The following is a 67,526-nucleotide window of genomic DNA, read 5'->3' as shown; positions in this document are numbered from 1 at the left end:
CCCCTGTCCATGCCCACCCTCCCACTCTCTGCCCCTTGCCGTTGCCGTGCCCCTGGGCACACAGTTCCCAGGTAGCACTGACCAGCTGCTTGTCTCCCATGCAGTACGGAGTGGATGTGAAGAGCCGGGACGCTCGGGGCCTGACCCCGCTGGCCTACGCCCGGCGCGCGGGCAGCCAGGAGTGCATCGACATCCTGCTGCAGCACGGCTGCCCCAGCGACAGCGCCGCCACGCTGACCCCCAGCCTGCCGCGCCGCAACGCCAACGCCAACAACAACGCCGCGCCCGTGGAGCTCAGCGCCGGCCCTGGCACAGGCTAGCCCGGCACTGCCCTCTGCTCACCATGCCCGTGGAGCTCAGCACCGGCCCCGGCACGGGCTAGCCCGGCACTGCCCTCTGCTCACCATGCCCGTGGAGCTCAGTGCCACCCCCGGCACGGGCTAGCCTGGCACTGCCCTCTGCTCACCATGCCCGTGGAGCTCAGTGCCACCCCCGGCACGGGCTAGCCTGGCACAGCCCTCTGCTCACCATGCCCGTGGAGCTTAACACCAGCCCCCACCTGGGCTAGCCCGGCACTGCCCTCTGCTCACCATGCCCATGGAGCTCAGCCCTGGCACAGGCTAGCCTGGCACTGCCCTCTGCTCACCATGCCCGTGGAGCTTAACACCAGCCCCCACCTGGGCTAGCCCGGCACTGCCCTCTGCTCACCATGCCCGTGGAGCTCAGCACCGGCCCCGGCACGGGCTAGCCTGGCACTGCCCTCTGCTCACCGTGCCCGTGGAGCTTAACACCAGCCCCCACCTGGGCTAGCCCGGCACTGCCCTCTGCTCACCATGCCCATGGAGCTCAGCCCTGGCACAGGCTAGCCTGGCACAGCCCTCTGCTCACCGTGCCCGTGGAGCTTAACACCAGCCCCCACCTGGGCTAGCCCGGCACTGCCCTCTGCTCACCATGCCCGTGGAGCTCAGCACCGGCCCCGGCACGGGCTAGCCTGGCACTGCCCTCTGCTCACCATGCCCATGGAGCTCAGCCCTGGCACAGGCTAGCCTGGCACAGCCCTCTGCTCACCGTGCCCGTGGAGCTTAACACCAGCCCCCACCTGGGCTAGCCCGGCACTGCCCTCTGCTCACCATGTCCATGGAGCTCAGTGCCAGCCCCAGCACAGGCTAGCCCGGCACGACCCTCTGCTCACCACACCTGTGGAGTTCAGCCCCGGCACAGGCTAGCCCAGCATGGCCCTCTGCTCACTGTGCCCATGGAGCTCAGCACTGGCCCTGGCATGGGCTAGCCTGGCACGGCCCTCTGCTCACTGCACCCGTGCAGCTCAGCCCCAGCACGGGCTAGCCCGGCACTGCCCTCTGCTCACTGCACCCGTGCAGCTCAGCCCTGGCACGGGCTAGCCCAGCACAGCCCTCTGCTCACCGAACCCGTGCAGCTCAGCGCCAGCCCCGGCACAGCCTCTGCCCGTGCACAGCTGCCCTCCAGCCCTGGCGCAGAGCAGGGCTGCAGGAGTGGCTCTGAGAGCCCCACGGTGCCTGCCCCCAGCAGAGCCCTGCTCCAGCCAGGAGGAGGCTGGGAGCCAGCTGGAAGCCAGGTCCTGCTCCTCTGCGCTGGTTCCAGCCGCCTCTGGCCGTGCTGCGGTGCAGAGCCTGTGCTGGCAGCTTGTGAGGGCTCCTGCACAGTCACTGGGGTGTCTCCAGTGCCCCCCGCTCTCATGACCGGTACGTGGATGGGGAGGCAGTGTCTCCTGCTCCCGCCACACATCTGTAGATAAAGCAGGGGCTGGGGGCAGCTCAGCTGTGTGGCCTCCCCTGCACAGCAGCACCAGGGAGGCTGATGGCTGCGCCTGCTCCCTCAGGGAGGTCAGTGTGGTCACTTCCCTCCTGCTCTCCCTCCGTGTTGGCCTTGCCACACCCCCAGTGCAGTGCTGAGGTGGGGGGCAGCAGGAGGTGCGTGTTTCTGCATTGCACCCCCAAGCTCCTCTGCTTCTGGCCAGTGCGGGAGGGCTGCACGCACCCAGACTGCTCCCCGTGTGCTGATGGAAGGGTAGCACCTCCCCAGCACTGCCCCTGGACAAAGGCCTCCCCAGCCTCCCTGCTGACCTAGAGGGGAAAGAAGATGGTCACCTCGGGATCCCCAGCTCTGTCTGTCTGTCTGTAGAGTCACTGTCCTTCCAGGTTAAAACTCCAAGCTCCAAGCCATACACAGTGTCTCCATCAGAGCCTCCCGCTGGCTCCCGCTGCTGCCCAGGTGGGGCTGGTCTCCAGCTGAGCAAGAGGAGAGGAGAGGAGCATCTCTCTTTGCATTGGGGTCAAGCCTCTAGCTGAATGCTGGAACCTCAAGGCTTTGGACACTGCTATGGAATGTCTCTGTCACTTGTGTATAAAATGTACATTGGAAATATTTATATGGACACTCTGTATATACGGTTTCTTTTCCATAAGTTGCCCTGTGTGTGTTACCTGCAGCCAAGGAGATAAAGGCCAATAAAGCAACCCACCTCCTGCCAGGCCAGTGTCTCAGTGTGCTGCCTTTGGGGCCTCCATGCAGCCCTGGTTTGCAGCTGGCTCTGGTGACTCTCCAGCCCACACTGACCAACGTTCAGCCTCTTCTCCTCGGGCTCAAGCTCTGATAACAGCAGTCCTGTGCCAGAGCAGGCTCCTGGGACACGGCAGAGTGCTGAGGTTGGAGGGGGGATGTGCCAGCCTGGGGCACTGAGGGACAATGCCAGAACATGGCCCCAGAGGAATGCCCAGCTCTGGGGGATGGGAGATGGGCACCCCAGAGGGCTGTGCTGGAGAGGGGACATGCAGGGCAGGGGGCTGGGCCATCTGGTCCCTGTGCACAGGACAGCAACGTGGAGCTGGGCTGGGGAAGGCAGGGAGTGATGGGCTGCCACAGCGAGCCGGGAGTGCAGGCTGCAGGATCACGGAGTCCCAAAGACAGGCTGACCCCGAGCAGTGAGGAGAGCCGTGTGTCTGCCCTGCCTTCGCCTGCCTCTCATGGCTGTGGGCAGAGCAGGGCCCCAGTACTGGCAGTTCCGGGCTGGCTGCACCCAGGCCACGCCACAAACAGCACTCAGGGGCTCCGGGTGTGCCTGGAGTGTCTGTGCTGTGCTGGGTCCACGCTCTGCTGCACTGGGAACGGGCACAGCCCTTGGGCCCCAAGCCTGTGGGGCAGTGCTGCAAGGCAGGGAGGTGCCGGGACACCCCAGCTGCCACAGGTACCCTCGGATGTCCCTGCCACAGCCCTGCCGCTCCTCCCGGGCCGCTCCCGTGGCACAGGGCTGCCTTGCTGGGGGCTCCCCTCCACTCCTTGATGTGTTCTGGCTGTGTGTGCCTATGCTGACATGGTCCTCATCCTGGTCCTGGTCCCGGTCCTGGTCCCAGTTCCAGTCCGGCCCCTGCGCCCATGTCACCCCTCATTGCCATCCCCTCGTGGTGCCCATGGGTGCCCCCACACCGGCCCTGGCCCCAGCCCAGTGCTGGGTTTGGTTAATTTCCTGGCGACTGCATTAACGGGAATGGAAGCCGAGGGACGGCAGCTCCTCTGGGGCCCATTAATCATCCCCCTCAGACAAGCTGCCTTGATTACAAGTGGCAAGAAATTCATTAGGGCTGCGGCTCTGACAACTTTTATCTGCGCGGCTGGATCTGACTCATTAGGCAGCCAAATTAAAGCCATGATGGGCCCTGATGAAATTCACTGCTTGTTTATCTTGTGCGATCTGATACATCTGCCCATACATCATCTCCCGCGCGGGATCCCGCCCTACCCAGCCCTGGCGCCTCCCTTCCCATCCCAGCCCTGCCCCAGGCCCCTAGGTGCCAGCCCGGACCCAGCTCTGACCCCAGGAGCCCCCGGCTGCCAGCCCGGACCCAGCTCTGACCCCAGGAGCCCCCGGGTGCCAGCCTGGACCCAGCTCTGACCCCAGGAGCCCCCGGCTGCCAGCCCGGACCCAGCTCTGACCCCAGGGGCCCCCTCGCCTGCCCCCACACTCTGCTGTGGCACTGGGGCTGGAGCTGGGGCTGTGACCCATGGCCATGCCACCAGGAGCCATGCGGGGACAGCTCTGGAACCAAAATCATGCAGCACCCTGAACTGGAAGGGACCCACAGAGATCATCAACGTCCAAGGCCTGGAACCACACAGCCCCAGCAGCCCCCATGGCCCATGCAGTGCTCAGGGCACCCGGAGCCCTGGCCAGGTTCAGCTGGCAGTGGCACTGCTGGGCACACAGCACACAGCACACAGCCCCGTGGGGACAGGCCCTGTGCCCTGCTGCTGAGACTGCAAACAGGTGCTGGGCCTTCTGGTGATGCCCTTTTGCTGGCACCTGGGGCAGGGAATGCCACCAGGTGTCTGCGGGCTCTGACACTGTCCCGAGGAGCCAAGAGTGGGCCAGACCCAGCCCAGCATTACTCCAGTGGTGGGGCACATCTGGGTGCCAAGGTGACCAATGTGGCTTCTGGTGGCCCTGGGCCAGGACAGGCTGCATGAGGCAGGAGCTCCATGTCCGTGTTCAGGGGAAGAGGTGTGTGTCCATGTTTAGGGACGTTTAGAAGCTGTGTCTGTGCTCAGGGGCAGGAGCTGTGTCTGTGCTCAGGGGCACTGTGACTGTATTTTGGGGCAGGAGTCAGGGTTCAGGCTGATGCCAGGGAGGGCACGGGCCAGCCCTCTGCTCTGCTGTACACCGGAGGACTGTGCCAGGGCAGCAGCAGTGGGGTGTCTGAGTTAGGCGGCCCAGCAGCAGCAGTGGCCACAGCAGCTCCACGAGGACCCTGCCCCCGGGAGGACTCCAGCCCCAGCAGCGCTCCCACCGTGGAGCTGAGGCTGGAGCCGGGGCAGGGAGGTGGGTGCCACAGGACAGGAGCCATGGCTGCAGCCCCGTCCCAGGAGTAAATCCAGGGTGTGCAGCCCCTGGCTGGAAACCAGCTGTACCACGGGTTTGCAGCACTTCCCAGAGAGCCTGGGCACAGCCAGGAAAAACCCCACAGGGCACAACTTACAATCAGAGCCCCACAGGACTTCCTGCGGCCCCAGCTGAGCAGGCACAGCTTCCTGGGGATCTGTAGGTGGGCACAGGTGGGCATGGGGCAGCACTGTCCGCCCTGAGGCTGCTGGGCTGGTGCTGAGCACATGCAGAGGTGGCCAGGGCAGAGATCCTGCCTTCATGTGTCCCGCCAGCCTTGCCTCTGGGGAAAAGGCACAGGTGTGACAGTGTCCCAGCCCCCTCAGGCTGTGCTCACTCAGGTGCAGCAGCCCACACTCCACTACCACACCTGACCTGTGCCCATCCGTGGGAGTCAGCCCTGCAGGTGGGTGCAGACTTCCACAGCACAGGGAGTCACAAAGCCCTGAGGCGAGTTCCAGCCTGGCTGATGGGGACCCTGGACGAGCTGGCACAGGCTGCAGAGGAGTTGGGGAGGGTCACAACCTTTCCCAGGTGCCAGCCATTGGGACATTGTTTCTCTCTTGCCCGCTGTTTCTCTCCCGCACCTTGAGCTAGTCCTGGAGCCGCTGGCTAATGATAGTACCAGCACCATATTGTGTTGTGGGTCATCACATCTTATACAAGCCCCCTGTCAGGGAATGCTGAGGACCAGCTTTGTTGTGCTGAGTGAATAAACACTCTATGGGATGCAATACCTGCTCCTTTCCCAGTTCTTTAAGAACCACCATACAGGTAAACAAGTGGACAGGTTTGGGTAGGGAGAATTCCCTTGTAAATGCTGCAAATGCCTTCCTTAGGGCAACAAAAGCCTTGTTTTATGAATGCATATATATATATATATATATATATTTATATGTGTGTGTGTATAAGCATATTTATATAAACAAATGCATGTCCATGTATAAGCACACTCTATGTATTTATCTCTGTGTGTGTCTGCACCTCTATCTACCTTTTACTCTGTGTGCACACACACATGCGTGTGTGTACCCGTGCACAGACATGGGTACCAGTGCTTGTGTGGAGATTCCTTCCCCAGCAGCTCCCACTCCAGGACACAGCGTAACAGCCAGAAGCTGGTGGATGGGAAATTCCAAATAGATACAAGTGAAAAAACAAACTAGGGAGGTGGTTGGGCACTGGTACAGGGCCCGAAGAGGAGGGGCTGCCCCCCCTTGGAGATACGGGAAGAGATGGGCAAATTCTCCAGCATCTGGAATGGGACAAGCTTCGAGCAGGTGTTGGAGCAGAGACCTCCCAAGGCCCCAGCCAGCCTCATGGCTCAGCTGCCCTGGGTCTGTTTTTACTGCCCAGTTTCTCATCGTGGCCAGTTTCTCATTTCTCATCATTTCTCCTTCTCCCACCAGCCCCAGTCTGACCCAGCACCCGGAGCTCCAGCTCATGGGGGCCCCCACAGCTCTCCCATCTCAGGAGGGGCCACAGCTGCTTCGGGCAGCGTGGGCAGTGTGTGCACTGTGCTCAGTGTGCAGGGTGGGCAGTGCCTTCACTGCACAATATGGGCAGTGCCCTGCACCGCGCTCACTGTGCCGTGCTTTGCTCTCCGTGTGCAGGAGGCACCAGAGCCATCACAGTGCTCAGGGCTCACAGGGAGCTCTGCTCTGCTCTGCTCAGTGCCAGGAACACTCTGCTGCTCTGCAGCTCTCTCCAGCAGCGCTGGTAACAGCATGAGTCTGTCACCTCCAGCAGCTCTACACAGAGCTGCACCTCTGCAGCATTTGTGGGGATTTCAGCGTGGCTGTTTGTAGGGCTGCAGTGTGTATGGGCTCCGGGATTGGTCTAATATAACAACAACAACAACAGCAACAACAAAACCTTCCATGCAGCTAAAAACTGTAGGTGTTGGACCCACCTCAGCAGCAGCCCATGGATGAGCATGCAGTGGAGTGGGATGCTCTGCACACGGATTTTGGGTGGGCAGTGGCCTCCATGGTGGGGGACATGGGTTAAAGACACAATAAACCAGTACTGCCACTGGGGCAGGACATATCAAGCCAGTGTCAGCTAGAAATGCCTGGTGGAAATAAGGGAGTTCTTGGACCTTAAAATAAAATTTTACTCCTTTAGATGTCACTGGCCCAAGCCTAGAGCTGTGGACACTTTCTGGAGTGTTGTGGTTAGCATGCACTGCTGTGCTGTGATCGGCTGCAGTGGCACAGACCCCTCATGTGGACACATTTGTAGTGGCAGAGCCCCGTGTGCAGCTGCAGAATGGCTTTACCTTGCCCCTGCCCTCCCACACAGAGGTGAGTACCAGTTCCTGTGCCAGAGCCATGGCTGCAAACAGCTGTGTCCCCTGTGCAGGCACGGAGCACAGCTGAGGTCAGTCCCTGTCTCAGAGCAGCCCCCAGCCAGGATAGAGCAGGGGTGCAGCTGCAGGCAGCTCCAGCCCAGCCTGATGGAGAGGGAGCTGGCAGTTCTGAGAGCAGGGTGCCGGGGGCTGCTGCCAAAGGACATTTACTCCCCTCATCCAGAGGGAATGCCAGCAGGTGCTGCTACCTGGACAGGGCAAATCCATGCTGGCGGTGCTGTGAGCAGCACCAGGCCAGGCATTTCCTGAGGAAACTTCCTTGTTTCCAGGTCAGTGGTGCAGGGACAGAGGCTCGTGTCCTGTAGTGGAAGCCAGCTGTGCTGAGAAACCAAATCCTGAAAGGATCCCACAGAACCCTCTTACTGCCTGCAGCAAATATTTCTATGGAAAGAGCCACCCACCAAGGACACGTGGAAGCACAGCTTTGTCCAAATGATTGCTCTGATCTGAGCTGTGCCTGTCTTTTGGCCACACGAGCCAACTGGAGCCAAGAGCCAAGGGGGAGGGACAACCACCCAGGGCCCCAGAGCTCCAGGGCACCGCAGGAGGACTCAGCTCTGCAGGCTGAGCATGGACCCCACGCTCCAGGTGAACAGAATGCACCTGCCACAGAGGGAAGGGACATGCAGAGGGAGCACTGCTCCCCAGGCAGCACAGAGATGGCCCAGCCCTTGCTGTGGCAGCAGGGGAAGGTGCAGTCAGCTCTGGCTGCCAGGGAGAGTTCCTGCTCTCCCAAGCTGTGTCTCCCAGGGGAGGGAACAGCAGCTGGCTGGACTGTTTGTGACCCAAACTCCCTATCAAACCTGTGAGCAATTGGTGCCCCAGCCAAAGCTTGGAGAGAGCCCTTCCCCTCTCCAGGAACCTCTGGTGACACTGCAATGGGTGTTGCTACCACAGCACAGGCACGGGAGCTGCCCCGCCCCATGGACTCACCGGTGTTTGTCACACCAGAGCAGAGTTTTCCCAGGCTGGACACCCAGGGAGCCCCGCGGCCCTTGTGCTCTGGACTGGGCGTGCAGCTGTGGCCTGTGCAAAGCTGGGTCCTCATGGGCTTCTGGGGCTCGGCTCAGTATCCGAGCTGTCTGGCTGCGGAGGCAGCATCTCCTGCAACAGCTCTCAGGAGCAGAGAATGGCTGGCCTGGATGTGCGAGCCGCTTTTGTTGTTGCCCCTGTCCCAGGGCATCAGCGCAGGGAGCCGGGCCGGGGCAGGGGCCGCAGCCGTGCTGGGAGCCGGCAGCAGAACACACACATCCACGCATTCCCCCAGCCCGGGATGAGCTGCGGAGGCACTCCCGAACCAGCCCCGGCCCTGGCCCCGGCTCCGCCGGCGGGAGGGCCGGCCTGGGGACGCTCCGGGGCGCCTCCCGGCCCGCCCCATCCTCTTCTCCCTCCCGTATCTCTGCACCGGCACAGCAGCGGCTGCAATGAGCCCGCACGGCCCCGGCTCCGCGGGCCCCGGTACCGGCACCGCCCGAGGGCGGGTGAGCCCCGGAGCCTCCCCTTCTCCCCGTCCCCCTGCCGCCCCGACCTCCGCGGCCGCCTCTCGGCGCCGCCGCCCCCCGTGCCCCTGCCCGTGCCCCTGCCCTGTCCCTGTCCCTGTCCTTGTTCCCATCCCTCTCCCGTGCCCGTTCTTCTCCTCTGCCCGCGCCGGGCCGGGGCCGCGGGACCCCCGTTCCTGCAGCGAGGAAGAACGTGGTCTTGCTCCATAGAAAATAATTTATTGAAATCACAGCTATACACGGGCGGGCGCCAGCGGCAGCGAGGGCCCGGCCCGGCCCGGCCCGGCTCAGCCCGGCCCAGCGGGCGGCCAGGGCCCGAGGCCAGGCGGCCGCACTCCCCGTGGCACGGACAGAAGGACACGCTGCCGTATGTACAGAGTTTACACGGAATAAATAAGGGACATGTACACAGGAGGGGGAGCGCCGCCGCCGCCCGCCCCAGGGTCCGGGAGCGCGGCCGGGCTCAGGGCCGGGCGCCCTGTTCGATCTGCTGGTGCTGGCTGCGCACGGCGAAGCGATTGACGTGCACCGGGATGGGCACCACGATCTTGGGGTTGCGGACGGGCTCTCCGGAGCGGTTGCTGACATTGCCAGCCTTGATGCGTTTCCACTTGGCGCGGCGGTTCTGGAACCAGATCTTCACCTGCACCTCGCTCAGCTTCAGGGCGTGCGCGATCTGCGAGCGCTCCGTCAGGCTCAGGTACTTCTTGCAGTGGAACTCCTTCTCCAGCTCCAGCAGCTGCTCGCTGGTGAAGGCCGTGCGGCGCCGGCGGCTCTTCCCGGCCCCGGAGCCCGGCTGGGGCTGCTCGGCGGCGGGGCCGCCCTTGCCCTTGCCCTTGGCTCCCAGCGCGGCGCTGGCGGCCGCCCCGTCCAGGAAGGGCTCCTCCTCGCTCTCGCCCGCCGAGCTCTCCTCCTCCCGCTCGCTGCACGGCGTCGCCGCCGACTTCACCTCCAGCTTCTCCTCGTCGGAGCTGTACGCCTTCCCATCTGCGGGGCACACAGCGTCAGTGCCCGCCGCACCCCGCACCGCACCCCGCACCCCGCCCGGGCCCCTCCGCTCCCAGAGCCCCCCAGCCGCGGGGAAAGCTCTCCCCGCTCCCCGGCGGGAGGCTGCAGCTCCCCCCGCTTCCTCGGAGCCCGTCACCACCGCGTCCCGCAGCCCCGGCCCCGGCCCCGCACCGGGTCCCGCTGCGGGCAGCGCCAGCCGCTCCCCTGGCGGGCCCCTTGTCCCCGCAGCCCGCCCGGCTGCAAGGGGCAGCGCCGACAGAGCCACGCCGGGCTCTGACCCCCGCAGCAGCTGCCCCATCCCCGGCCCAGCCGTAGCAGCACCACGGTCTCGGTCTAGCGGAGAACATCACAACACTTCAGGGCTTGTCTGGATCTCTGCACAGGATAGAACGCCCATACCTCGTCTCTCAGCTCAGCCCTCCCTGTCTCTTCCCAGGGCACCAGGCCATCGATGCTGTTAGCCAGCCAAGAGCTGAAGAACTGGAAACAGCATCCAGAGCCAGCTCCAGCCCAGCAAACCTCTCTGTAGGGCTCTACAGGATATGGGGGCCCCACTTCTGGCTCTCCCTCCCTAATCCAAGGATGCACCAGAGCAGACAGGGAACAAGGAAGGTGCTGAGGCAGCCGATGCTCAGGGCTCAGCTATGCCCAGCAGTGGGCAGAGGGGCAGGACAGAACCTGCCAACATCACCCAACAGACAGCACCTCACCTCTTCCCAGGCCAGCAGGCAGGAAGAATGCAGTGCTTGGATCATGGCAGACACCTCTGCTAAGATGCCTCTGAGGATATTGATAGGGTACTGAGGTATGAATCTCTTCCTTGCAAGCTTCCTGTGTCCCAAACTGCTGCCTGAAGGATGAAACAGCCATGGAGCAAGGGAGGACACGGTGGGAGACAGAGGAAAGAGGTTTGGAAGAGAGTCCCTTCCATAGCAGAAGGGCTCAAAGTGAGAAGATGCTCTCAGCCACAGACAGGGGTCATGAAGGGAGGACCCACAGCTATGCACAAGCAGGTGAAAAAGCTTTTCTGTGATGCTGAGACTAGAAGAGACCAGAAAATTCTTCAAGTCTGAGCCAAGAGCAGTAATCACGGCTGGAAGGAGCTGTCCTGAAGCACTGCTGCTCTATACAATCCAACATGCACAAGGAGAAGCAGCAGCTCTCCAAACTTCTAAACATGTCCAGGTACTGGCCCATGCAGCCAGGGCCCCTGGGCTGCTGCCACCTTACCTCACCTCAGGGGCAAAGGCAGAACGCCCTCAGAAGCCTGGCAGTGCAGGGTTTGAGTACACAAACAGTACAGGAGACTACTCGAGCCCAGAAGACATTGCTGGTAGCCTGGTGACTGTGGAGCTCCCACAGCCCTTGTCAGTCCTGCAGCAAGCCTGCGGCTTCCTGAGAGCAGGCTTTGGAGATCTGGAATCTTCTCCCTGCTCTTCCTGTTTCCTACAGTGGGAAAGAGCACCTTCATCTCTATCCTGCTGCAGAGTATAGGGTCAGGGGTAGGGGAAGAGATTTCCCATGTGCATAGAGGGTAAAGACCCAGAGATTTTGTGCCCGTGGCGCTGAGGATCAGCAGCAGGTGGCAAGAGCACTTTGGCTGCCGTTGCACAGCCTCATGCAAGCACTTTGCTGAAGAAAAGAAGAGCTGTCACTTCTGTGTACCAGCTCTCCCTGGTGGAGCCTGGGGCCTGGCAAGGTAAGAGAGCTCTGATGAGGAATTCAGTGTCTTCCCCAAGGGCTGTTTAGGTCCTGCCCTGGCACTGCAATTCCCCAGGGATGGAGGATGGCATCCCAGCAGCCACACCAGCAAACAGTGCTCGTAGGGCAGCTTGCTCCTGTCAGCCCAGGCTGTGCCCCAGGAGGCTGGAAAAGACTGAGCAACATGATGGTTTGCAAAGCAGGTGCTATCTCTGAATACTCTCTTCTGAACCAGACTCCAAATTTTAAATGGAGCACTCTCACATTTGTGTCTTATAAAATGGCTGGGTTTGCAGTAAGGAACTTGGAACTACTTGATAACATAATCTACATTGGATGTGTTCACAAAGAAAATTGGTATATTGGTCTGTTAGTCACCTACTATGTCACCAGCAAGGAAGGAATGAAGGCAGGGGATCCCACCCATGTGGGTGGGGTGTACTGAGACTTTCAAGGCCTTTGAACATGAAGTGAAGCTGTCGTGAAGCAAAGCATCATGATTGAAAAATCAACGAGAAGCAGTAAATGAAGAACAGGGTCGACCCGCTGGTTTGTTTTTCACAGAGTCACAGCTGTTCATTGATCTTGTCAAAGACATTGAAGAGAGTCCAAAGGGGGTCACAAAAATGTTCTGAGGGCTGGAGCACCTCTGCTGTGAGGCCAGGCTGAGAGAGTTGGGGTTGTTCTGTGTGGAGAAGAGAAAGCTCCAGGTAAACCTTACTGCAACCTTTCAGTTCTTAAGGAGGGCTTATAAGAAAGACAAAAAGAGACTTTAAAGTCTCTTGTGATAGAACAAGAGTCGATTAAATGAGGTATAAGAAAGAATTATTCACAATGAGTGTGGTGAACACTGGGTTGCCCAGATAAGTGGTGGATAGCACATCCCCAGCAACGCTCAAAGCCTGGTCAGACAGGGCTCTGAGCAACCTGGTGTAGTTGAAGATGTCCCGGCCCATGGCAGGGGGCTTGGACTAAGTGGCCTTTAAAGGTCCTTGCCAACCCCAACCATTCTGTAACTCTGTGATTATGGATGTGGAAAGCATGGTGAAGAGACTTGAGTGTCACAGGTGACAAAGCTGCCAGGGGAGCATCGGGAAGAGCAGGGTCAGGAATGGGTGTTGTGATGAGCCCTGTGTTGGTAAGGGAAACAGAAACTTCACCCTGTCCCTGACTGAATGTACTGTCACTTCACCAAACCAGGGAAGAGTCTCAGACTTCTGCCCGAATCTCAGAGCAGATCTGAACAGCTCAGGAACAAACCTGCTCTCACAAGAGGTGTGGAGAGCTAGGGATGTTAAGTACCCTTACACCAGGGGTCATACCTTTGTGGCAGCTGTGGAAATAAACCAGACTTCAAGCTTTGCTGCTTCTCACCACCAGTTTCCCTGCCTGCCTCTCCCTGCTCAAGAAGGGTGGCAGTTGCTGGAAGCAAGTTTCAAACCCAGTGGATGCAGAGAGAAGTCCTAAAATAGTGCATTAATTCCTTTGGCAGATCCAGGATGCAAGTGATCCTGTGTCCACAGACACCTGCATCATGGAGATACCAACAGAGCCTAGGGACAGCAGCAGTCACTCCAGAGTATAAGTCACTAAATGTCAGCAAAACTGTCAAAAGGGAGCATTTATTCTTCACAAGGTTCTTCTACAGGTAAAAAAAATCTGTGGAACATCTTGCCATCTTGATGTGGCTGATGTCAAGGTTATCCCTCCTTTCTGGTGGACTCCAGGGGAGATTAGATAAGGCCACAGAAAACAAATTAGTCGAAGTTTACTAAATATACAGAAAGAACACTTGGCACAGGAAGTCCCTGATGTGCAGATGGCTGGATGTGAGGGAAGTATCATTTTAGAATTGACCACTAAACAAGTTGTGCTCTCTTGTCTTCCCTGGACAACTGCTTTTGGTCAGGGCCACAGACTGGATGCAAGAACAAACTGCATTATAGATAGTTTTTGATGACTCCTGTTGACATGAATCATTTTTCTATTCCTTAGTACTGGAAAAAGCTCACAATAACCCTCCTGAGTTTCCTCTAAGATGGCTGTTAAACAAACCCCACTGTCCATCTCCAGTTTTGTCTGGTACAGCCAGGAGAAGCAGTAGGTGAAGGAGAAGGCAGGCACATTTGGCCTGACAACTCCTCTTGGGCCTGGGCAAAGCAGCCCACAGAACTGGGTCCACATGGGCACATGCCTGGGCAGAAGGACAAGCACCTCTCATGGCTCCAGAGCAGAGCCAGTGCCCAGAGGCAGCAGGGGATGAACAGCTGGAGCAAGACAACTTCCCTTCCATCATACCAGCCAGTTGCAACAGGAAAAGCCTCAGAGGTAAGATTTCTTGGATTCAGAAGTGGCCACAGTCTGGGACAGTTCATCTGAGTCCCTTGGGAGGAGAGAACATATTTGGCTCAGTTATGGAGGAGCCGCAGAGGGAGATCAAGCACAATGCAGTTCATCTGCTCACAGATGGGAAAGGTGAGGCCGTATAGACCTGGTTTTGGCCAGGGCAGTGCTGCCCTGAGAAGACTTTCACAAAAATGTAAGATTGCATTGGGCTTTTGGCTCAGCACAGAGGCCAGGGAGCACCGGAGGAGCACCCAATAACCCACACAGGAAGGGGGAGGCAGAATGCCCCCATTGTCCTACCTGGGGTGAGAAGTCTAAGGGGTACCTGATGAGTGAAATGCTTTTCTGAGGGATGAACAAGGCACGGCAAAGAAGGCACTCTCCTGGGGCTTACCCAGGAGAGACTGAAGAGAGGATGGAGAACAAACAGCCAAGCACTGCAAGAAGCAGCAGAGATTCTCAGCACACATCCATGCCAAGAAGCCTGTGAGACAAAGGTGGATCCCGGGAGCGGCCAGGAGAGACAGCTCAGGAGAGGCTGCCCCAGAGAAGCAGCAGCTGGCTCGTCTGTGTCTTGCCGCAGGGACCCCTCACGGCCCGTGCTGCAGGACCCGGGGAGAAGAGCTGGGTGCTGGACCTGGCTGAGAAATACGGAGCAACAAGTCTCCGAGGCTCGTGCCGGCGCTCTCGGGGAGCGGTCGCAGCGCACAAAGGCGAAGACCCCGACGGGAGCCGTTCCCGTCCGCACCGGGGGTCCCGGGAGGGGCGCTGCCGCCCGCCCGCCCGTCGGGCCGAGCCGGTGCCGAGCCGGCGGCCGGGACGGAGGAGAGCGGGGCTGCTCCGCCGTGGGCCCTGCGGGGCGGGCTCGGGGGAAACTTTGGAAAGCCGGTGGTCGCAGCACGGCGACGCCGGGAGGCACCGGCCCGGGCCGCCGCGCCACGCTGGGGACAGCGCAGCCCCCGCCGGAGCGAACGGGACCGGGACGGGGACCGGGACCAAGATCGGTGCGGGCGGGGAGAGCTGCGGGGCGAGCCGCGGGACGGCCGCCACCTCCGCCTCGCTCGCCCCGGGCCGAGTGCCAGGACCTCGGAGAGCTCCGTGCGGCTGGCCCGGCCATGACCGGCCGCTCTCCCGCCGCTCCCGCCCCGCGGCCCGGCCGAGGCAGGCGAAGTTTGACTCCAACCCGGGAACGCTGCGGACCGGGCCTGGGACGGAGGGGAATCGGTTCGGTGCTCCGAGCCGGGCCGGGAGCGCAGCCGAGGGCAGGTCCCGCTGGCTGCCCCGCCGTCCTGCCCGCCGCGCCCCGGTCCCAGCACTCGGCTCCGGTGCCGCCGGGACGGCGGAGAGGAGCGGGCAGCTTTCCCCGGGCTGCGGGGCTGCGGGTGATGCGGGGCGGCCGCTCCCCGCCGGGCAGGACGGGCCCGCGCCGCTCTTACCTGCCAGGCCAGGGAAGGGGTCCGGGAAGTGCAGCGGCGGCTCGGGCGGGCCCTTGTCGCGGCCCGGGGGCAGCTCCTCCGCCTCCAGCCCGTCGGCGCCGCGCCGGCAGCCGGTGTCGGGGGCGGCGCGCGGCGGGGGCAGCTCCTGCGGGGGGTAGAAGCCGTCGGGGGGCTCGGAGAAACTGGGCAGGGCGGTGGTGAGCGCCACCATGGAGGGCACGGCCTGGCCCAGGCTGGCGCAGAAGGTGTTGGTGAGGCGGCCGGCGAAGGAGGCGAGCGGGGCCAGCGGCGGCAGCCCCGACTGCAGCGGGGCGTGGGACAGCGCTTGCGGGAGCACCAGCGGCCGGTACGGCATGAACATGGGGTACCCGGTGTAGAGCAGGTGCCCGGAGCGCGGCGGCGGCGTCCCGATGAGCGAGTCGATGGAGAAGGCGGTCCCCTGGCCGCCGGGTCTCTGCATGGCGAGCGGGCGCCTCCGGCTCAGCCGGCACCAACTTTCCGGCGAGCTCGGGCCGCCGCCAACTCGCCGCGATCCCGCCCCCGCCGGGCCCCGCCGCCGCCGCCGCCGCGGCCCCGGCCCCGGCCCGCGCCCTCCGGCTCCCGTGGGCTCCGGCGCCCGGCGAGAGCTGCCGCCCGCCCGCCCGCTCGCTGTCTCGGCGCGGCGGAGTGGAGGCGCGCTCGGAGCCGCCCGCCCGCCCCGCCGCGGGGGGGCCGGGCCGGGCCGCCGAGGGGAGGGGAGGGGAGGGGAGGGGAGGAGAGGCGGGCGGGGGTGTCGCCCTCTGCTCTCATCCATCTTCTGCACATCACGGTCGAGTTCCTCCTTCAGCGCCCGCTCCGGCGGGGCAAGGCGCCCCGCTCCCCCGGCGCGGCCGGCCCCTGGGAAGGCACCTCCCCCTCCCGCCTCATCAGCTGTTATTAATGGTGATTGATGATTAGCAATTACGGGGCCAGGACAAGGGTGCTTTTGTGGGGACGGGACGGGGCCGCGTTCTCCGCACAGCCCTCTCCGGGCCCACGGACGGGGCGAACCGGCTCCGCTCCGCCGGCACCACCGGGGCTCCCGCAACCGGGCCCGAGCGGGCCCTCCAGGCAGCTCCGGATGGCCGAGCCCGCGGGGAGTGGTCCGGGGACGGCAGCGAAGGGCGGGCTCCAGCGCCCCGACGGACCGGCCCTGGCCAGGCGCCGGCAGCCCCGTTCCGTTCCGTGCCGTGCCGTGCCCGCAGACCGCCCGAACGGGGCGCGGGGAGAGCAACCCCGGGGCAGGGTCGGGATGTGCGCCTTTCTCGGCCCTGGAGCGCTGTCGGCTCGGAGCGGGGTCTCGGTGAGAGCGGGGCCGCCCGCAGCCGCACTGGGGTCAGGGTGGGATGGGGGGTATCTGCAATGCCCCCTCTCGCCGCTCCCCCGCACTCCGCGTGTCGGACTCGTGCCCCGGTGGCGGCCCCGGCGCGCATCGCTCCATCTGCAGAGCAGGCGGGAGCCGTGCGAGCCGAAAGCTCCCGAGCCGCGGCTCCGCCGTGCTCGCTGTGTCCGGAGGAACATCGCCTGCCCCTTGTGGGGAGTCCCCACGCTAAAACACAGGACTTTCTTGTCCCGTCTATAGAGAGCTGCTCACCAGACCTGCAGGAGGCAAACTGAAGCCCAGCTTCAGAAGAGGATCAGGATTTTTAAAGTGCTTGGAAGCCAAGAAATGCAAGCTGGAGTCATGTCTATGCTCACTCCAGCTGCAGTTTCAGTGGCACAGTGACACTCCAGACCTCTAGCTCTCACCTATGGGTATTCCTCTTCTCAAGTGCCCTGTGTGTTCCTGCCTGCATTTCCCCTTTGACCAGGGATGCAGCACACCTGGCTGCTTAGCTACCCAGGCTCCTGGTGGCATCGATATCTGTGTAAACACATGGATTTCTCTACCATCACCTTCTGCTTTGTCCCTGAGGATGTCTGGAACACCACTTGGAAGTGTGTGTTTTCTGTGGAACATGACAGCCCAGCCATGGAGTTGGACACTTGGACCCTGTGTGGAGCATTTATGTGAGGCAAAATGGGCCCACTGTGCTCAAAGTGGGGTATTCAGCCTTCCTCCACTAAACAGGCACAATCTGAATCCCCGGGGCCCAGATATGACATCACACAGCCTCCTCTTTCTTTCTTTTTGTGGTGGTTTGACACTTGTCTTTTGTGCCTTTTTCTGTGGCACATCCCTGTGGTCCCAAAGATTCATCCTTCCACAGCAAGAAAAGCCCTGCTCCAAGTCAGGGAAATGGGTGTGGAGAAACCAACGGTAAAACAATCATCCAGGCTCAGATATTGAATAATAAAACTGAGGCCTGGCACAGAGGATCCCTGTCACCTCTCTGATGCAGACACCTCCTGCCCTTAGATTGCTGAGAGAGTGAGAGATGCTCATCTTTGCAGGTCATCAACTGGCTGTGGCCCCTAGTCCAGGATTAGGGCCCAGATTCCATGGTGGGAAGGAATATGGCAGTGACAAGAATTTGGGTGAATCCCACCGCGGAGACCAGTTGTGACACAAAAAGGGATGTGGCTCCAGGTGTGTGACACAATGAGAGACATGGCCCAGGTCTGTGACACAATGAGGGACATGGCTCCAGGTCTGTGACACAATGAGGGACATGACTCCAGATCTGTGACACCATAAGGGACATGGCCCAGGTCTGTGACACAATGAGGGAAATGACTCCAGGTCTGTGACACAATAAAGGACATGGCTCCAGGTCTGTGATACAATGAGGGACATGGCTCCAGGTCTGTGATACAATGAGAGACATGGCCCAGGTCTGTGACACAATGAGGGACATGGCTCGAGGTCTGTGACACAATGAGGGACATGACTCCAGATCTGTGGCACCATAAGGGACGTGGCCCAGGTCTGTGACACAAGGGGCAAGGCCCGAGGTCTGTGACACAATGAGGGAAATGACTCCCGGTCTGTGACACAATAAAGGACATGGCTCCAGGTCTGTGATACAATGAGGGACATGGCTCCAGGTCTGTGATACAATGAGGGACATGGCTCCAGGTCTGTGACACAATGAGGGACGTGGCTCCAGATCTTCTGGTCAGCATCCAGGTTCTGTCTGTGCTTGCCCCAGCTCTCCTGCCTCATCCACCAGATGTCGGTGGTAAAGGAAGGTTCAGGTTGGAGTTACCTTCAATGCACATAGCTTGTGTCCCTTCCCTGCCATGAGAGCACCTCAGACCATGGAGAAAGTTTTCACTTTCAGCCCTGTGTTACTGGATCTCGAGGCTGCACTCCAAAGGGCCCAGATCAGGCTGTGCAAGCAGCTTTCTGACCCCTGAGCAAATACAATTTGATCACTTGTTCGATGAATCTTTTCTGTGTAACCAACCCACACCTCACAGCTGCAGACAGGTTAGCAAGGTGTTTGAGAGCAGCAGGAAGCTGCTCTCTTCAGTGACCTTGCTGGAGACCTGAGGGAGCTGGGGCTGGGCTGTGTCTCCCAGGGGAGGGAGGATGGCAGCCCGTGCCCACTGCAGCAGGTCCTGTCTGGAGACCACAGTGCAGGCTCAGTTCTGCCCTCTGCACAGCAGGACCCTGCGCCCTGCCAGTCCCTACTGCTGTCTCCAAGGTTAAGGTTCTGCTTACCTGGTCATACACTCGCATTCCTGCATCTCCCTTCAAACACTGAGTCTGTTCCATGCTAGGAGCAGCAAGGAAAGGCTGCTTCCAGAGGGGGGGAAGCCAGGCAGGAAGGGCTGTAGCAAGGCAGGGGTTTCAGTGACCAGGGTGCATTCCCACAGGACCTGAGGAAGGTGAGCAGAGCAGACCTCATGACAGATGGCTTCATCCTATGAGTTGGCCCTGACCCTGGAGAGTCAAACCTCCAGGGGGGATGTACTCAGGGCCCCAGCAATTTACTCCACTTTGGTTTACTTTGTCTCATGAGACTTTGTAGTAGAGGTAGAAACTCATGTGGAAATTGTGAAGCAAAGATTCAGAGAAGGATATGTTGAAGGACTACAGAAAAAAAAGGTTGTAAGAATAATAAAGCAAAGATGTACTGCTATTTGATGTGTACATCAAATGGGACAGAGCTCCCTCACCCACCATCCTCACAGGGTGAGCCAGCTTGGAATGAGGGTCCAGGCTGCACGTCCACCCACTGGACTTCCACGGGCTTTCCCAATTTCAGCTGTGTGACCTATGTTGAATCTCCCACAGCTTCTTGCTGCCTAGGGAAATGCAGTTTCCATGGCTTCCACTTGAGGCTCAGACCTCCGCTGCTCAGAGGCTTCCTGGGCATCTTTCCCTCTCCACACACCTCTGCAGAAAGCCCCTTGATTCCAGTTTAAAGGGCTTCATCCCTCCCTCTCAAGGAACCAGTGTATTTCCTTCACGTGCCTGAAGCAGACTGTCCAAGACGCCAGGTACAGCAGAAATATCAATTGTGTGTGCAGTTTGTAGAGCCCCATGTCTCATTGCACTCTCAGCTGTTGATGGAGGTCTCTCAGGACCTTGATAGGTACATCACCAGACACTGAGTTTAAAAAGTCTCAGGAGGAGACCTGCTCTCTCCTGTTTTGGGGTCACTGTGCCATGGCTTGTGTTTTTCAGTCTCGGCAGGTGATTCAAGTCCAGTCTGTGCAAGCAGCACCTTTAGCAATCACAGACCAGCCTGGCCCATCTCCCCATCCTCAGTCTGCCTTTGCTTACCACCTCTCCTCTCTGTTTTCTGCATTAGAACTGCTCAAGCTTCTTCCTCCTCCTCCTCCTCATTTCTTGCTGCAGACCTGTGAACATGGACAAGTCTGTTTGCCTGCTTTTCTGGAGTCAGCAGGAAAGCCTGGGGAGTGTCCTGCTCAACACTTGGCATGTGGGACAGTGTCTGTAGTGAAGATGGTGCATGACCTGTCTGATCAGCACAGAGGATCCCAGGAGAAAACCTTCAGCCTTTAAAATTGTCATTGCTCAGAACCTGCACAGTGATCCTCAGAGGCTGATCATTAAGGAAAATTTGATCCCCTGCTATTTGGCAGGAAAAGAACCACCCAGGCCATCTCTCCCCTCTGAGGTGGAGAGTCTGGAGTGCGTTCCTGATGCACCAGCTGTTGGCCAAAACAGGCCAATTAATTTTTGCTGTATCCGTAATGGGTAAAATTCTGAGTAACACAGCACAGCAACCACAACTGCAACAGTTAAAGCGTAATGACAGACTGGGAAATGAAAGCAGGTCTTCCTAATGGAAACTGCTATGCAGTCTTAACTTTATGCTTCTACCTGCTCCACTTACTATCTCTGCACGGAATCTAGCACAACAGGACTAAATCTAGTCACAGCCTCTAGGCATTCCTGCAAAATAGCTGCTAAACATATTAAAAGCAAGGGTAACGTAAAATTATTTACTCCAATTTGGGAAGTCTAGAGAGCAGGCTGTCTGTGGCCATGGTGCTGCTTGACCGAGGCTGGGCTCCCTCCAGGCACAGATCCTGCTATGGGGGTGCCCTTGGCATGGTCCCTCAGGCTCTGCAGCCCACACTGCCCGAGGTGGGCAACAGCTCCTGGGCCAGGGGCACCCAGGAGGTCCCAGCTGGCTTGTACATGGTCCCTCAGGCTCCCCCTGACTGCAGAGCTGCCCCATGTACTTCTGTCTTCAGCTTCTGGCAGTGAAACCTGTCTGTGTGCTCCTGCCTGGGGAAGGTACCTCAGAGCTACACCTGCAGGGCCATGGCTGGAGCAATGAGAGTCCAGGATCCTCAGTAACAGTACCAAGAGCATCCCCAGGTGCGTGGATTTGCTGCTGACAAGATCTCGGACCAGAATTTTTTGTTTCTGTAGTCCTGGACAAGGTTCACATATTTCTTTCACATATTTCTTTGAGGATTGTTCTGCTTAGGAGAGCCAGGCCCTCCCTCACTCCTGCTCAGTGTTTGGATCCTGCTCAGGGAGAGCGATGTTAAACAATTCTTTAGATAATTTATGGGGCTTCTAAGGCACAGGGCTGGTACCTCTTGCATGTTTGGCCCTGAAGCAGCTCTCTCCACCTGCACTGCTCTGCCCCAGCAGTTATGTGAGCATGGCACTCCAGAGCTGTTCATTCAGGAGACATCCATCATCTGCAGGTCACCATACAGACATACATCTCATGGCTCTGTGAGAGCCTATAAGCAAAGCTGGTGTTCTCAGAGTGCAGGATGCAGGATTCAGAACAAAATGGGTTATGCAACACCGTGCAGAACACAGGCTGGCACATGAACATCGTTTCTGCAGCTGGAAGCAGAGCCCAGTCAAAGGCACCTCTGAGAGCAGCCTGCCTCCATCGCCTTCATGCCCTCCCCTCAGGTATTTATTTATCCACACTGATGAGATCCCCTGGTGCCTTCCCTTCTCCAGGATGAATGTTCCAGCTCCCTCAGCCTTTCCTCACAGGAGAGGTGTTCAGGTAATTTCTCCATGTTAAGATATTGTTATTTTGTCACTGCTCAGGTTTTCTCCTTGAAGTGGCTTTTGTTGTCTTCTGACCATTCTTGCTGTCTTCTGCTATTTCTGCAAAGTTTATACCAAATGAGTGTTTGTTGAAACCTTTACTGGGGATTCTTTTAGTGACCTGAAGCACCCAGCCCTGGTAAGCAGCTGCAGGTGACTCTGCTGAGGTGGGGAATGAGCCAGAGAATGGAGGGGGATGACAGCCAGAGAGCACCAGCGCGCAAAAGGGGTCTGCTCCCCTGGGGTTCACCTGTGCAGCATGGCACCCAGGAGATCAGCATCTGCTGCAGCACCCCTGCATGGAAACAGAGGTGCAGGAAGTATTTGGAGCCTCGTTCCTCACAAAGAAAGAGCAGAAGCCCTCGGCAGTGGGAGAGCTGCTGTCGGGACAAGCAAGCCCCCAGCAGGAGCCCAGCCAGGCTCAGCTCAGGGGGGCTGTGCTGCCGGGGGGGCACAGCCTGGGATGGGCACTGAGGCTCCTCCTGCCCAACTCAGGGCACTCTGCAGTGTCTCCTCAGGGGGATCGCAGCCAGGGCAGCCCCCGAGGTGCTCCTGTGCTGGGGAAGGGATGGGGTTTGCCTTTGTGGGCCCTGGGGTCCTTCAGAACCCTGAGCACTGTCCATCCCACTCAAGTGAAACATGCTTGGTGCTGCCAAACAGCTGAGATGTCAAAGATAAAGCTTCTGAGAGAAGTCGTGTAAGACCAAATATTTAAATAACTTAATAAAAGCAGCATCCCCATTTATTTCAGACTGTCTTTCTCAGAAACCACTGCAGCCAGCACATTCAGAGCAAGGAATCTGATAGAACCAGTACAGAGCAGTGGGGTCGAAATGAAGGAAACTCAGGTTAAGTCAGAGCTGTCAATGAGGTGTGAGTGGAGTTAGCAGTGCTGGGAAGGGAAACTGGAACTTATTGTCCTGGGGCCAAACACAGTCCCAGTGGTGACAGCAGCTTGTGGCAGCCCAGAGAAGGTTCAGAGATCTGTAATTAATCGGCCTGATCTCTTTGGGACTGGGCTGAGCTCCATGCAGATGAACCCTGGTCTGGGCTAGGGCAGATCCCCATGGGATTCAAAAACAACCCCTGAGAAAAGAAATCAACATCCACCACGATAACCTGTTCTAAGATTCAGTTAACTACAAGATTAATTGCCCTTGCTATTAAAATTGTGTCATTTCTAATATGTGTTTGCCCAGCTTCAGCCCCTGTATCTGGTTTTACCTCCAAGTGCCCCTAGGAAGGCCTGACAGTGCTGAATGAGCCCTCAGGGAGGCTGAGCAAGAGGGCACAGTGGGGTCCACAGTGGGTGTCAGGGGACAATGAAGGGGTCCCTGGCACTCTTTGGGGGGTGGCTCTCAGCCCCTCCTGCCCTGTGACCCCTGTGATGGAGAACAGGCACCCACAGCTGCACACGGGACTGAGGAGCAGCCCTGGTGTGTCCAACCCCCTCAGCTGCACAGCTCCCCCTGCAGCAGCCCCTGCAGCAGCCCCTGCACCCCATCTCCCTGCAGCCCATCTCCCTGCAGCCCATCTCCTTGCACCCCATCTCCTTGCACCCCATCTCCCTGCAGCCCATCTCCCTGCACCCCATCTCCTTGCACCCCATCTCCCTGCACCCCATCTCCCTGCACCCCATCTCCTTGCACCCCATCTCCCTGCAGCCCATCTCCCTGCAGCCCATCTCCTTGCACCCCATCTCCCTGCACCCCATCTCCCTGCACCCCATCTCCCTGCACCCCATCTCCCTGCAGCCCATCTCCCTGCACCCCATCTCCCTGCACCCCATCTCCTTGCAGCCCATCTCCCTGCACCCCATCTCCCTGCACCCCATCTCCCTGCACCCCATCTCCCTGCACCCCATCTCCTTGCAGCCCATCTCCTTGCACCCCATCTCCCTTGCACCCCATCTCCCTGCAGCCCATCTCCCTGCAGCCCATCTCCTTGCACCCCATCTCCCTGCACCCCATCTCCTTGCACCCCATCTCCCTGCAGCCCATCTCCTTGCACCCCATCTCCTTGCACCCCATCTCCCTGCAGCCCATCTCCCTGCAGCCCATCTCCTTGCACCCCATCTCCTTGCACCCCATCTCCCTGCACCCCATCTCCTTGCAGCCCATCTCCCTGCACCCCATCTCCCTGCACCCCATCTCCTTGCACCCCATCTCCCTGCACCCCATCTCCCTGCACCCCATCTCCCTGCAGCCCATCTCCCTGCACCCCATCTCCTTGCAGCCCATCTCCTTGCACCCCATCTCCCTTGCACCCCATCTCCCTGCAGCCCATCTCCCTGCAGCCCATCTCCTTGCACCCCATCTCCCTGCACCCCATCTCCTTGCAGCCCATCTCCCTGCAGCCCATCTCCTTGCACCCCATCTCCCTGCACCCCATCTCCCTGCAGCCCATCTCCTTGCACCCCATCTCCCTGCACCCCATCTCCCTGCAGCCCATCTCCTTGCACCCCATCTCCCTGCACCCCATCTCCCTGCACCCCATCTCCTTGCACCCCATCTCCCTGCAGCCCATCTCCCTGCACCCCATCTCCCTGCAGCCCATCTCCTTGCACCCCATCTCCTTGCACCCCATCTCCTTGCACCCCATCTCCCTGCAGCCCATCTCCCTGCACCCCATCTCCCTGCAGCCCATCTCCTTGCACCCCATCTCCCTGCACCCCATCTCCCTGCACCCCATCTCCTTGCACCCCATCTCCCTGCACCCCATCTCCCTGCAGCCCATCTCCCTGCACCCCATCTCCTTGCACCCCATCTCCCTGCACCCCATCTCCCTGCACCCCATCTCCTTGCACCCCATCTCCCTGCACCCCATCTCCTTGCACCCCATCTCCCTGCACCCCATCTCCTTGCACCCCATCTCCCTGCAGCCCATCTCCCTGCACCCCATCTCCCTGCAGCCCATCTCCTTGCACCCCATCTCCTTGCACCCCATCTCCCTGCAGCCCATCTCCCTGCACCCCATCTCCCTGCACCCCATCTCCTTGCACCCCATCTCCCTGCAGCCCATCTCCCTGCAGCCCATCTCCTTGCAGCCCATCTCCCTGCAGCCCATCTCCCTCTCCTGGTGCCTTGCTCGGAACCCTCCTCTTTCTCAGCCTCTCTGAAATCCCCACCCTTGAGCTGTGTGCCCCTGAGCAGAGAACCAGAGACCTGCAGGCACTGGGCACCTGCCCCAGGTGTCTGTGTGCAGCACGCATTCTGCATAATGAAATCCAGTAACTCAGTAAATATTTCTGCTCTGCATTTGAAACAACTATGTGCAGTATTCATATTTTACAGTGGTAATGAAATACTTTCTATTCCATCAGTAATTAAGGAAGATGCTAAACTGTGTAAGTAACAATTTTTATAATGTGCAGAAGAAGAGCTTACATCCAAGAGTATTTAATTGGCTAATGAGTTCACTGAACCATTTATTTTTTTCTTTATAACAAATCATGGCACACTGGGGAACTTAAGATTACTAGGGGGAAAAATACCAATGTCTTGTCAGTATTTAAATGTGTTCACATGGATATCCGAGAAACTACAAAGCAGTTAGTTCAACATACCTCCCAAGCAATCACAGACAAGCATTCAAAGGATGTCCTGGGTAAGTCAGTAAAAACTAGAACCCAATTTAATGTCATTTGAAAGAGGTACTTTCAAATTATTTTACGTAACTTTTTTTATAAGCGTATAAGTTTGATAGAGCTAATGAGACAGATGGGGCATGCTTAGAAATCTGACTAAGTTCTGCATGGCATTCCAATAAGAAAAATTAGCTGTATGCTGCAGTTAGTGTCCTCAGTATGAACAGATCCAAAAGAACTGAGTGGCTGAGGAGACTTATCTCACACAGCCTTTGGACAGGTGTCTCTCTAGCTCTATTCTCTGCACATATCAGTGCTGTGTGCTATTAGCAATCAGGGAGAAATAAAAACAATTGCTGATAAAATTATTGGAATGGATAAAAGTGAATTGTTGGGATGGTAAAAGTAAGAAGTGCACTTGCTCAAGAGAACCTGATCTGGGTTGCTGCAAACACCAGGCTGAGGAACAGCCTGGTTGGTTGCACTGCAGTGTAAGGTGCAATATGTACATGAGGAATGGGGCTTCACTGTAATTCAGGGACAGCATCATGGGTGTAACAGGTCTGACAACATCAGAGGCTGCAACATCTGCCATGGAGCACACACTGGCTGCAGGGCATCTCTGCCCAGGCCTCCTCCTGGGCTGTGAAATGGGCAAACCCCATCAAATACAGGCAAATCCCATCAAATACAGACCCAGGGCTCCTGAGCATTTGTGTGATCTCAAGTGCCCAGCAGAACAGCCCCCACACAAACACTGTGCACAGCTGTGCACAGCTGTCCTCCCTCCATCTCAGGGGATGCACTGCAACAAGGAAAGCCCAGGGAACCCCTGCGTGTGGAGTCAGGGCTGGGTGACAGCTTCCACACAGGAACAACACAGCTGAACACAATTCCAGCCCAAATAAGGGGAGAAATAGCACAGATCTGTGTAGTTTTAAGTTGAATGATGAAGAGAAACAGAAAATTGTTGCCCATACGTTCTTACATGGCATCAAATGAAACATAACAGTGACAGCAGAAAGATAAAGAGAGGGAGGTGATCAATGCACTGTGCAATTCTTCTCTCCTCCCATAAGGACATCAGAATGATCAAATAGGCACAGCTCCAAAAAGTGATTGGTCAAATCTGTGGCAGAAAAAAAAAAAAATCTCTCCACAGCCAAAAAATACAAAGATGCTTTTTTGACTCAAAACTACCTAAGAAGCAGGTTACAACTCAGGGTGGGTACAGACATGCTGGGAAAGAGCTTTTCTCTGCTTGCTTTGCCTGTAAGTACCTCACTGTTAACCTCCATGATGGCCTCTCATGCACTTCACTGAGGAACAGGAAAAACTGAGTGAGAGTCAAGCAGGTGCTTGAGGCTGGGCAGCCTGCAGAGTGTGCTGGTTGTCTGTCAGAAGGGATACCAGGGATGGGCAGGGCTTTGGCTGCACAGGGAGGCTCAAAGCAGGACCCAGTGGCTGCAGCTGGGATGGAAACTTCTGTCTGGAGCTGGGATGACTCTTTCCCAGAGCACACCACTTCAATGGCTGCACTGAAAATGCAACAGTGGACTCGCATCTCCCCAGCCACTCCTAAGGGTGCATCTTGCCATGACTTCTCTGCTGGCAAACCCCGGTGGGTGCTGGAGCAGGAGCACCAGCCTGTGCCCAAGAGACATTCCCAGCAAACCCAGGGCACAAAAGTGACTGGCAGCTGCCCGTGCCTGCAGCAGCTGATAAAAACACACCAGAACCACGTGTCCCTGTGCTAACAACCCCCTAGGTTCAGTGTTCTCAGTAGAGACCACAGCCCTTCCACTCAGGACGGTTAAATTTCCCTGGCAAAATTATCCCCTCAAGTACATCCAATGCTGCATTAGGAATTTCCCCTTCAGGAACCTGAGAAAATAGCAAAGCTTGTTGAATTGCCAGAATGTGCTCTGGAACATTAAATCTTTTTAAATCTGTTATTGTAAATGTTTTTGAAAATCAATTGCTAATCAATTAGCATAACTGAGTTGAAGTCAAAGCACTTGCACTCAGCCTTCATCTTAGCTTGAACCTTTCTGATTGTTTCCATTTGCCAAAGGGCTGGAGTTCCCAGAAGCTTTCTGGTGGACTGGTTTGATTTAGTTTTGTTTTTTCCCACCAGTTGTGTTGGTCATGCTGTAAAAGGTTCTCCCTTTTTCCTACCAGCCTCACATTCCTTGAAGAATGTTATCCAGGCGTATCCTTATGCATAATGAACTCGTGCTCCTTTCAGTTTTAGCAGGAGCACAGACAAAACTCAGTTTCTGGAGATATGTGGCCAGGGATGGCCTGTTCATCTCTCCACCCACCTGACCTCTGCCCTCCCAGACACACCAGGATGCTCTGTCTGCAAATCTGGTGGCTCTGGAAGGAGGAGGAGCCCTGGAAATGCACCTGCAGCCCCACCATGGGTCCTTCATTGCAGCAGGTGCCTGTCTGGGCCACCTCCATCCAGGAAGGACCAGGGTGTGCCAGAGCTCCATCTGCTCCTGTCTTTGCAGAAACCAGACCCTGTGTGCTCAGCTCTTCCCACTGGAGGAGCTGGAGCTGCCTCCATCAGCCTCAGAACTGGCAACAGCAACCAGCAAGACCCAGGAAGCAGCTATAAGCCTGACAGCCACAAGTAACAACTGCAAAATAAAGCCAACTATGAAATTCAACTCTTCCCCGTTCTAAGGAGATATTACCATGGCTGAGCATGCATTACTGAGCACAAGTTAATGCAGGCATAGGGACAGTGTTGGAGAGAGGGATGGTGTACCTGTCCAGGTGTGCAGGCTGCCTTCAGAGCAGGACACCAGGTCAGGCTGAGGCAATCCCAGATTGTGCTGCCACCAGAAAGGACAGACCTTCCTGTTTCTGTTCCTCCTTCACTCACAGACATCATCTGGCTAAAAATGAACTCTCTAAAGTGGTGATTAGACTTTGGGAACAAGATCACTGACTGTGATCACATAAACAGATGACCTGAGCAGACAAGCAGGTTCAGCCAGTAGGAAGGTGGTAACTTCAGACCCCCTTCCTACAGTGGTGCAAGGGAGATGCACCACTGGCCCATGGTGAGAGGGCAGGCCATCATCCATGTATTTCAAAAACTTTGGCTCCCCTGTACACTTCATGCCAGTTTTGCAGATGGTTGTGGTCACCCCAAGCCAACAGCTCACCTCTCTGCCCCTGTGTGTCATATACCATCTCTATGCTGCAATAGCACCTACATAAAGGCAGGCACAAGTGCTTCCAGGCACCTTGTGTGCACCTGTAGCACATGAACACATCCCTGTTAGCATTCCTGCTGTGGCACATCAGCAGTGCAGGCACATTAGGAGCAGCAGGATCAACCTCTCAGTGTGGTTTTGGGTTCATGTCCCCAGAGCAGCAGGGCTGAGGGCACAGAGCTGCAGCCCCTGTGCCCAGAGAGGCAGGAGCAGAGGGCACCTCAGGGTCTGTCACACAGCTTTCCCCTCAGAGCAGCACGTTGCAGAGTCCTGCTGGGCTGTGGCCGTGGTGAGAGGCCAGGCAGAGCGAGTGCAGCAGAAGAGGGACCCACTGCCCTGCACACCTGTGCAGCCACAGCCGTGGTGCTCAGACACTCCTTGAGCCAGAGACAGTAATGGAGCTTGTTTACAGCAGATCTTAAAGGATGGATAGTGCTTCCTTTTCTTCATAACCGTGTCTTATGTCGCAGGATAAAGCACTTCCCTTCACCTTGTCGAGGGAGTGGCGCAGGCCAGGCAGTGTGACCCTGCACAGTGTGACCCTGAACTGTGCCCTGGCTGCTCTCTGCCCAGGGGCAGCAGTCCCAGGACACATTCCTTCCCACCAGCAGCAAGGTCCTCAGTGCTGCACAAGCACGGCCACCCTGTCCCAAGCTCCTGAGCCAGGTAACCCAGACATGGCACCTTCATGAAAGGGGCTTGACTCAACACCCACCACACATGTCCCTCTGAGAAGCAGGTGGGTGCACAGCTCTGAGTGCACATGCCCTCATCGCTTGGCATGACAGGTGAGCTCTGTCAGAAAAGTCTTCAAAGAAATGAAGAAGTCATGCTCGGGTTGGTATAAAGAACAGGATTTATTCCAAACATCTTTGGGTACAGACCAACCAACTTGACTAAAGACAGGACCACAGAGTTGCCTAGTACAGGCTAGGGTATTTGGATTTGGGATAGGGAATCTGGTACCCTACTACTAAGCCTGTGATCCATGCAGTGTCTTTGCTTCTTGTACCACAAAATTCCCTAATTCCCATACCTCCTTTTGTTAGTCTGGAGTCTGTCTGGATTAGTATGGACAAACAGAACACTCCAAAACAGGTGCATGATACAGAGCACAAGGCTGGCTGGGACTGGGATGCAGCAGCAGGCTTGGCACAGGGGGCTGATGTGGCCAGGCAGGATGGGGCGAGGGGAAGGGGGAAGCTGTAAAGCACAGACTGCACTGGCAGGGGTGGAACATCTGCACAGAAAGGCACAGCAGGACTGGAACTGCCAGCCCTAGTAGAGAACGTCCTCGAAGCCGAGCAGCAGGAACTGGTGCAGGGCACTGGGCAGATGCAGCTGGGACAGGACCAGCAGCAGCCGGCCCTCCAGGAGGCTCCTGAGCGCGCAGCGAGCCAGGTGCTGCAGGGAGCGAGGTCTGTGCCCCAGGGAGAAAAGGGACTGGTAGAAACATGGGTATTTCTACAGAGAGAAAAAAGGACCAGAGGCATGCACAGCTGAAGATATCACCCTGGGACCAGAGGTAGAACCAGATATCCACTTGCCTCACTATGGAGCATCCTCCCCAACCCCAACAGCCCCATCCCTGTGCCTGCAGCCCCCCTGGCAGCCCCAGCTCCACCCAACCCTCCAGGCCAAGATGCCCCTGGCAGAACCCATCACAGCCTGGACATGTGTTCCTCAGCAGCAGCCAGCACTGGTTCCCTTACCTGCACCACCTCTGCTGGAACTGCTGCCAGCCAGTCCTCGGAGACGTGCACGTGGCTGTAGCTGTTTACCAGGGCCTCGATGACACGCGGGCAGCTGTGGCAGCACCGCAGCACCTGGCACAGACAGACAGATGCCTTGAGAGGCCACCTGGAACACGGACTGGACAGCGTTAAAGGGATAAAGCAGGGATTGATTAAAAGGCCTTCAAAGGATGCACCCTGGGCAGCACAAGAGTCTGGCTGAGGCTACACCCAAGATGGACTCCGAGTCACGAGTTGTCATATTTTTATAAGTTTTGGTCCATTTACATATTGAGGTTAATTGTCCAATTACAGCTCCAGGTTATGCAGCCCCATCCTCCCAGTTTGCTCTCCTCAACTCCCTGTTGTTTACAGGTTTTGGCCTGAAGCTGGAATGGTATCCTTGGTTCTGGGGCTGGAAAGGTATTGTTTTGTCTGACTAAGCTGTGAAGAGAGCTTGCTAACACTTTAAGCAAAGTTCAGAGTTATGCACTAATGCAGTACAGAATCTGGAAAATATGAAAGCTAAAACTTAAGGCATCAAGAGCAGGTGATCGTCATCATTTGGCAAGATCCTGCAAGCCCTACTCACCTCCTAAAGTACTGCTCAACCAGATATAGTAAATCTGGTGAACTCCTGTCCTTCCCTCATTCTGACCCAGGAGAGAAAAACCACTGCAGATATGGAGCACCAGAGCATCCCTCCTTGCAAAGAGGAGGGCTGAGCCATCACCCAACATGCACAGCATGGCTGCCTTCAGCACAACCCACAGCTCCTCCTCAGACACAGGGACCATCGTGCATGGCTGGGGTGATGATCTCCACCAGCTTCACTGCTGCAAGGAGCTCATAAACACCAACCCTTTGCTTTACACCAGACTCCTTACCTCACATTGCAGTAGTTAGAGCATAAGCCATTCCAGGGCAGGGACTGGCATTCATTTTGTGATCAGACAGAGCACAGTACACCATGCCTCTTTTGAGGGCCACATCGGGGGCTCAGGGATGCAGGATTGTGCCTCTTTGGCTGCAGAGACATCTGTACCTGTGTCTAGAGCAGCGCTGTGCCCATGTCAAGGGTGGCACAGAGCCGCAGAGTACTTCACAGGTATTTGTACCACATCTCTGGTGTGTCCCACGTTGGTGTAGGTGCAGGTGACACACCAGTGCCATGTACCCAGCAACAGCGCAGCCTTTGGAGAGCACCCCACCCAGGCAAAGCTGCACCGAGGCAGATTTCCCTGGCTCCGGGCTGCCACTCCCCATGGCCCAGGCCAGCAGTAGCTGTCAGAGTCTATTCTGGCTGTACCAGTGATCCTCATTATCTGGCGTTAATAGGAGATTAATTAGTGTTAATTGTTGATTTTCCTGTATTTTCCCAAAGGGGAGAGCAATCTGCTGATCTCCGGGCTGGGTAATTATTGCAGTGCTCAGGAATTAAGACAGGAAATTAACCCTTTGTCTGCGGGTGTTTTGCAGAGACAGCAGGAGCTGGAGGGTGTGCCCCTGAGAAGAAACACCTCCAGAGGAAAAGGACTAACAATTTCTAGAGTAAGTAATTATGGAAACTGGGTGAGTTCTGTCCACACAGCTTAGCAGACAAGCAGGAGAGTAATACCGCAAAACACACCCCAGGAGAAAGCATCAGGGATTCCCATGCCAATAACGCCAGTTCTCCCTTCCCAGACCCTAGGCAGGGCAGGACAGCGAACAGGCTGCCTTGGAATAAGCCCGGCTGCGACAGGAGGGCCCACGGGGGCCCTAGTGCTGCTCACAGCCTTCCCCTCCCACCCAGTCCCCGCACCTTGAGGAGGGAGCCCGGCCAGACGCGCACGGCGCCGTGGTTGAGCAGCGCTCGCACCACGAGCTCCGGGCGGTGCTCCCGCTTGTAGGCAGCCACCTGCAGGATGTTGTGCAGGGCCGTGTTGCCGCCGTAGTTCATGACATTGACATTGGCACCCCGGGCCAGCAGTAACTCCGCGATTTGAGCGTTGGCATTCTTGCAGGCCAGGTGCAGCGGGTGCTGCCGGTCCCGGTCCTCGGCGTTGACGCTGGCACCGCTCTCCACCAGCAGCTGGCACACCCGGTAGTAGCGGTCCATGTCCTGGGGCTGGTGCTGCTGGGCACAGGCAGCATTCAGCGGTGTTTGCCCCTCCTTGTTCCTCACGTCCAGCTGAGCCCCGTGCTGCAGAAGCAGCTGGACGTGCTCTGCCAGGCCGTGCCGCGATGCCACATGCAGCGCTGTGTCCTGCTCCTCCTCCGTCTGACTGTTCACACTGGCACCGTGCTGCAACAGCTGCTGGACACACCTGTGCGGGCCAAGGCGACTTGCTGACCATTCCTCATCTCCACCTCCCAGCTCCCACATCTGTACCATCCCAGCTTTTCCCCAGAGTCCGAAAATCCCTGCTCCTCGTGCCCTGGAGCAGCGTTTTTAAGCCGGGATGACTGGTGAGCAGAGATGCTGCCACCCTGCGCAGCTAACTCTGCACAGACCTCCTAAGTGTTGTCACACCTCGTGCCTGCTCACACGCGCAGTGGATCTGCACAGGAGCACCCTGAACATTACAGTGTGACCACCGGCTCCTCAGCTGCACCTGCTAAGGATACGAGCTTGAAGTCACCTGCTGGACCTCAGCGGTGATCCCGGTCCAGGACCAGGCACCAGGGCCAGCCCCGTTCTGCACCCACCAGCCCATCCTCAGGGCTGAGGAGGGACCCCTCCCACACGGGATTAGCCTTGAGGGGCGGGAGGCTGGCTGCTCCTCTCAGCAGGACTCACCCGATGGAGTCGGAGCTCTTGCAGAGGTGCAGGGGCCGGTAGCCCTGCTCGGAGACGGCCTCGGGGTCGGCCCCGGCGCGGAGCAGCAGCCGCACGCAGGCGGGGCTGGCGGCCGCGCAGGCCTCATGCAGGGCCGTCCTGCCCCCCGGGGCCAGGTCCACGGCGGCGCCGCGCAGCAGCAGCAGCCGCAGACACTCCGTGTAGCCCCGGCCCGCCGTGATGTGCAGCGGCGTGGTCAGCTCCTGCTCGTAGCTCAGCGACCACAGTCCTGCGGGGGAACAGAGCTCAGCGAGCCACATCCAGCCGCGGTGCACAAACACCTGCCCTTTTCCTTGAGGTACATCCCCCTGAGAGACGAGTGTTCCCCCTCAAGGGACATCAAGTCCCTTCCCTGCAATATGCTGCACTGGGCCTGGCCCCAAGGCAGAGATCCCTGGAAGGCTCTCAGGCCACACAGCCGTGCAGACAGGGAGCTCCAGGAAGCAGCAGCCCGCAGCAGAGGCTGCTCTGGGCACTGTGCCCTTCACCTGTGCCTCAGGGGGGACACGGGGCTGTTGCTCTCCGGGGTGCAGCAGATGGAGGGTCTGGGGCACGAGCAGGGCTGATGGCAGTGAGATGGCTGGGCCAAACACCGTGTGTGAAGCACCACAAACACAAGGAACCAGGCCCGTAGAGAGGTGTCAGAGCCAACTACCACACACACAGGGACTCAAACAAGCCCTGAGTGGGCTGCAGACAACAAGCTACAGCAGAGCTGGACATCTAGAGCCTAGGAGAGAGCAAGGGGCTGAAATGTGCCAGCTCTCAAAGATGCTGACCCAGCACAACCCACCGCTGAGGCGGTGCTTTCTGCTGGCTAACAGCCTGCAGATGCCACAAGAAAAAATGTCCTTAAACTGTGCTTCTTACTGCCTACCCAGACTGAGCTGGAGACATCCCAGACTGCATGGTGTGTTCCACACTGCATCCTCTCAGCTCCTTCTTGCAGAAGCAGAACGTCACCTGTGTTTTCCAGGGCCAGGTTCAGACTGCACCATCTCAAAGGTCTAACTCCTGTTATGACAGCCATCACAGGCTGTCCTGTTGTGACAGGCCCATCTCAAAGGTCTAACCCATGCTGTGTTAGTCTGGCACAACCCGCAGTGGGAGCACACAGCACACAGCAGGCTGCACACAGAGCAGCTCCCAAGCACTTGAGACAATCCCTGTGGGAGGGACCAGGTTTCCTGGAAGCACCCTGTGCTCTCAGAAACAGGAACCCCTTTCCACAAGGAACACAGGAGAACCTGACCACATCCCCACGCTCTTGTTCCCGTTCCCACTGCTCTGCAAGACAAGGAGCACCCATAACCCCAGCAGCCATGCCCCACAGCCCACAGCCCAGGCTGAGCCCCACTGCAGCCGTGCCCCACAGCCCACAGCCCAGGCTGAGCCCTGCTGCTCCCCGTACTCAGCCCGCGGGGGTTGAAGCGGTAATTCTTCCACTCTTCCAGGTCACTGGTGTCAAACACAGTGCTGGGGCTCAGGTTGTTCTGAGGATCTTGGAGGATCTTGGCTATGGTGCCCTGATCCCCAGCCAGCAGGGCCTGCCAGAACACCTGGGCAGGGCCATGTGCCTGCCGTGTGCGGATGGGCTCCTGGCTCTCATCTCTTCCGCCTGTGGTGCTGCCCATAGCACCCAAGCAGGCTCTCCTCAGAGAGCAGGACACGACCTGCTGGTGCACCCAGCCAGGCTCTGAGGCACAGCCCCACCAGCAGCCTTGTTTGGGCCGAGAGTCTGCCTGCCTGCCAGGCAGCCCAGGGCGTTCCCAGGGAGGGGGAACACATCACACCCCCCTCTTTGGCTCAGGCTGGGCACAGCTGAAGTCTCAGCTGTTCTATTCTGGGAAACCTTGTGACCAAACACTGGGGCCAAGAGGCTGATAAAGGCTCTCCACTTAGGCAGCAGTACCTCAGCAGTGCCCTGCTGTGAAGGGGAAACCTTCAGGAAGGGCAGGGGAGCTTGAAGGGGTCAAGGCATCACTAAGACAACAGAGAGGGAAATGGTGTCATGCCTACTCAGCGTGTTGCCCGGTGCTGCCCAGACCACAGCAGCATGACCCCAGCAGCTCCACACACATCTCCATGCCTTTGTTCACCTCTTGGCTCCACACATGTCTCCAGCACTGCACACCCATCTACCAGTTACACCTGAGCCATTGGCACTAGGAAGATTTTTAAACAAGCTACAGGACAGCTAGTTTTAATCAAAGCCAAAGAAATGGTAGAAATAGGTACAAGGATGGGAAAAATTGGAGGTAATTATCCTTTAGATCCTTCCCACTTCCTCCTCTTTTTTGATATCCAGCCTTGCACAGAGCCCCTGCGTAACTTTAGTGCTCCCTTTCAGCCCTCAGACACTCCCCTGGCTTGGCTGCTCACTGCAGTGCTGTCACCTGAGCTGGTGCTTTCCTCTGAGCCCACCTGGCTCACACAGCCAGCCTGCCCACCTGGGTCACAGCAGAGCATGCCCTGCTCACTGGCATTAGCACCGTGCACATATTGGCCACACCATGTGATCTAGAGAACATGTCAAACTGCATGGAAGGCTAGTGGAGTTCCGTCTAATTTTGTGTCATGGAACTACTCAGATCATGCAGCTAAACACCAGTTAAGTGACCCCAAGAGATCACCAAGCAACAATTACCAGAGGACTAGAGCCGAGTGTAAGACTGGGAACTTTACTCTTCTCAGTAATGAAAATAAATGAGCAAGTCCTATGCTGACAGTATCCAGTTTGCTCTGTGTGTGCAAACTTCACCTTGTCTAACTGAAATGTACCTACAAAAAGGTAAAGAAAGGGAAGCCCCTGGCAGATGTTCTCACCTGATGGGACCCTCTATTTACCCAAGGATGTAAGCAGGTATCCCATGGAAGCTTGAGGTTCCCAGTCACGCACCAGGGAGGCAGCAAGTGGTGTAAGTATCAGTGACACCAGACAGTTTACACTTCCTCTGGACACCTTAAAATGCCAGCGAGGTGATCTGGGAAGGACAAGGTCACTAGAACCTCCTGTTAAGGTCACTGAGTTCTGGGAACCTGTCCCTGCACGATCAGTGAGATACAGAGACAAGCCTCAGTAGCACGAAGGTTTGTTTTGGTTTTTGTTCTGCATTCTGATCTGACAAATTTGGCAGCACATTTTTGCTCTGTGCTTGAGGAATAATCTTGTTTGGTTGGGTTTTTTATGTCTTGAAACTTTGTTGGTTAGAGAAATTTCTGCATGAGGTTGTTTCACGTTGTTCCATTTTCTCTGGGCACAAACCTTTACCAGCAGAGAGAGACTGGCCGCTCCAGTGCCTGCCAGCCTGGCACAAGACAGGAGTTACCACACTCAGTCTGTATTTTAGTGACAAGTGATCTCACTTGCACAGAAGGTAACACCTTCACTTAACCTTCACTAACACCTTCAGTGATTTCATTCCTAAGTAGACTGTAACAATTCAAAACCTGGGTCTTACAAATCTTGCAGCTCAGTAAATAATCTTCATCACTCTCAAGTATGAGCATGTGCCTTGGCAAGGCCATGCACCCTGTTTGTCTCTTGCTGCAGTGGATCCCCACAGAATGCTGTTGTCTGTCTCAGCATCAGGACATCTGGCCTGCTCCCCTGGGAAAGCAGAGCTTTCATTTCAGCTTTGTCAACAGCTCTTCCATTCTCCTATGGGTGGCTTCTGCCACCAGCCAGGACAAATACAGTTAAAGGCCTTCCCCACTTGACGCTCTTAAATTCTGGGAGTCTGCCTGCACCAGGTCACCAGGTGACAGCAGCAAGAGCAAGGGCAGGGCACACCCAGGCTGCCCAGCACACCTCTGCCTTGGACACACACACCAGCTGCACTGCTTACTGAAGAACTTATGGAGCATGCTGATGAGAAGGCAAGTAAAAGGGACCAGAGAGTGTGGAAGCATGTGTGGTAGCCCCAAGATGTGCCTGCACAAAGTAGAGATGGACAAGTGAGATGTACAGATGGAAAGAAACACCAAGAATGATCAGCTCCTGCCTCCTGTCACTGAGGAAAGTTTGTTTCCACCATCTTTCTCATAGACTGGATTTCTGCTCCCCTGGTCAAATCAGCATTCTGCTCTGTTCTCTCTGGTGCCTCTCCACCCATGCACACTCCCCACCTGACACGTGTTTCACATCCATCCCAGCAATCTCTAACAGGACAGTCCTGAGGATGTGCTTCTCCAGCAACTCTTCCAGGGGCCCTGTTCTCATTATTTCCCAATGGATCTGCCTCATGCCACCTTCAACAAGCCCGCTACTACTTGTTATACAACCTCGGAGACTTCCTTCCTCACACTAAAGCTGTTCTTCTCAAGTCCTTCTTCCCCCACTGGGGATTCCTTTCAATATTTTTCTCAGGTGCCTGAGCCCTATCCTTGGACCCATCCTGGGCATTTTCTATCCCCCCCATGTCCCAGTCCCTCATACCCACCACGTTTGCTGCTAGTCCAGCGCAGCTCATCGCCCCTGGTCTCGATGATGAGATTGATGGCTGAGCTCTTGGTGAAGTACTTCTGCACCATGTCCAGGTCTCCAGTGAAGAGTGCATTCTGGACCAGCAGGTCCTGGCACTGCAGTGGCTCCAGGCGGCCATGCTGGTGTCCCCAGCCACGTGGGCTCAGGCTGTGCTCGCTGTGCTGGGAGCTCACACTGCAGGAATCCTTCCAGGGAGTTGGCTGCAGCACTCGCTGAGGGGCAGAGCGGAGAGGAGAGGTGCAGTCCATCACAGGTAACTCACCAGAGGAGGCTGAGCCACACAGCGAATGAGCTATTACAGCAAAGACCCTCTTGGTCAAGGGTTTGTCCTCTACAGGCTGCTCCTGGGTTCCAGCTCCCCTGCATCTGGCTGGACTCAGGCAGAGGCCTGAATCACCCAGTATAAATAGCCTGGCTTGGCAGCTCCTCATCACCATCCCCCCTTCTTCCAAGAGCTTATTTTCAGCTGCTGGGTGCAATCACCAGCACGGACTAGGCACATGAGAGGGGTGGCAGGCAGCCTGGAATGCTCTTTGTGCTTGCTGGCTCTGCAGAGAGCCCCTGCTCCACACAGTGCTCCCACGGAGAGACAGGCAGAGCAGGGTGGGGCAACCACGGCAGGGAGGCAGCTGGGAGAGGGGAGCTGGGAAAGGCCTGGATCAGACTCGGGCTCAGAAGTCAAAGTCCCAAGGACAGAGCTCTTCCCCACATGCAGCTCCACAGGGACCAAAGGACCCTGACAAGTACCACACACCGCTCTGGGAATCAGCCCCTTCCCAGGGCAGCAAGGCTGGCTGCCCACAGGGCTGGGCAGGATACAGAAGGGCAGAGAGGGGAGCCCTGAGAAAAACAGCTTGTACAACACTGTCACATTGGTTCCAAACTCTAGTCAAGTTCTTCGTGGTGTGGCTGGAGGTGCTGATCAAACAGGGAGCCAGATTTTGCTTGTGTTCCTGTTGGCAGCTGTTTCCAGAGCAGAGCAAAGAGAACCTTGAAGCTGAAGAGGGTCCATGAACCAGTCCCAGGACTGGGATCATGCCAAACATTCCCATTGCCACAGCACAGCTTCTCTGTGCCAGCGCAGCATGCCCTGGTGCTGGGCTGGGAGCACATTGTTCTCCTGAAGGATGCAGTGGCTGCATCTCCAGCTCCTCTTTGGAGCCGGCACTCTAGCTGCAGAGTCTCCTCCAGCCAGGTGAGGGGTCAGAGCAGCAGCCCTGACTTGGGGAACTTTAAGTTCAGGAAGTCTGTATTCCCTAAGAGATGAGGAAGAGGACAAGCTAAGAACTCTTAGTTCCTCTCCAACCTGTCTTTACAACTTGTGCTGTTCCTGGAACCAATGCCATCATTTTCACCCAGTTAGGGGCTTGGGACCAGAATCCCAAACGAGCCCCTCTCACTCAGCACTGTTCCCACACCCAAGGCCATACAGGAAAGGTCCTTGGGAGGAGCACCCTGCCTGCAGGTGTCCCCCACCCATTGCCCCTGCTCACACTCAGCATTTCACACACCTGCGTCTGCACGTCCTTGACTGCACCAGCTACCCTGGACATTTTCTCCCATTCCCATGGCTAACAACAACAAAAAAAAAAATCCCTAAAACCACTTCAAACAAACCAATCAACCCAAAACTACAAACAAAAAACCCACACAGAAAGGAAAAACAACAAAAAACACCAAACCCACAAAACACAAACAGACTCCTTCAGCATCTCCAAGCCCTGCACCCACAGGTACCAAGTAGGAAAGTCCACAGGGACACTGAGGGTCCTCAGCTGCAGGCAGAGAAAAGGGTGTCAGAGCCATCCATTTCCCAGCCAGAATGGCAGCCAGCTGGGTCACTGAGAAAGAGACAAATGTCAGAATACAACATGTCTATAAGTGCACCTGGGGCTTTCATCCTCACCCCACCAATGTTTGGTCACAAGGCAGCACTGAGAAAAACCACAGTGGGAGCCCCTGGCTAGGAGAGTCTGAACATGGTCAGGAGGAAGAGGATACGGACTGAATTCTGCCTTGTCCTCCCACACAGGATTTCCATCTTGCATGGCTTGAGGGGGCACAGAGGGTGCCCACACAGCAGTCAGAGAGAAACAGAGAGAGCAGCAAGGCCACTCTTCCAGCCAGCATTAACCAGCACCCACAGAACTGCTGCTGCTGCTCCATCAGCTCCCTCACACCAGTCCCTCCAGCTCGTGCATCTGCCATGGACATTCAGGAGCACAGGATTGTCCTCAGCTTCAGAGCCAGCCCAGGACAGCTGACACAACTCCTCCAACAGTGCCCTGAGCACCCCAGCTGAAAGCCCTGGGACTTCAGGGTCAGGAGCCTGCAGTGACACAAGTCAAGGGCTGGTCAGAAAGCGACCACAGGTGAACGCCAGGAGCCCTGAACAAGAGTTCCATCACCAGGCATGGCCCACACACCTCCATTCCCATGGACAGCACCCAGGTGACATGACCCGGCTGTGCCTTACCCCTCACCCCAGAGGACACCACGTCTATCTGGTCACACGAATGTCTCCATAAGGCCCAGCACTGCAGCCATGGTGGGGGAGAGGCATTGAGAGCCTCTCTGAAGGAGGCTGTGTGGGGAGGGAGCAGCGTGCGTGGAGACGAGCCTGTAACGAGTTTGCAATATGCATGTGTGGCACGGCCCGAGCAGCGTCATCACAATGGCACAGGCACTTTCCCGCCTCATTGCCTCCCAAATGGATTTTAAATATCATTCCGAGGACACAATTATTTAAAACGCTGAACTAAACACTCACTAATGGGAAAACGGCGTGTGGCCTGCAGCAGCCATTCCTCATGGGGCCACTCTGCCCATGTCATCCTCTCCTCCAGCCCCACACCCGCCATGGGGCCACATGGCAGCAGCATCCTCCTCCTCTTCCTCAGAGGCCAAACAGGGCACCACTGGTACCTGTGCTGAGCCCAGGCCAGTGCATATTGTTTATGTGAGAGCACACCTTGAGTCCCCATCCCAGTGACCTCCAGCCCCAGAGCAGCTTCCAGGTACCAGGGACACTGCGAGTCTCCCCAGGGCTCCAGGTCAGGGTCACCTCACCAGACAGCAGGTCTTCCTGTCTCTGCCCAGTTTGGCATCAGGTAATGCAGGGCTACACTGGGAGAGGACAGGGATGAGAACAAGGATGCCTCCTGACCCCCTTTATATGGCCCTGGAAGTTGTGGTTACAACATAGGATTTACTTTTTCACTTAGTCTGAGTACCTCCCACACCCCCAGGCACAATCCTGAGCAGGGGAGATGAAGAAAGCAGCATTATTGTGGGAATCCAGAGCACACAGAGCATGAAAAGAGAGAAAAACCCCAAGGAAATGAACTCTTTGTAGCAACCCTTGCTGGGGAGAACACAGGTGGAGGCAGCTCCAAGTATGCTCGGTGCCATTACAGCACTGGCAGCATCAGGAGTGACAGAGCTTCAGGCAACAGTGCATTGGTGATGGGGGAGTGCCTGCCTGACCTTTGAGCATGCCCCATCTCCTTTCCTCCACGCAGGGATTCCAAGGCCACCACAAGCTGCCAGCCCTCAGAGACAGCAGCCAAGCCCAGCCTAAAGAGAAGGGAAGTGACCCAGAGCAGCACCATCCCCAACGCGAGCAGCTGAGCACAGAGAGGGTGAGAGTCCATTGCTGCAACCCCAGCTGTACATCAGAGGTTCATATTTTAACAGCTTTGGCATCACCAGGGCTATCCATCACCAGCTCATTTTCCTCCTGTGCTGTTTGGAGCAGTGTCTGATGAGACACCAGAGCACCACCTGGCAGCACGGCTGCCAAGGGACACTACATGGCAAGGGGAATACACAAGGTCTGCACACTGCTGCCAGCCTCCACTGTCCAAAAAGCTCCCTCCCCTCAAACCTGCTGCACTCCTAACAGACCTCAGGGATCTCTGCCTGCTGCTCCTCCTCTGTGCCAGAGAAAGAGCACATGCTCTTCAGCCCCTGCTCTCTTAGAGAACAGAAAACAGAGCACAGGCACTGGGGATATTTTCATGAATCCCCATTCAGCACTGTAGTGCTCTTTTTGAGAGGTTGAAGAAAGGGACAAAGGAAAAATATTGTTTCTAGCCCACAGACATGCATAGCTTAGTCAGAACATAGATGTGGGGCCAGGGACATGCAACATGAGAGGGATTTAGTGTTGCAGCACTAAAAACTTGCTGTGAGACCTGCGAGGGCATAGGCAGACCTGGACAAAGACAGACCCTCTGGAGCAAGGCAGCCCCAGGACGCTTTGGAAGAGAGCCTGCACAGTTTTTGCTCGTAGTGTAACCTGAGTACTTCTGAGTTGTTCTCACAGTGACCAGTGCTCTGTCACTGGGCAGCAGAGGCTAAAAGCAACTTTGCCTACATCTCACGGGAGCCACAAGCCCAGTGTGAAAGCAGCTGAGCTGCAGCACGGCTCTCAGCAAAGCTCATCAGCTAAACACAGGGTGAGCCCTCAGGAAAAGATAGCCTGGATGACATCCTGTGCAGCATCCCGGGCAGCTCCAGGGGGACTCTGCTGTGGGGAAACGAGCAGGATTCCTGCACAGCGAGAGAGAAACCCCTCACACGGGAAACGTGAACAGAACTGTGGGCAGGTTCAGTGCAGAACTCCCTCGTTCCAAGAGCCACCGCCTCCTCCTCCTGCCCCTCGTGCATCTGCACTCCCTGCCACATCTCCGAGGAATGCAGGGATACAGTAAGAGGAATGTGAGCCCAATCTCCAGCTCCACTCTTCAGGTCTTTGTTGGGGGTGTGACACGAAGCAGGATGCAAAAGTGGAGCGCTGGAGAACCAAGTGTCTACAGCTTTAAATCCTCACTCCTCCGGGGCTCACCCGGTGCTCGATGCTCTATCAGACATCTGCAGGAGACAGCTCTGACTTCTCATAAACCAGCACCTTATCCACAGAGCCAGCCAGGCACCTGCCGAGCGAGCTGGGCTGCCGGCAGAGGAAGGGGCACGGTCCCCGGGCAGCTGCTCCGAGCTGGGCTCAGACAGAGGAACCCGGGCAGCTGCTCCGATCCGAGCTGGGCTCAGACAGAGGAACCCGGGCAGCTGCTCCGAGCTGGGCTCAAACAGAGGAACCCGGGCAGCTGCTCCGAGCTGGGCTCAGGCAGAGGAACCCGGGCAGCTGCTCCGAGCTGGGCTCAGGCAGAGGAACCCGGGCAGCTGCTCCGATCTGGGCTCAGGCAGAGGAACCCGGGCAGCTGCTCCGAGCTGGGCTCAGGCAGAGGAACCCGGGCAGCTGCTCCGAGCTGGGCTCAGGCAGAGGAACCCGGGCAGCTGCTCCGAGCTGGGCTCAGGCAGAGGAACCCGGGCAGCTGCTCCGAGCTGGGCTCAGGCAGAGGAACCCGGGCAGCTGCTCCGAGCTGGGCTCAGACAGAGGAACCCGGGCAGCTGCTCCGAGCTGGGCTCAGGCAGAGGAACCCGGGCAGCTGCTCCGAGCTGGGCTCAGGCAGAGGAACCCGGGCAGCTGCTCCGAGCTGGGCTCAGACAGAGGAACCCGGGCAGCTGCTCCGATCCGAGCTTCCGCTCACTCCGCAGGGATGGATCCGAGCTCAGGCAGGCAGAGGGACCCATCTCCAGGGCAGGAGCAGAACTGCAGCTCCGGGCTCCCCAGCGCTGCCCATCCCTCAGAGCACGGCTGAGCAGCTGCTGGGAAGGGAAATAAGCTGTAGTGAATGAGTCAAAAGTAAGGAATGTTTCTCCATTGCCTCCTCAAAGATAAAGGTTTGTAAGGTAAACTTTTGATCTGCCTCCAACAACGAACAGAAACTGGTTTATTTTAGAAAATGAGGCACCCCCTTTACTGGTCATTAAAAGAGCTTGTGATTAAAAGCTGGTCATTAAAAGAGGTGATACATGAGGCAAGCAAGTAATAAACTTTTGATACATCAGGCAACCTCGGCCAGATACTAAGGAGCAGCCAATGACATTTTAGCAAGCGAAGATGAGGATCTCCGCACGCCCGCTGTTGATAGGAGTGGCTGTGACCTTGCCACGTTCAACATCCTCTGTAACCAAGTACCTGACCTGCCACAGGAGCTGCAAAGTCTACAAAACGGCGAAGTCTTTGCTGTCCTTGGCTGTCCCGGCTGCTTGTAGGAGGCTTTTCGTGCCCCACCCTGCTGGCCTGGCTGCCGTGGCTCTGCTCCCTCTCCGGCTCACTGGCCAGCTCTCAGAGGGAGCCCACCAGGGAAAGACCCATCACACCAACACAGATCTCCCCCGTTGCACTCTATAAGCCAGCTCTGGACCCGTGGTGGTGGTCACCCCTTTTCCTGTGCCTTTCAAAATTATTCTTGGGATTTTCCTTCTTTTCTATATTCTTTGCTTTTCTCTTTCATGAAGAAAAAAAAAAAAGTTGAATTATCGCTTTGTTTTCCAACATGCCACCTCATTTATGTTTTAATCTCACTTGCAGGTATGTTTAGAACCTAGTTCCTTTCCACAATTATGGATCAAGGCAAAACTTGCCTCTCCTCACCTTAGGCCTCCCACTCTTGGGCTGGACTCTCCCAGGCCTGCTTCTGCCCCATACATGCAGCTGAGCATCCCCACAGCTCTCTGCCCCTAGTGCCAGCACGCACCTCTCCCCACAGCACAGCCACCACGAGGGCTGGAGGGAGGAAAACAGATCCCTCTCCATGCTGTCCTCCAGCCAAAAGGAAACAGAGCACCCAGCACAGCCCTTGGCTCTCTCCCAGCCAGCCCCACTCCACAGCAGCAGGGACGGAGCTGAAGGGGAGATGCTCAGTGCTGCTGCCTCCTGTGCCCTCTCTAGAAGCACCCCATATATCCAGGCTGGCCCCCACCAGAGATCAGCATCTGTCACAGCTCATGAGACTCAGCAGCACCTCATAGGCTGGGGAAATCCAGGATTGCCCCATTCACTGTCACCTTGAAAGTTAACACAGCTCTGGTTCCTCCTGGTACTCCTACCCTGATAGTGGCTGTGAAGATAAGACATTAGAACCAGGCATCCAGTTCCACCCTGAAGCTGACAAAAGGCACTGCAGCAGATTGTCCAGAGAAGTTACAGATGCCCAAGCATCCAAAGCCAGGCTGGACAGGGCTTGGAGCAACCTGGAGGAGCAGAAGGTGTCCCTGTCTGTGGCAGGGAGGGAGACCTGGATGGGCTTTAAGGGCCCTTTCAACTGAAACTATTCTATGATCTCCACCCAGAACATGGACCACATGTTTTCTTCACTCCAGCACAGACCTGAAGCAGCAGCTCTGTGCAAGAATCCAGGAATCCCCACACATCCCAGGAAGGTGCTGTGCTTACGGGGCAGCCAAGCCAGCCACCACAGGGGTATGGCTCTGGACACAGCACTCAGCCCTGTGGGCTCCACGTGGACAGACAAAAGAAGGGTGTCCATGCTCCCTTCAGGGCCCTGGATCCCTCCTGTGAGGAGCCCTTGGGGGTACAAGGAAAGGCAGTGAGGGCCATTCATTAACATGATGGTCCAAGGCAGAACACAGCACACCCAGCCCTAGCCCAGTTTAGAGCCCTGCAAGATAAAGCTCTCTTTAGAGGCACTGGAAGCAGGTAGAGGTGATGGCCAGATATCTAGAAAGAAAACAGTTTTTTTTTCTTGTCAGTGAAGCTCATTTTGTTCTGCCTATCTCAGAAAAGGAGAAAGTTTTCACCAGAAGGAAAAAAAAAACCAAAAAAACAACAAAAAAAAAACCCCACAAAACCAGCAAAACTCAAACTAAACAACAGCAATAACAAAAACAATACATAAAAACAGCTAACAAGGAAAAATTCTCATTTGCACAATCCACCAGGAAAAAAAAAACAAACAAACAACCAAAGGACAACAGCTTTGAAAATAGTTTATAAACATTAGAAGAACCCTTTACCCAGTGCTAATTTGATTCTATTGGCCCAGGGAGATTTAGCATCTCCTCTGACCAGTATAAACTGATAACTTGGGCAGTCCGGAAGCAGTTGAAGAACAGCAGGAAAGTCAAAGGCAGCAGACGTTTTAGCAGTCAGGAATCTGAAAGCCATAGTAAGGAGTTTGGAGAACTGCAGAGAACCCACCACGCTTCCCATAAGGACCCCAGCTTTGCCCAGGCACACCCTGTGGTCCTGCTCCTAGTTGCACGTGGTTGTTTTCCAACAGCAGCTGCTCTTCCAGCCCTCCCAAACAATCCCCATGGCCACAGTTTAAGCTGCCTCACAATCTGTGATGCCCAGATTAAAGACACGCCCTGTATTTCTATGCGTTTTTTATTTGCAGGCAGACAAGGTGAGGTTCTGCTCTCTCAGCTGACAAAGAGCCAACGCTTCTCCCGCAGGAGAAGGCGGCGTGCTCGGGCTGGTGTCCCCGGGGTCACTTGCTGCTGGTGTACTTGGTGACAGCCTTGGTGCCCTCAGACACGGCGTGCCGGGCCAGCTCCCCGGGCAGCAGCAGGCGCGCGGCCGCCTGCACCTCGCGGCTGGTGAGGGTGGCACGATGCCCGTACTGCGCCAGGCGCGCCGCCTCCGCCGCCAGCCGCTCCAGCATGTCGTTCACAAACGAGTTCATGATGCTCATGGCCTTGGAGGAGATGGCGAGGTCGGGGTGCACCTGTGGGACCCCAACAGCAGCTCAGGGTCACCCACCCAGCACCTGAGGGAGCGGCAGCTCCGGTCCCATCCCAGGCAGGGCGCTCTGACTCCAAAGGCCCCTACAGCTGCCACCCTGAGGGTTTCAAACCACGGGCCACTTCAAACTCAGGATAGGCTCCCATAGTGCTATAGGATTTGGGGATTGCACTGGCAGAAGCCTCCTCACAACCCCCATGAAAAACATGGCTGTGAGGGATGGAAATACTCCCATCTCCATGTCGTATCTACAGGCTCATGCTGACAACTGTGGCCTAGAAAACTCACGGCCACTTCCAAAAATGTTCTCATCTCCCCATCAAGAATCACCAGACATCTACTCACAGGGCCAGAAGCAGCTATTTCTACTGTACTGACTTTCATGAAATGATTTCTTCAGGCAGCTAAGCACCAGAGCTCATTCCCTCTAGGAAACACTTTCTGCTCTGGATCCATCTCTACTACCCCTAGAATCCACCCCCTCAACTTCTAAGCTTCAGCTGGGCCTCTCCTGTACCTACACTTACACTGTTTTTTCTCTCCCCATCTCTCTGGAAACCCAGATTTTTCTTCCTTGCTCTTTATGCTGCTAACATACAACAGGCAGAAGTTACTTTATGTACAAGGCAATTTCTAGCAGAAAACAAACATTTACTCACCTGCTTCAATACTTTGTAAATGTAGACTGAAAATGCTTCCTTTCTGTTCGGCTTCCTCTTAGATCCTTTTTCCCCAGAGGCAGCAGTATGACCATGTTTCTTTAAAGGTTCTGGGCTCATCTTAACCCCCAACAGAACAGCCAGCAAGTGCTGCAGGGCTGGTTATATAGCACAGGTAGCAGGACCTACCCCTCAGTTGCAGCCCCCAAGAAGCAGGACAAGTACACACCTGTGGCTGATGATTCCACTTTGCACTAAATGAAAAGCAGCTGGCCTGAGAGGAGCTTGGAAGTGACAGATTCAGTTAAACTTTCAGACCTGAGAAGTTTGAGTGTAACCGGGGCAAAGAGGGGCAAGAGCAGAAGCATCTGATTTACAGGGGACAGCATTACCAGAGCAGAGCCATTCCCAAGTCCAAAAGGAGCTTGATGAAAGGAGGGATCTTGCTTTGGTGCAAGGCTGTGAAGTGGAGTACTCAAGGTACTCCATAATCAAATGGAATTACATCTGTTCTATGGAACAGGTAATGCCATCAGGGGAAACACAGTAACTGCAGGGAGCATAGGTCCAGAGATGAAAGGATGGCACTGCAAACATCCTACCAGCCAAATTTCCCCTGCTACCTAGCCTGCTCTTGGGATCCCACCTGCTGCACACAACAGGGAGTGTCAGGAGGGGGGCAGTGGAGGGCTGACACCCCAAGTGTGGATTGACCTGTCTTGGAAACCAATTATTACACTAATGAGGGTAAATGTAACACAGGATTTAGGCATAGCCAGGAAAAATGTGCAGCAGCATAGCAGGGACATGAACAAAACAGAGTTTTCTGTACGTTGGAGAGAAAAGGAAGCCTTTCAGCAGACACCACTGCAGCCATTTCATAAAGGGGTGATGCCAGCATGCTTGTATGGTGGGGGAACACACCTGGTTTGGTGGGAGTCTCTGTGCTGACAGGTGGAATCTCCTGCTCAGGTACACACGTCATACTGGCACATCCTGAGCAAATCACATCTCCCAGAGTGAGCTGGGGGGCTACTCATCAGGCAGTGCTTCTGCTGCTGCTTGTGCAGCCCACAGTGTTTCACTGAGTCGCTTTATTCTCAGCCTGTCCTAATGGGGAGGCCCCTGATAACCCTCCCCTGGCGCAAGTAACTGTCACAGTGACAAGGGGGACAGTGCCACAGCGAGGTTCTTGCTCCCAGCCACTGAAACCTTCGTGATCAGGCAGTGCAGGCTGGAATGGCCATGTTGGTGCGTTTGTGAAGGAGAATGGGCTCGTGAAGATATGTGGCAGTGGGATCCTCTTGAAACAGGAGTGACTAATACTGGCAGTGAGGAGCAGGGGACATCACCACCTGTGCTTCCTAAGGGGCCCTGTGCTGTCAGGAGCAGTACAGGGTCCCCCTCGGAGGGACATTCCACCACTCCTTGCAATGGGAGCTGTGTTTCCTTGGGCACAGCACACGGGGACTCCTGTGCTGAAGGAGCTGGGGCTGTTGTATCCCTCCCCAGCTACCACCCTGTTTGTGATACACAGCCTTACACAGTGATAAACACACAGCTGTTTTTTCTGAAAAAAACCCCATTTAGTTGGAAGGGAGCCCGTTGGTGGAGGAACAGCACCTGGTCACTCAGCATTAGGCGCAGGATGTCTCTTGACCCACCAAGGGTGCAGGCTGGTGCACAGAGCAGTACAGTCAGCTTTGGACCCTCAGCTTTAGAGAATTACCCTCTGCTTCCCTGGACTCTATGGGCTAGAGGCTGTACAGGCTGCTGTGCTGGGCCTGCCTCGTGCTGCTGCTGGTTTGTGCTGTATGGATCTACCTGCAGCACACAAAGGGAATCCCGCGAGCCTGCACCTGCCCCCTCTGGCTGTGTTAGAGCCACCCTTGCTTGTGGACAGCAGGCAAGTGTGACTGTGCAGGTGCTGGGTCACTTCTTTTACAGAAACGAACATCCTAGCTCCTGAGGAGCAACTCCTGTAATTTATCAATAGTTTTGCTTTTCTGCAAAACCAGAAAATTCTCAGCTGAAACAGCTTGAAGTGGCACTGCCTCAGCTTGCTGCTGTCTCTGAGATCAGCGCTCCAGGACATCTGTCTGCCACAGCTGTTTCAGCACAGCCCAGAACACTGCCACCACAGAACAGACTGAGGTTAAACCAAGGCTGTTAAAGCACATTTATGGATTCCATTTCACAAGTCCGGCCCTACTGTGACCCCTGGAGCAGCTACAGCTGCTTTTGCTTCAAACGTGTATCTGTGGCCCTTGTTTATACATCAGAGACATGTCTGCATCTGGGAAGTTCCTCTCTCTTTGCAGCAGCAGATAGGTGACACTGCTCTTCCTGGCTCCACGAGCTACAACAGTGCTCCAACCACTGCCCATCATGCATCCCAGCATCCCCCGGCCATTTTCAGGATTTACCATTCCCAAAGAACTCAGTGTAAGATTGTATCCTCGTTTATTACTGCAGATCTGAAATGTAGTGAAATGAATTGTTGCCAAATCTTCGGTAAGGAAAAGAAGTACAGGACAAATAGCTCTAGCTTCAGTAAGGACTCTGACCTCACCATTCTCAGAGCTACTTCACAACCATTTCCAACTCACCAGCCCTTCAAAGAGGAGCACAAACAGACCTGTATTAATCTATTATTGTTAAACTTTGTGGCCCATCAGTCTTTTGAGTAATCACTTCCCTGTGAGTTTTCACACCCTCACTCTATCTGGTAACTTCCAAGTCCTCCACTGTGAGATATTAATCCAGGTGACATTTACTACCATCTAGACCTTTCTGCAGAACTAACTTGGAAGCACTTAAACTAACTGGCATTATTTTCCCAGAAAACATATTATTTTTCTCCTCTCAGGTCACTGCTAGAACCAGTAAAAACCTGAAGGGTCCTTTTTGATCTACTGGAAGCAGCTCACATTTGTCCTGTGGATGACACTCAGTGCTTCCACAGCAGCAGTCACAACTTGGATGGGCCCTTTGGGAAAGAAAAATAAGGAAAGACTTCTTTTAAGTCAAAGTCAGTTGGCGCCAAAGAATGCTCTGCATGGGAGCACAACTCCTTCATTTGTCCTGTCCTTCCACTCACCCAGGCACTCGTGCTGCCAGATGGGCTGCTGGGCTACACAAGCCTCTCCTGTGAACAGGGCTGTCACTCTCATGGGTCAGAAGTAATTAAAACAATGACTCACGATCAAAACACCTATTAGGTTCAATTTGCTACCTAACTTTCTCTTTAGTACCTTTTATTCTAGTACTAAATTAAAAATGTATTTTATTCAAGCTTCTGTGGCTCAGGGTGAGGTTTGAACACCAACTTTTCCAAAAATCTAACAATTAAACTTCTACAACTAAATCAGCTTAAGTTGATTAGTCTTTAGTTAAACCTGCAAGGAACAAGGAACTAGTTCAGAGTCCACAATTCCTACATTATTCAGTCTTATTATTGGACAATTCAAGGTGAAGCAAAATGCCGCACCTGAGCCAGTGTGTTTGTAAGAACACAGGCTGGTGTTCCACAGGTCTGTGTTCTGCCTCTAACAATGATCTTCAGAACACTTTCAGGTTGTGTCTGTCACTGTCCATGACAGAGGCACCCGTGGCCTGTTCAGGGACTCGCTGGAAATGCAGTGTTCAGGGTGGCTGAGCCCAGGTGCCCAGGTGAGGGCCCTGCTCAGTGCCTCCAAAGCTCAGCACTCACCACTCCACACCTCTCAGGTTCTGGTCACAGCTTTGGTTCTACTGAGGAGCTGAGCATTTAGCAGGAAGGGCTGATCTCACTCAAAGCTCCGGACTTGCTGACTCACCCCAGCACAACCCAACTACCATGGCTCACAAAACAAGACAAGACTCTTTTTCTCTCTTTATTGACTGATGGATTCTCAGGCAGATCTGTTAATTACACTGTTAAATAATAGTTAAAAACAAACCAAGGCCAGAGGAGTTTGAAGTGAAGTATCTAAACTGAAGCAGAAATTGGGAAGGAAAAGGCAGGAGAAGCTGGGCTGGGGTCTCCACTTGTGTATCACTGCAGCTTGGACACCCCGATGGCAACTGTTGTGACCCCAAGCCAACAGATTCCAAGGCCTGGCTCAGATGGGACGTTGTCTAGATAAGGAAACAGTTGCCCAAATGTAGCCAGATCAGAAGAGAACAGCTCTGTCCAGACACGGAGGTGCAAGGCAAGTCGAGGGGAAGCAGTATTGCAGCAATCCTAGAACACAGCCAGAGGGAGCAGCAGCTCTGCCCCGCCGTGGCCAGGCCTGGGGCTCCTCAGCTCACACGTTGTGGGTCCGTTTGGTGAGCTGCGGGTCCTCATCCACCAGCTTCGACTTGAGATGCTCCTTGTAGGCAAGGATGTCCCCTTGCCACTTGGTGATTGTCTGCTTCTCACAGACCCAGATCTCCTGTGCGACCTGAGAGCCAGCACACCACGAGGAGGAGGAGGAACAGCAAAGAGGTTTGCAGTACAAATTTCTATCATCTTGCCAAAATTATAAAGTTAACTAAAAACTACTCTTTGAAGTCTAGCAAGAAAAGTTTGATAACTTTCACATTTAGACTACCAAAGAAAGTATCTACAGGGAAACATTTCCCTGTAGATACGTGTTTTCTGCATAATTTGTACAAGATTTTAGAACTGAAAGTCCCAGGCCCCTCTGTATTTCTGGTTTTGTTCATGGACTAAGATGAAAAGCCTTTCTTGCTAAATTGGTAATTGAAACAAAAGTAGTTCTTGACCTGAACTACTTGGATCTATCACAGTGAAAAATAAAATCATATCTGAACTTGCAGCCAAAGCTATAGCAGATAGATCAGCACTTCACATTTGTGGTGGTTTTTGTTTTATTTTAAGTACCTAATGTTTTCCTGGGCTAGCTCAGCAATTGTTTAACATTGCAGAAAGGGAGTCACGATTTCTTTTTCACTTACCCATCTTTTTGGGATGAGTAAGAGCCAGTCAGTTGAAAACACCTTGTTTTCATGACTAAAATGTTATAAAGGTGCTCTGACAAAACTCACACCTGTCCTTACCTGTTGGATGAGTCTGAAGTCATGGCTGACAAGCATCATTCCTCCCTCGAACTCATTGATAGCATCTGCCAGTGCATCTATGGTTTCTATGTCCAGGTGGTTGGTGGGCTCGTCCAGGAAGAGCATGTGAGGGTTCTGCCAGGCCAGCCAGGCAAAGCACACACGACACTTCTGCCCATCAGAGAGGTTCCTGATGGGGCTCACCTGCCCAACACACACATGCTTACAGCTCTGCAGGCACCTGACAGCTTGCCACCCTGCCCCAAACCACCTGGGTCTCACCTTGGGCTCCCAGCAGCTCCATGACACAGGAGTTAGCCTTAGACCTGCATCAACCTCAGTTAGCCTTAGACCTGCATCAACCTCAGGTAGCCTTATACCCACCCCAACCTCAGGTAGCCTTACACCCACACCAACCTTCTCCCACCCTGGGAAAAAGGGAATTCCAGGGGTTTCTGAAGGACTGTACACAGCAAGACCCAGCTTGTGCCAAAGGTGTGTAAGGACAGTTCATTGGTATGACTGGTATTCACTGACACAACAATCAAACTACCCTCAACTTCTGCAGAGATAAATGGGCAAAACCAACATAAAAATCAATGCTGAGCTGCAGCAGTGTGGACAACTGTCACACACAGGACGTGTCACGCTGGGCCTTGGAGCACCATAGATGGGCCCACTCTCTTGCCTGAGCCAAGTGGACCCTACAAACAGCTGAGAATCTTCTAGCACTTCTGCCTGGTATTCATCTCAGAAATAAGAGAGAAGTAAAATAGTTCAAATTATAATTAAAACATGCTCAGGTCTAGCAATATACCAGAACTTGCTTTCTTTTCACCCGGAGTGTGAGGGAGTTACCCCTTCCAACCCACACACTGCTGTGATCCAAAGAGAGTTCCCATGAACCGTGAGTTATTTTTTTCTCCAATTTCAAAGGCAGAGACGGAAAAAGCATTCTCATGCTGTGGTGTGGCATGCTGCATACTGTATCACACTGTCAGGTATCAGTAAAGTAACAGAAAACACAGAACCTCTAATCCCCTAATGAACAAAAAAGAAAACCTCAACAGCCAATACTCACCTGCTGCTTCCCTGTCAAACCATATCTGCCAATGATTTTCCTCATCTCCTCCTTCTCCTTGATCTCTGGGTAGCATTTCAGCATGTACTCCAATGGTGAGAGGTCTAAGTCCAACTGCTCTTGCAAGTGCTGACAGAGAAGAAAAGTCAGCTTCAGGCTGGGCAGGCCAACCACTCCATGGCCCTAAGCACCACCCCCCTTGCACCCTTCTAGTACCAGGTGAGCAGCAGAATGCATGAGGCAATAATCCCACCCGCAGAACAGCCTCTGTGCCCAGCTACTAGGGAATAATTCAATAATTTCCATTTGAGGAACAGGAGTGCTGCTCCAGAACAGGAGGCTTGTTCACCACCAAACACAAGGCACCAGCTCAGCCGTAGCAGGTGGGAGGCTGAACAAGAAGGACCACAGCCAGCCTCTTTGCAGGGTAAGAACACGAGGCTGAGCCCATTCCATGGAACAGCTCCTTCCCCCATCTCCAGACACAGAAAGACAGCACTGGGAGAGGCCTTAGGAGCAGAACTAGAGGGGCAAGGTTCCTCATTCCTGACAGCTTTTTCCTCAGGATTCCCTGCCCCTTGGGGCTGCTGTAGGGAGTACCTGGTGGTATCTACCGATCTTCACATGCGAGTGCTTGCGAATCATCCCATCTGTGGGCAGCAGCTAGAAGGGGAAGATAAAACCATTTCAGCAGGAAAGCTCTCCTCTTGTAGTATGCCAGAAATACAGAATCCAGCCATCTCCAGTCTGGCACAGGGAGACAGTCTGAACAGGTAATATGAGAGAAAAAGCCCTATGTTTCAGCAAGACCACAGGACTTCTAAGGCCTGACCAGGGTGTTCTGGAAAACAAGTGCACTTTGTTGCAGACTATTCCAAAAGTAAAGGCCCAGAGCAGGATAGACAATGCACAGAGCAAACCTCTCCTGTGAGCAGTTTCAGCAGTGTTGACTTTCCAGCTCCATTGGGTCCAACAAGAGCTACACGAGTATCCAGGTCAATCCCAAACTCCAGGTTATTATAGATCCACGGCTGCGAACCACAAAACCCACAGAACATTATTACACCTTCTCAGTACTCTCCAGAACCTCCCCACTGCACCTGTAATGCTCTGTCCCCAGCAGGCCCAGCATTAGCACTGCCAAGAACTTTGCTCCACTAGTCACATACGGCAGCCCCCTCAGGAAGCTCAGCCAAAAGTCTCCCGCTCCCAAACAAGCAGGAATACAAGTGATCTCTGTATGCATAGTCCCATACTCACCCCATCCTTGGTGTATCTGAAGCTCACATTCTGCACCATGATGACGGGAGGGGGAATTTTCCCACAGGGTGGAAAGTAGAATGACAAAGTCTGTTAACACAGAATATCCACCTGTGAGACACCCAGATCACGGGACAGCCCACTCATTCCAGTATAACCATGCCTCACTACCAACATCAGCTGTAGACCAAGGCCCCAGATTGTGGCTTGTTATACGCCCTTCTTGCAACTCACTCAGATTTATTCTGATGAGCTGCTTGCAAGCTCATCTGCTGGCCAATAAATCCCTATTTCTTTTCCTTTGAAACAAATGTGGGTCTGCATTCTTGACACAAGTAAAGGGTGCACTGAGCATCCTCTCTTATCTCCTATGAGCCCTAGGCATTCCTTTCTGATTTCTGTAAAACAGCCTTATTAATAAGACAACTCCACTCCCCTCCCCTAGAAAATTCCTCCTTCTCATTGTTCAGCATCACTCCATGTTGAGTACAGGGATACTTGGCATCAAGGAGGGGTATCTTGTTCTTGCTACCAGCTCTGTCAGCCCTTCCTGCTGTCTGCTGAAGACCCTTCTACTCCTGTAGTCCATGTTTCAAATACAGATCTCTAGATGCAATTCCATGTCTGATCCTACCTTATCATTCACAACTCTCTCTGTCAAGCCAGAAGCCATCATTTTTTGAAGGGTCTTCTCCTTGCTCTGAGCTTGCCTGGCCAGCTTCGCACTACCATGGCCAAACCGTGCAATGTAATTCTGCAAAAAGAGCCAGCCAAAAGGCACAGTGACAAGGCTGATGAGGGGCAGGAATGCCCACTAAAGGGGTAGGAGGGTGCTCGTGCAGCTAGGCAGGTACCTTCATATGAGCGATCTGATCTTGCTCCCAGTGGAATCGCTTCATTTGATTTTCTTCTAGTTCTAAGCGGGTCTTTACATACTGATCATAATTTCCCTGGAAAGAGAGCATGGCACATCAGATGTGTCCAGAGAACAGCCCCTGTGCCTGTCTGGTTACATGGGCTCTGTTCACTCACCGTGTAGTACTTAAGCTTGCGGTTGTGCATGTGGATGATGTTGGTGCAGACGCCATTCAGGAAGTCCTGGGAGTGGGATATCAGCACAAGAATCCGCTTGAACCTGTGGCACCACGTAAGTTATTACAGACTAAATTAGGAAAAGAAATCCCGTTTGTTGGCCCTGATGGTGACAAAGGCTTTATATGCATGCTCTGGTAAATAGCAGTAAAGCATCTACAACCAATTGCAGTGTGTAAATCCTGCCAACAGTTTTCACTGTAGTAAAACACCCTGCACCATTACATAGTCTTTGCCTGTTACCACAAGAAGTCCAGAGCTGATTGCCTTTGAGGCAAGTGACTTGTGTCACTGATGCAGCCATCTCCATTAGCATCATGTTTCTAAGAAGTTTCAACCTTGGCTGCTTACTGTCCCCTCAGTACAGACTCCCATCTGTCGCTATAGGACACAAAAAAACACGAGCTCACACCGCTGTTCTTAAGGTGAAGAAAAAGGGAAGTTTATTTTCTGACTCTTAATATTTATAGTTTTTTAAGAGTGACAGTGGATTGGGGGGTGACAATGTCACCTCTCCAATGACATTGGACAAACCAACAGTCTATCAACTTTCTCTTCCTCCATAAAGGAATGCAAAACAATGAGTTATTTACAGAAAGTGTGTGAGAAAGTTCGCTATAAGAATGACAACATCAGAAGGCTCAGAAAATCTTAAAAAACCAGGGTGACACCCATCCATATGCACACTGCAGTTGGCTCTGCTCCAAATCCATACAATGAAGGGTTAAAGCCTCACCAAAAGAGGTTCAAAGTTCTTTTCTAAAGCACCTCACTTCTAAAGCAAGGACATAAAAGGTTCAACTGACAGAGCTGATGGGAAAACCTCTGCAAAGGCAAAGCCCTTCTCACAATAGTTCTTTTAATGCACACCCCATAACCTGAGCTTCCTAAGTGTTCCTAAGCTTTTTGCCTTACACCTTAACATTTTACCTTTGTCATGAAAACTAGGCACCTCACACTCTAGCAAAAGATGAAACCAACACACTCAGATACTACAGTTCTATAAAAACAGAGAAATGCGGGGAGGAAGATGAGCTGACAGCCAGGTCTGGAAAGCTCATTATGTACTAGTACAGTACTTAATGCTGGTACACAGGCTGCCAAGGCCTGCTCCTGACTTTCAAGGAAGCACCTTTAAGCTGGGAGTACAAATTAGCATTTCTCATTTCTTCAGTGCAGGGAGACAGGGAGTTGAACTGAATTCTTTATCCTTGTCTCAAAGAATCTCACACAGCAGCAAGCAGGTGTCACTGGTACTGCAACACAGTTTTGCACCCACAAGAACTATACAGTTACTGCTGCAGAACTTGCTTAGGTGCTGACAAGATGTTTGTGCTCACATGCTGACAATCAGAAAAGCACAACCCACAGAAGCAGCAAACTCCTCCATGCTTACGTTTTCAGCTCTTCCTCCAGCCACACACAGGCATCCAGGTCAAGGTGGTTTGTGGGCTCATCGAGCAGCAGCATGAAAGGCCGAATGAAGAGTGCTCTGCGAGGACAGGGGAGATGACAGCATAGGGTAAGTGTAGGGAACCCAAAGCCTCTCAACCTGCTCTGAGTCCTTACAGCTGTCTGGGACTCTGCAGTCACGGGCAGCCACGCACTCTCACTCACCTGGCAAGTGCCACCCTCATTCGCCAGCCACCACTGAAGTCCTTCAGCTTCTTCCTCTGCATGGCTGGCGTGAACCCCAAGCCGTGAAGGATACGTGAGGCTCGTGCTTCTGCCTTATCAGCATCCAGCTCCTCCAGGCGTTCATACAACTCCAAGAGTTTCTCACATTCCGCTGGAAGAGAGCCTGATGGTCAGCACCTCTGCCCACAGAGGGCTCTCAGCTGCACAGCTGGGACACCTCACAGCCCCTCTGCTTTACTCCTATTGAGCCCCCTGCACAGCCAAGCCTGAAACACTTCTTAAGATGCCGCATGGAATAATTCATCCAAAGAAGTGTCATCTGTGCCCATTAGTACAGGGCAGCTGGAGGAAACAGGTACCACAACATGTGAAAACTTCCCCAAAGAACCCCAATTTCTTTGGTAGGGAAGGAAAGGGAGGAAATGCCCCTTGGGACTCTGAGAAGCTTTACCATCTTCATGAGCTAAACGCTCTGCCTCTCGCTCCAGCATGGCCCTCTCTGTATCCACCTCCATCACACACTGCAGAGGGGTCTTGTCACTGGGAGGCATCTCTCGGGTCAGGTGATAGATGTCAATGTGCTCTGGGATGGGCACTTCTCGCTTCCCAATAGCTGACAAAAGCATGGATTTCCCTGTGTGCAGATAATCACAATTAATTGCTGCAGTCAGTGAGCTACAACATCACAGTGAAACAGATGAGATACACTCAGATCCCACGGTGATTCCTTCCCTTTCCAACCTCAGAAAATCCTGGGGAACTTTTTTCCCAAGAGGCCAGAAGAACTGGAGGCACAGTAGAGCCCACTGTCTCGGTAGGACAGGCCACCCTCCTAGCTAAGGCTCACCACCCCAAAGACAGGACTGAGACATGAGAAGCTTTGAACCACTGCGCTTCAGCCCTCATCCAGATTTAGGAAACTTTATCTCTGTCGTAGTTTCTGCTGTCTAACCAGGTCTGACAGCTGGTATCACGATCCCAGATTCTGAAGACTTCTAACACAGAGGAAAGTAATGCACTCATCCCTAAACAACCAGGGTTTTCCTGAAACTTAAACCAGATGGTCACTCTTACTAGCACCTGTCTAATCACAGGCATATTCTGCATCTCTCAGTGTAGCATCACTTTCTCCATAGACTGTACAGTTGTTTTCCTAGTCAGGCCAAACCACACGTTTTCTACTTCTCCATACAGTACAAGTCCTTTGACCAACACCAACAGCATTGGGTTTACTGGCTCTACTAGGCTAATCAGGCAAACAGGAATCAGGCAGATTAACAGCTCGCAGACAACTCTCCCAACTCTCCACAGAAAGCAGATCAAAAGCACAGTCCAAACCCAGAATGCAATCTCAGACATCTCTCAGCAATCAGTAATTCCCCTCCCAGGTGGAGATATGGGAGAACAGAACCTGCTGGGTCCCAGCCATATCTGCCTAACCACCTTCCTTCTGTTTTCCAGCACTTCCCACCTGCACCTGCCCAGCCTCTCAGCAGAGACCTTCACTGAGTTCCAGGGGGCCACGGTGCTTGCCCTCTTGCTCTCAGCTTACCAATGCCATTGAGTCCAATCAGGCCATAGCGCCTCCCAGAGTTCAGCTCCAGTTTGGTGTCACTCAGCAGCTCCTGGCCATGAAAGGTCAGCGAGAGGTTGATGATATGCACATCAGTGCTGTTGGGGTGGGAGGCCAGCACTCCTGTCACGGCTCGGGCAGCAGCTTTCTTTAACTCAAAATCCTCCAGCTCCTTCGTAAGAGCATCCACCTCTATAGAGAAGACCAGAAGTGTTACTGATTTACAAACACAAGGGAAGCCATAAGCCCCTGCACCAAAAGGCCCAGGACCAAAAAACAACTCCCATTTCTACAGAAGAGTTGAGGAGACCAGGATGCAATGACACTCAGCTTTTCAGCTTAGCACGAGGATATATGTGGTCCAGTAAGAACTTCAAGCAGCCAAATATCTAAATGTCACCTAAACAAAATGGGACCATCAGAACTAAGTGAGCAGCCACAACAGTGAGCCGTTTTCTGAATGTGATGGGACTAACCCCCACTAGCAGGAAAGACTAGACTAGGAATAGAGCGTACAAAGTATTGCCTGCAAGTGTAAGAAAAGGCTTGGACAAAAATGAATTGACTAGAAAATAAACAAAGGGAAAGCTAAGAACAGAGAAGCAGCAGCAGCAGCAGCAGTGAAACAGTCCCTACTAATTTTCTGAGAAGCTACAATGCTCATCTGCATGTTCCCTCTTCCTTTCCTCCTACACTACAAGAAAATGATAGAATCACAAAATCCCAAATTGGTTTGGGTTACATCTTCCAGAGCATTTAATTCCAAACCTGCTGCCATGGATAGGGACACCTTCCACTATCCCAGATTGCTCCAAGCCTCATCCAATGTGGCCTTGGACACTTCTATGAATGGGGCAGCCACAGCTTCTCTGGGCCACCTGTGCCAGAGGCTCACTGCCATCCTTCCTGTCATGCTGACCTTCTGTCACAGGCCAACTTCACTCAGTGAGAGATGCTGCCCTTGGAAGCAGCCAATGGCTCTGGGGATGCTGGCAGGCAGACCTGACTTCTGATTGTGCCAGTGCAGAATGACACCCTGGTTGTCAGCAACCAGCACTCCTGGCGAAATCACCCACTCTGCAAAATCACTATTAACACCATAGCAAATGTGCCTTAGCCGAGGAGCAAAAAATATCACTGGCACTGACTCACTGGCCCAAAGGACTCCTTTGGGCAATGCCACAGAGCAGTGACCACAAAGAATGAAACAGGTGAGCGAAAATGGGTAAAGGAGTGTTACCCCGATGCATCAATAGCTCAGCAAGAAATACGCCGGTATTGACCCACATAGAACCACATGATCTCCTGGGCTGGAAGGGAGCCACAAGGACCATGGAGCCCCAGTCCCGGCCCTGCACAGACACCCCAGCACCGCACCCCGTGCCCGGGAGCGCTGTGCAAAGGCCCCGATGCTCGGGCCCGTTCCCAGAGGAGCCGCCGGGGCAGCGGAGCCTTCCCGGGCCCAGCGGGCCCCGCCCCGCCCGCGCTGCACCAATAGGAACGCGCTATGCAAATGATCCGGCGGAGGCGGCGATTGGCCGGCTCGGGCCGGGCGGCCCCCGCGCGCCGGGGCCTCACGGAGCCCAGCCCGCGCTGGGACCCGCGGCCCTCACCGGCCCCGCCGCCCCGGGACCCGGCCCCGCCGCCCCGGGCTCCGTGCCGCGCACCGGCCGCCGCTTGGCACGGCGCACCGCGAGCTGAGCCCCACAGAACACTGCGGGCTGCCGGCTGAGCTAAAGGAAGGCCCAAAAATGAACTCTCTGTAAGCGTTCCCAGACCTATTTCCTTTGGGACCAACAGCTCCCTGCGGCAAAGCCTCTCTCTTTAACAGGCACAAAGCCTCTTTTAGAGGCAGGCTCTTAGTTTTTGCAAACCAGGTACCTCTCAGAGAAACAGGTGAGCAGAGAATCACAGCAAATAGCAGTAAGAGAATTGATTTAGACGCTACAGTGGCTTCCGCAGCAGGAAAGAAAACTCCAAACTAAACGAAAACCCAAGAAACCCAAGAAACAGGTCTGGGCATCAAGCAGCAGAAGGTAGGGACAGTGTCTGAGAGGAGGAAAACACCATCAGCCCCCTCCATCTTCACACTGCCGTGCCTCAAGCGAGGGCATCCTTCACACACACGGCCCATGCGGAGCCCCCGGGCCCGCGGCTGTCCTGCTGCCTCAGGGCAGAGTGGTCCCGACGGCAGCTACTGCAGCCACTGGTTCCACGCAACCCAGGCCGAGGCATTTCATCAGAACATCAATGTCGCGGTTCGCCCACCCGGGACACAGCCGAGCGTACACGGTCCGCCGGAACGGCGCGGGCCAGGTCCCCGCCCTGGGACACGCGGGGCAGACACAGGACCGGCCGGCTTCTCACCTGGCAGCACCGTCCCGTTGGCCTCCGGGGGCCGGACTTCCTGCGGCTCCGGCCCGGCATCACCGTTCTCGTCCGGGACCCGGCGCGGCCGCTGCCGGGCCTTGGCCGCCTCCTTCTTTTTGGCCGCCTTCTTCTTGGCCAGGTCGGAGGGCATGGCACGGGTGGGAGCTACGCCAGAGGGGGCGACAGGCGCCGTTAGGCCGCGCCGATTCGGCCCGGCCCGGGTCGCCCCGCCTCTGCTCCCCGGCCCGGAGCACACGGCGCCGCCGGCTCTTGCCGAGGGTTCCCGCCCGCCTGCCGGGCTGCCCGCGCCGCGCCACACCGCACCGCACCCCCCGCCCACCCCACCCCGGCCCGGCCCGGCCCCGCCGCTCCCCTCTCTCGGCTCCCCGGGCCCGCCCGCACCGGCCGCTCGCGCTTTCCTTCTGTCGCAACAGCCCCGCCGCGACCGCGTGCGAGCGCCCCGCCCCCTCGGCGCACCGGCCAATCGCAGCGCGGACCGTCACCGGCGCCGGGCGGCGCGCGGCCCTGGGGAGCGCCGTCCGCACGCCGCCGCGCCTCCCGGCATGCCGCGCGCCGGCCCGGCCCCGCCCCCGCAGGTACCATAGAGGCGCCGGCGGCGCCGGCCAGAGCGGCCGGCAGGCAGCAGTGAGAGCGGAAGCGGAAGCGCGCGGGGCGATGTGGCCGGTGAGGTGGCAGCGGCTGAGCGCGGCCCGGCTGAGGCCGCCGTCACTCCCCGAGCTCCCGTCCCGGAACTGCGGCCCGCCCTCTGTCCGGTCATCGGCCTGAGGGTAACAGAGCCCTGGGGCCGCCGTCCCGCGGGACCGCTGCCGCCTGAGCGCCCCGCGCCCGCCATGTCCTGCGGCTGCCCCGGGAGCTTGGCCTGGCCGTAGGTGCCGCGATGCGCCCGGGCGCGGTGCTGAGCGCGCTGCGGCCCGCGCTGCCGCTCCTGCTCGGGCTGTCCTTGGGCTGCAGCCTGAGCCTCCTGCGCGCCTCCTGGAGCCACGGCGCGGCTGAAGAACGCTGCCTGGCACCGGGCCCGCCCGCGCCGCCCGCCCGCGGCGATCCGCCCGAGGCAGCGGAGGGGAGGCCGGGCCCGGGCCACGAGGACTTCAGGCCTCGGATTGTGCCGTATTACAGAGACCCCAACAAGCCTTACAAAAAAGTGCTCAGGTAAGGCATGCTTTTTCTTGCCTGGATTTTCTTCAAGCAAAATATTCTCGTGGGGACTTTTAAATCTTCGTGTAATTGAACAGGTTCAAGGTGAAATTTGCTGTTTGAAATAACTTGTGTAGTAACAGCGTGGTGCACCAAGGTAGCGGCCAAGATTGTTGCCATAAGGGGTGTAAGAGATGCGTTCAGGAAATCAACCTGAGGGGGGAAAAAGGCAGCAAAATTGCCTAAGAAAAGTGAGAATATTTCTTCTCAGTACAGGGAGGATGATTCTGCCCTGCTCAGGTGAGACCCCCACCTGCAATGCAGCATCCAGTCCTGGGGTCCCCAACACAAAAAAGGACATCAGCCTGTTGGAGTGAATCCAGAGGAAGCCACCAAGATGATTGGAGGAGTGGAGGAAAGGCTGAGAGAATTTGAATTGTTCAGTCTGGAGAAAAGAAGCTTCACAGTGATCTAGCTGCAGCCTTGCAGTACTGCAAAGGGAACAGCCAAGAAGGATGGAGAGAGACTGCTTAACAAGGACGTGGAGTGATGGGACAAGGGGGAGTGATTTCACGCTGAAGGGGAGTAGGGTTAGATTAGATATTAGGGACAAAGTCTTTCCTGTGAGGATAGCAAAGCACTGGCAGGGTTACCCAGAGGGGTTGTGGCTGTCCCATCCCTTGAAGTGTCCCTGGCTGGGTTAGACAGGGCTTGGAGCATCTAGTGGAAGATGTCTCTGCCTGTGGCAGGATGTAGGGACTAGATGATGTTAAAGGTCTCTTCTTCCCCAAAACACTGTGGGATTTGGGGGTTGTTTTGTTACTTGTGTTTAATAGAACATGCTTAATTATTCTTCGAAATTTGTTTTAACTGGTCTACTTGTTAGGAAAATACTGGTCAACTAATCATAGTGTATGTGTTAAGGAAATTTTCCTGCCTGACCATTCAGGAGCCACTCTGGGTATCCCTGCTCAGATCCTTCCACACACCACACTCATATTGCCAGACAGGTTTCCTTGGCCTCAGGTTTCCTATAGCAAAGTCTCTTTGATTTCTCTTAGTATTTCACTTACATTGTAGCAACATCATAACAGCTCAGGGTGGTGCCTCTGCAGAGGGACCCTGAACAAAGGGACCCCTGGACTTTGGTACCCTCACAGTCTGTGTATTCTCTTTGCATATTTCCTCATGTGCCCCTTGGTGCAGTGGCGGTTTTTGGTCTGGAGGCTTCTCATTGTTCACTGGGTCCTGCAGGGCTTTGTGAGGCCAGAGAACAGCACCCATTGCTGGCTCGTGGCCTGGGTCTCCAGTGATCTCCCAGCACCCAGGGCCCCGTGTGCAGCTGGTGTACCCCAGCACACCTCAGCCACCAGCACTAGAGACTCCTCAACAGTCATTCCTGTGTTTTTGTTGAGCATACCTGCTAAGCTGCACTGTTTACTAAGCTCCAAGTGGTTAGCTCTGTGGTATTTATTTAATTGCACTGGCACAGTTTTCTAGCTCAGATAGCTACAATCTCACATTATCTATCTTGAAAGAAGCATTTTTACAAAATGGGATTTTCACTAGTGAGACTTCTCAACCTCTATGACCAGGCTTGACTTCTTCACCCTGGGTAGATTCCAGCATTTAATGATTTGTCCCAAGTTACCATAATTCTTTGATTTTTTTTTTCTCCTCCAGCTGTTTGTCATGTAGGTATGTACTTCCTTTACAGAACTCGCTACATTCAGACAGAATTGGGATTCCATGAGAGGCTGTTTGTGGCCGTGCTGACCTCCAAGGCCACGCTGAACACGCTGGCCGTGGCAGTGAACAAGACCGTGGCCCACCACTTCCCCCGCCTGCTGTACTTCACCGGGCTGCGCAGTGCCAAGGTGCCCCATGGCATGGTGCTGGTGGCCCACGGCGACGAGAGGCCCATTTGGCTCATGTATGAGACCATGAACTATATCCATCAACATTTTGGTTCTGACTATGACTGGTTCTACATCATGCAGGACGACACCTATGCCCAAGCTGAGCAGGTCAAGGCTCTGGTGACACACCTGAGTATTAACCAAGATGTGTACCTGGGGCGAGCAGAGGAGTTCATCGGGGGAGACGAGCAGGCCCGGTACTGCCACGGGGGCTTTGGCTACCTGCTGTCCCGGAGCCTCCTGCTGAAGCTCCACCCACACCTGGACAGCTGCCGCAATGAGATCCTCAGTGTGCGCCCAGATGAGTGGCTAGGTCGTTGCATTATTGATTTCCTTGGCATCACTTGTGTTTCCCAGCTCCAGGTACTACCTCCCTGCTCAGGTTTTGTGTTAGCTGAGCCTGACAAAGCCCAGAATTTGATTCGTTCTCTACTGCATAGCCAAGAGGCTTTTTTGTGAGGAGCTGCTGCTGTGAGTTCCAGAGGAACAAAGAGCTCTGTGCTATGGCAGCGTTGGTGGCGGGGGCAGAATCACAGCTGGGATGTTGAGGGAGAGAGCACGCACAGGATTTAATTTTCAGCCTTACTGCCAGGGCTGATTCACAGGTTTTTGAAGGCATGATAAAAGGTATGTTGGTACTGAAGCAAGTGCAAATGCAGTGCAGGGTGGGAGGGACAACTTACCCCTTTTTTTTTCTGGGTACTGCAGTCAGTATGGAAAGAGGGGCAGATGTGTGTATGGGGTGAGGAGAAGCTGCTCTGTGAACTCAAGTTCCATGCCAGTCTTTGTGGCTTTTGTCTGCTTCAGGGCCAGCATTATCGCACTTATGAGCTAGCCAAGAATACTGAGCCAGAGAAGGAGGAGGAAGAGGACTTCCAAGCAGCTCTTGCAGTGCACCCTGTTTCTGACATGACCCTCATGTACCGGCTGCACAAGCAGTTCAGCAGGATCCAGCTGGACAGAGTCTATCAGGAGATCCAGGACCTCCAGGTATGTGGGGAGGGCTACCTGCAAAAACTCCTTGACCCAACGGAGGATTTCCTTCATTTTCAGCACACTGGAGGGAGATCATTGCTTCTGTTTGTGGGCAACTGTCAGTCAGACACAAGCTGTAGTCCCTTGTCTCAGAAACAGAACTTCTGATACCACGTTACCCAAAACTCCTGGTGTGACACTACCCATGTACAGTTGTAGGTGGTGAGGTGGGCCTGGGGAGGAGCTGGCCTAGATCTCTTTGAGAACACAGTGGCGATCAGTTTGTGCTCTCTCTTTGCACAGATGCAGATCAGGAACCTCACAGCACTGACCCCTGCAGGTGAGGCAGGTGTGACCTGGCCTGTGGGCATTAATGCCCCATTCCTTCCAAAGTCTCGTTTTGAGGTGATCAGCTGGGACTACTTCACGGAACAGCACCTGTTCTCCTGTCCTGACGGCTCCCCAAAGTGTGAGCTCTCTGGAGCCAGTAAGGCAGACGTCAGTGAAATCATTGAGTCTGCGGTGGAGCAGCTGAACCGGCTCTATCAGCCCCTGCTCCGCTTCAGCAAGCGGCAGCTGCTGAACGGCTACCGGCGCTTCGACCCCACACGGGGCATGGAATACACCCTGGACCTGCTCCTGGAGGCTGCCACCCAGAAGGGTCACAGTCACGTTCTGGCCAAGCGAGTCAGCTTGGTCCGACCCTTGAGCAAGGTGGAAATTATTCCCATGCCATATGTGACAGAGGCCACACGAGTGCAATTGGTGCTTCCCTTGACAGTGCAGGACCTGGATTTTGTAGCAAACTTCCTGGATATGTTTGCTATGAACACACTGGACACACATGATAATGCCTTACTGACTTTGCTCTTTATCTACCATCCCTACGATGCCCAGAGAGTTGGTCAGATGGATGTTTTTGCTGGAGTCAAAGCCATGGTAGGAGAGCTAGAGAAACGCTATGCAGACGTTAAAATCCCGTGGATTAGTGTTAAAACAGAGGTGCCATCGCAAGTAAAGCTCATGGATATAGTCTCAAAGAAGCACCCTGTGGACACACTGTTTTTCTTGGCCAGTGTCTGGACCGAAATCAACATGGAGTTTCTGAACCGCTGCCGCATGAATACCATCAGCAATTGGCAAGTCTTCTTCCCTGTGCATTTCCAGGAGTTCAACCCTGCGCTGGTGTACCGTGGTGAGCAGACAGCATCCTCCAACACTGACTTCCTGAGAGATGGGCATTTTGACAGGCATTCCTTTGCTGAGGCCTGCTTTTATAATTCTGACTATATGACAGCACGTACCAAGCTCGCAGCTGATATCCTGGACCGAGATGAGGTGCTGGAGAGCATGGAGGTATTTGATGTCTTCCTGCACTATTCTGGCCTGCACCTGTTCAGGGCCGTGGAGCCGGGGCTAGTGCAGAAATACACCCTGAGAAGCTGCAATCCCCGGCTCAGCGAGGAGCTGTACCACCGCTGCGTGCTCAGCAACTTGGAAGGACTTGCATCCCGCTCACATCTAGCCATGGCCCTCTTTGAGCAGGAACAGGCCAACAGCACTTGAGAGATGAGGAACATCAAGAGCTTCTCAGCACCTTAACACTTGGCACTTTCCATTCCCTTCCCAGCCTTGCCATGGGTGAAGGGTATGTGAGGTCAAGGGAGGAGGAAGGCTTTCCCAGACCCTGAGGCACATGGGCTACGGAATGAGGCTGTTTGAGTAAAGGGGGTTTGGTTTGTTTTGGGGGTTTTTTAAAATAAATTTAATTTTCTTTCCAGGCAGAGTAATGTCATCACTTGTAAACTTTGCAGCCTCTGGGATGAGGGATGTAAACAAGCTGTAGAATGCACCTTATTTAAAGCTATGTAATTCTGCTGAGCAGTGCAGGGAGAGAATGAGTATGAGCTGTGTACTTGGACAAAGTTACCTTGACTGTGCTATTCTCAGGGCTGTTGCTGCACCCTCCTTTGTGTTTATGCATTTCACTTTTTCAAGAGGTGTAAACACAGCTTGTCTGGGTTAGCTGGATAAAGCTCTTCAACCACTTTCACCTTGGTGGTTTTGGCTCTTCCAAAGGTATAGAGTGGTTCCAGTTTAAATATCTTGGGGATGGAGACTCCCAGCAGTAGAGTGGATTTACAGTAGAGTAACATTTACAGTTCAAAACTTCTTTCTCCTGTTAAAATGAATTTTTTTTGCATTTTAATTTGTGCCCATTGCTTCTCTCAGCATCACGGGATGCCACTGAGCAGCAGCTGTTTGTGTCTTCCTTACACTTTCCCGTTACTGACGCACGCACAGATGACACTGTTGTGAGGCTGTTCTTCACACAAAACACTCCCAGTTCCCATTACTTAACGTTTCCACGTCCCTTTACCGGACTAACTCCAGTATGTCCATGTATGTCTTGTATTGGGAAGCCCAGACTGGACTCAGCACTCCTGGCATGTCTCACTCGTGCTGAGGAGACAGGTCATTGCCCTTGGCCTGCTGCCACAGTCCTGCTGCTGTGACCCAGGGTGCTGTTGGCCACCTTCGTTCCGAGGGAG

The 67,526-nt window shown here is 55.1% G+C and overlaps 6 protein-coding genes across 8 annotated transcripts in view; 2 read left to right on the top strand and 4 right to left on the bottom strand.

The window, feature by feature from the left end:
• The window catches only part of AGAP3 (ArfGAP with GTPase domain, ankyrin repeat and PH domain 3), a 114,297-nt gene extending 111,788 nt beyond the window's left edge, over nucleotides 1-2,509 (top strand). Inside the window, exon 18 of the mRNA XM_036398430.2 lies at nucleotides 105-2,509. Coding sequence (XP_036254323.1) covers nucleotides 105-320 — 216 coding nt within the window. The 3' untranslated portion in view covers nucleotides 321-2,509. The remainder of the gene's footprint in view (nucleotides 1-104) is intronic.
• A 6,476-nt stretch (nucleotides 2,510-8,985) lies between these two features.
• On the bottom strand, nucleotides 8,986-16,066 carry GBX1 (gastrulation brain homeobox 1). The gene is made up of 2 exons (XM_036406630.2): nucleotides 15,274-16,066; nucleotides 8,986-9,769 (listed from the first exon to the last, which is right to left on the bottom strand). The coding sequence occupies exons 1-2, from the start codon at nucleotides 16,064-16,066 to the stop codon at nucleotides 9,246-9,248; spliced, it is 1,317 nt and encodes a 438-aa protein (XP_036262523.2). The 3' UTR covers nucleotides 8,986-9,245.
• A 13,328-nt stretch (nucleotides 16,067-29,394) lies between these two features.
• Nucleotides 29,395-37,941, bottom strand: ASB10 (ankyrin repeat and SOCS box containing 10). Its single transcript, XM_036378983.2, has 5 exons — nucleotides 37,549-37,941; nucleotides 33,068-33,335; nucleotides 32,090-32,594; nucleotides 30,265-30,378; nucleotides 29,395-30,016 (listed from the first exon to the last, which is right to left on the bottom strand). The coding sequence occupies exons 1-5, from the start codon at nucleotides 37,838-37,840 to the stop codon at nucleotides 29,831-29,833; spliced, it is 1,365 nt and encodes a 454-aa protein (XP_036234876.1). The 5' UTR covers nucleotides 37,841-37,941; the 3' UTR covers nucleotides 29,395-29,830.
• Nucleotides 37,942-45,952: 8,011 nt separating this feature from the next.
• Nucleotides 45,953-46,985, bottom strand: LOC118684213 (late histone H2B.L4). The gene is made up of 2 exons (XM_036378984.1): nucleotides 46,866-46,985; nucleotides 45,953-46,189 (listed from the first exon to the last, which is right to left on the bottom strand). The coding sequence occupies exons 1-2, from the start codon at nucleotides 46,983-46,985 to the stop codon at nucleotides 45,953-45,955; spliced, it is 357 nt and encodes a 118-aa protein (XP_036234877.1).
• A 3,742-nt stretch (nucleotides 46,986-50,727) lies between these two features.
• ABCF2 (ATP binding cassette subfamily F member 2) lies at nucleotides 50,728-61,398 on the bottom strand. Of its 2 annotated transcripts, XM_036406974.2 has the most exons (15): nucleotides 61,328-61,398; nucleotides 60,923-61,090; nucleotides 58,535-58,747; nucleotides 57,434-57,616; nucleotides 56,962-57,133; nucleotides 56,741-56,836; nucleotides 55,285-55,387; nucleotides 55,107-55,202; nucleotides 54,887-55,006; nucleotides 54,253-54,342; nucleotides 53,913-54,023; nucleotides 53,593-53,655; nucleotides 52,993-53,121; nucleotides 51,912-52,115; nucleotides 50,728-51,292 (listed from the first exon to the last, which is right to left on the bottom strand). In XM_036406974.2, exons 2-15 carry the CDS (start codon nucleotides 61,074-61,076, stop codon nucleotides 51,155-51,157), a joined length of 1,872 nt encoding a protein of 623 aa, XP_036262867.1. In that variant the 5' UTR covers nucleotides 61,077-61,090; nucleotides 61,328-61,398; the 3' UTR covers nucleotides 50,728-51,154. The 2 variants fall into 2 exon arrangements, with proteins under 2 accessions (XP_036262867.1, XP_054372579.1); XM_054516604.1 differs by lacking the exon at nucleotides 61,328-61,398 and having other exon boundaries at nucleotides 60,923-61,165.
• Nucleotides 61,399-61,593: 195 nt separating this feature from the next.
• Nucleotides 61,594-66,758, top strand: CHPF2 (chondroitin polymerizing factor 2). Of its 2 annotated transcripts, none has more exons than XM_036378578.2 (4): nucleotides 61,594-62,095; nucleotides 63,798-64,362; nucleotides 64,807-64,989; nucleotides 65,278-66,758. In XM_036378578.2, exons 1-4 carry the CDS (start codon nucleotides 61,824-61,826, stop codon nucleotides 66,538-66,540), a joined length of 2,283 nt encoding a protein of 760 aa, XP_036234471.1. In that variant the 5' UTR covers nucleotides 61,594-61,823; the 3' UTR covers nucleotides 66,541-66,758. The 2 variants fall into 2 exon arrangements, with proteins under 2 accessions (XP_036234471.1, XP_036234472.1); XM_036378579.2 differs by having other exon boundaries at nucleotides 62,022-62,095; nucleotides 62,352-64,362.
• The last annotated feature ends 768 nt before the right edge of the window (nucleotides 66,759-67,526 follow it).

The sequence above is a fragment of the Molothrus ater genome, chromosome 1 (genome assembly GCF_012460135.2).
Source record: "Molothrus ater isolate BHLD 08-10-18 breed brown headed cowbird chromosome 1, BPBGC_Mater_1.1, whole genome shotgun sequence".
In the NCBI taxonomy this organism is placed as follows: Eukaryota; Metazoa; Chordata; class Aves; order Passeriformes; family Icteridae; genus Molothrus; species Molothrus ater.
Note: the sequence above shows the minus strand (reverse complement) of the source record. Positions and strands in the feature narration are given on the sequence as shown.

Bases quoted from the DNA above. Each gene is read 5' to 3' on its own strand.
- CHPF2 (XM_036378578.2), top strand. From the start codon at position 61,824: ATGCGCCCGGGCGCGGTGCTGAGCGCGCTGCGGCCCGCGCTGCCGCTC. The intron at 62,096-63,797 runs GTAAGGCATGCT...CTTCCTTTACAG, and splicing joins CCTTACAAAAAAGTGCTCAG to AACTCGCTACATTCAGACAG. The intron at 64,363-64,806 runs GTACTACCTCCC...TGTCTGCTTCAG, and splicing joins CTTGTGTTTCCCAGCTCCAG to GGCCAGCATTATCGCACTTA.
- ASB10 (XM_036378983.2), bottom strand. From the start codon at position 37,840: ATGGACTGCACCTCTCCTCTCCGCTCTGCCCCTCAGCGAGTGCTGCAG. The intron at 32,595-33,067 runs GTGAGTCCTGCT...TGGCCCGCACAG, and splicing joins AAGAGCTCCGACTCCATCGG to GTGTGTCCAGCAGCTGTTGC. The intron at 30,379-32,089 runs GTGCGGGGACTG...TGTCTGTGCCAG, and splicing joins GGCCGGGCTCCCTCCTCAAG to GTGCTGCGGTGCTGCCACAG.
- LOC118684213 (XM_036378984.1), bottom strand. From the start codon at position 46,985: ATGAGCCCAGAACCTTTAAAGAAACATGGTCATACTGCTGCCTCTGGG. The intron at 46,190-46,865 runs GTGAGTAAATGT...GGGGTCCCACAG, and splicing joins TTTACAAAGTATTGAAGCAG to GTGCACCCCGACCTCGCCAT.
- ABCF2 (XM_036406974.2), bottom strand. From the start codon at position 61,076: ATGCCCTCCGACCTGGCCAAGAAGAAGGCGGCCAAAAAGAAGGAGGCG. The intron at 57,617-58,534 runs GTAAGCTGAGAG...ATCTGCACACAG, and splicing joins GATTGGACTCAATGGCATTG to GGAAATCCATGCTTTTGTCA. The intron at 55,007-55,106 runs GTACCTGCCTAG...CTCTTTTTGCAG, and splicing joins ATCAGATCGCTCATATGAAG to AATTACATTGCACGGTTTGG.
- GBX1 (XM_036406630.2), bottom strand. From the start codon at position 16,066: ATGGATGAGAGCAGAGGGCGACACCCCCGCCCGCCTCTCCTCCCCTCC. The intron at 9,770-15,273 runs GTAAGAGCGGCG...TGTGCCCCGCAG, and splicing joins CCCCTTCCCTGGCCTGGCAG to ATGGGAAGGCGTACAGCTCC.